Consider the following 72,089-nt stretch of genomic DNA (forward strand, 5'->3'; position numbering starts at 1 on the left):
AACACCGTCTTGTTGGTAATCAAATAGTTTTTTGATTATGGAATCACAACAACGCATTTCCATATTATAATATGATCCCGCGTAGTTTAATTATTATATAATGTGATACAATAAAAAATATACTATTTAACTATTTTCATAAAAATTCAGATTTGATTTCGAACCGAAATTGTATACGCTGACGATGTGGATTTTGTATCACACGACACAGCAGCCCTGAGGCGGTTACTTGATGTTTCCCCTGCAGAGCTTGGAAAATGGTTCCTCACTGTGAACACAACCAAAACGGAAATCACGGAAGTCGCACGCACGAATTCAAGACTAGATGATAAATGGAGACGTTCCAGAAAACTGGGCACACTCCTCGGAGATAGTAAGGACATTACCCGGAGGAAAGTACTATCGACGGCCGCGTTAAACAGGCTGAAAACGGATTGGTTGGCTAACAGGCCGGCAACGACTGCGCTTCGTTTGCGCCTCTACAATGCATTTGTGAAACCGGTCTTGCTATACAACTCCTCCTGTTGGGGGATCTCTGCTTCCGAAATTAAAAACCTTAACTCCTCCCATCGAAGACAACTGCGTATATTATGTGGGGTACAATGGCCGACCCGGATCAACAACGGGGCACTTTACCGTAAATGCTCAGCGCAACCTGTGATTCTGGATGTGATGGAAGCCCGATGGAGACTGTTCGAACATGTCCTAAGGATGGACCTGATGTCACCCGCAAACTTGGCAATGGAAGAATATTTTGCCGCTAGTGAAAAGAAATTTCGGGGACGCCCGCGCATCACTCTACCGGAGGTGCTGGATGCTGACCTCAAATCAATCAACCGCAAGCTTAAAAATGGGGATGATCTGGACGCAATGAGAAGTCTAGCATGCAACAGGGGAGGTTGGACAAGGATTATCAAGAAAATCGTTTCAAGTGCCGCACGTGTGGAAATATAACTATTATGTTTCTACAGAAGTTGCGGATAATAATAATAAGTCTCACTTCTTAGCTCTACATTCTTGTCTTAGTAATTCCATCTTTTAAAGTGTCCTTTTTAGATTATCAAATTGTTTATCTCAATCTGTTAACAGATGTCTTTGTCAATCCATTCAATTCTGTATTCAACTCGTATTTTTAGGAGGGTTTTTCTTATCAAAATAATCTGAATATATGCCTTTATTGAATTACCTACTTTGAGCGCATGTAAAAATTGCCTACAATACCATTTTACGTTAGCACCATAGGTACAATGTTCAATTTAGCAATATGAAATCTAATTCACTGACAAGCAGGCCGTATTTATGCATTTTCCCGATTCAACTTGTTTCAATAGTTATCCAAACTTCAATTAAGGTTTTCGTCTATTTATTTTATCTAACATAAAAATAATCAGTTTATTGTTCTGGCAATGGACATCGGTGAAATATATTGTATAGAAACTGTATTCACAGAAGTATTATGAAGAATATACCATTTATCATACTAAATGGGATTAACAAGAAACTAAGTAAAATCAATAGAAAAATAAATGAACTCAATGACAAACGACGTATGATGACCAGGAAACTAAGTGGCCTCAATAGAAAACTAAGTGGGATTAATACCAAACTAAATGGAATTAACACCAAACTCTTTTCACGTGAGCTTGATATTTCTCTTCTAATAATTTACGTGACATTTTTATTCTATAATATTTCTAACTAAAGTAATCATTAGTCTTATGCCCACTTTGTTATTGATTCCACGTAGTTTTTTATTGATTCCACCCATTTAGTATGGGAATTTATATATTTTACTGGTCAAGTCAACTGGTTTCGGAAATTAAAGAAAACAAGCATTCTATTCCGAAAAAAACTTGCAAAGCTTTTCAATGATCGGATTTGTGCTTTGTCGGAGAATATTGAAAAAAGTGTCTCATTTTTATTAAAGAAACTCGATTTTCATTACAACTTAACGAAACCACAAATATTTCGGGAATGGCACCTTTGTTGGCATATATACGATTTGTTTATTCTGGGAAAATTACAGAACAATTCTTGTTTTGGAAGCCTCTTTTAACTACTACTCGAGCAATTGATATGTTCACGATATTAAACGATTATTTCAATATCAATAATATTTCATTTGTTAATTGTATTGGTATATGTACAGATGGACCCCCGTCTAAGGATATAATGATGATTCGATACAGGGACTAATTAATGAACATTTAATAATTTTTGGAAAACAAAATGGATGCTTATTTTCAAGACTTAGAAATTGAAAAATTCGATTGGGTTATTAGTTTTTTAATATATTTAAGATACGAAATCTTTTTCTTGTCCTGAATCAAAAAACTTGTCTATTAAAGAAAATGAAGAACTTATTGCGCTATTTAATGATCGATCCTTAAGATTAAAGATGACGGAGTTAGACATTGTAGAATTCTGGATATATATTCGAAACATATATCCCAGTTTATCAAAACAAGCACTGACCATAATTTTACAGTTTTCAACGACCAATTTATGCGAAGCAGGTTTTTCTAAGCTGCATAATATGAAATATAACAAACGCGAAAGTTTGAGAAACATTGATGCTGAAATGCGGGTGGCTTTGTCAACCATTCGCGAGAATTATTTTTTGAAAAGCTCTGGACTAGAGTCATAATCATATACAACGACTTTTTAAGGAGTCATTTTCGAACACATTAAATTAAAAAAAATGTGGGTTAATTTCTCGAATTTCCTTTTTAATTATCTTTTGCACCTATTCAAGCTCCTGTAAAAGTCTTTTATCGAAAATTATCTCCAACTACACAAAAACAGTCTAAAAATTCAAACCTACATCATTCCATATGAAAAACAATATTGGAGTTGTGGCAAAATATTGAATATTGTTTGACCGTAATCTGCTTTCATCGGAATGCAATCTCGAAATAATAAGATATTTAAACGGAGCCTAGAGATATAATGAATATCATTACCATTTCGGAAATAGTTTTTAACGTATAGGACAATGTGAAATATTCAAACTGAGATACAATTGTTGATATGAAACATTTATAATAATATCAATGTAAATACTGGGGACAAAATTAAAAAAGAAGTATTTTCCAATAATATTCCGATACGCTAGTACAATATATCTTTAATAAATTTATAAGAGAGCATTACAGGAAGTTTATTTTAAAGTAGAATCATATCCCAAATGATCAACGCTTTATAACACGTGTGTCTGCACTGTTCAAACTCATGACTAATGTTATGATTACAACGTATGAATTTGATTCGGTTAGTCCCGAATTTTTAATCAAAAAATAATTGGATTGTAAAATTTAATGGATCGTTGGCTGTCAAAGAAAAGAAAAATTCAAACACTATGAGAAATATGTCTATATTGCGCGTAGAATTTTCTTCTTGAAATTTATTGTTTACTCAAACTAACAAATCATATTTTCAAAAATGATCCAGGCCGAAATTATAGAAATAACTCATTTGTTCACGGTTGGTGAATATTATAGGGTTTTCCACACTTTCACAAAAAATGGCGAAATTGCTTGAAAAAGTAGCGAATTTGTTTGAAACAATAAACCGATAATCTTCTTATGCACAAAATTGCTTGAAAAAGTGGCATAATTGCTTGAAACGAAAAGCCGATAATCTACTTTACACGGAATTGTGTGAAAAAGTGGCGAAATTGCTTGCAAAAGTAGCGAAAAAGTGTGGAAAACCCTATATTATAAGCATTTGTTACAACTATAAACGATATTTTTTCAAACTTTCTTAAAAAGCCCTAACTCTATGCTATATAAAAATATAAATAAGGATTATGTGAATAATTCTAATTACTGGCTGATTAACTGAAATTATTTTTTCAGTCTGAAACTTTTTCCACTCTTGATCAAGACAGGGATATATTTTTTCATGAGCAGAATTAAATTTGTTTTTATTTAAAAAGTAAAAAAAAGTTACCAAACTAGTAAAAAATGTCCCAGAGTATATGTCTCAGTTATATGAGGAAACATTCATTCGACATTGTGTCATTAATTTGACATTAAATACAAAACAAACTCATCTAGTACAATCTATATCGGCAAACGGTTCAGTCTAAATGAGGATGAGTCAATGGCACTCACGTAGTTTTATAATTTCAAAAAATGATGATACTTTCTAAAAAGTATCTTCCCGAGAACTAAACCAGCTCTTCATTGTTTTGATTTGGTGACATCTGTCAGTAAAAATTTATTCCCAATATGACTTGGTTCAACATTATTTGCGACATCCTTTAAATTGAGCGTATAGAGAATGAATCCTAAAACTCGACCGACTAGTCATTTTGTGAACTGAAAATAGTATAATAGGGCATTAGTCGCCTGAATATGTCCTGTTTACAATTTTAGTCATCCCGTACCGGAAGTTCTTTGTTAATATTTTGGTAGGATCAAGCGTATAAAAAATTCGACTCTTCACACTGTATCAAGTAAACTTCAATTTGAGCACTTTGATGTGATGAGTCCTCCTGTTCCTCAATTTAAACTCTTATGGGCGGTATTCTAATAAACGTAATGAGTAATGAAAAATTTCCACCATTTCTTATTTTTCAATTAAAAACAAGAAATTCTTGGTTAATTTTTGAGAGGTTTTTCAGACCTTGATTAATGTCCACTTTTTTATTAAATAAAATATGTGAATTAAAAAAGATAATTAAATATATTCTTAAAAAGATTATTTCAATTTAATTTAATCCAATACTTTAAGAGAAAAATGTACAGATTTGGCTCTGAAAATTTCAACTTAGCAAATGAAAACCTAAATCTTATTTTTTTTTTTTTAATTAAAAAAATTTTTTTTTTTTAAAAGCCAATGTTATAAAAGAAAATATAAGTTAATTAAGGTTGCTTAAGAGCAGAAAGGATAGCGTGGCTATTACCTCTGACAACGGTTGTTGAAAGGCGTTGAAACAGCCATTCGGTCTCCCTTCTATCTTTCGTCTGAACCGAGATCAGGGATCCAAGTTTCCTAATAAAAGAGATTGATTCCGGACCGAAGACTCCAGATGACTCCACAATAATCGGTTGCACTATGAACCTGTCCTTGAGCTCTGAATATTTTAATTTTTTAATTTTTTCGTAGTTCTGTGAAGCATATCCTGGAGAGGAGGCTGAGGCGATCAGGTTTGTCTCTGAGTAGGTGTCGGTGCAAGCGCAGTCCCAAACAAGGCACTTCCCGTTGGTGTACGGGAAAATTGTTATCCCATCAGGTCTTTTTCCGTCTGTGCGGATGAGACCAGGAGGCTCCAGCTGTGCCGGGAAACCAGCTGCATGCAAAGCGTTCTTGACAATTAGGTTCATTGCGTGATGTCTTGGAAACCGGCCTGCACTGCGTCTGCATGAGAGAGCGTGCCGTCCGAATCCGTCAACGGAAGCCCCGCAACTACAGCGGTGCTGGCGACAGATCTTCATGCAAAGGCGTAAGGAGATTGCAATTCGCAATGTCTCGTCGTCCAGTTTGTTTCCGACTGAAGGGATAGGACATGCATTGAGCCACGCTCCGGATTGTTTTTGTGAAGCGCTTCTAAGGCATGCAAGACGAGATTGATCAGAGACCTCTTCCAAGTGGTGGTAAATTGACATAGAATACAGGTCGTCCCAACATCTCTGTGAGAATGAGTTAGCAGGTGTCTTGAGGCCTTTGTTCGACCAAATTTCGATTGCCATCTGATACCAGGAGGATGCGTTGCGTTCAGTGGAAAGGGGGAGAACAGCAACCACCAGTGAGTCACACGACAATCGAGAAGAGAGGAAAGCGGGTAATGCAATATCTGCTGGGGACCGGAGACCAATGCCTCCGAATCGTATTGGAAGCGTGGCTTGGGTCCACGAGGCTTCGTCAAAACGAATGTTGCAGAGATTTTCGGCACTGTGTTTCAGCCCTGTTTCCAGTTCTTTGAGAAGTTCAGGGTTTATAAAGCAGGGGGCAGAGCGGAGAACGTGTTGTAGCTTGGGGAGTGATATGAAGTTTTTCAACAAGAAAAACCCTTCGTGAGCGTCCAGGATGGATAGCCTGCTTGACATGAGCTCAAAAGTGGATAATTTTCCGGACAGTATTTTCTCGATTCCTTCCGAGAAAATGGGAGATCCTAAGACTTCAAGCGACCCTTTCCTGGTTATAATACCACCCGGTAAGATTGAGTGATATTTTTCCACTATAGTCGCGAAATCTTCCTCGTTGGCGTTGAGGTTTATGATCTCACATTTTGAAGGGTTCAACTGTAATCCAATTTTGTTCAGACTTACAGCGATTGATTCTATATCCAAGATGACTTGGTGAGCAGGACCACCAATAGTAATGTCATCCAGATACCAAACGTTGAGCGGTGATTTTACGGCGTGTGCTGTTGGGTTAACGCCCATGGAGAAGAGTAATGGACCAAGGGGGTCACCTTGTTGGACCCCAGAGGAGGACAAGATCGTGTGTCCGTCTATCATTAGTTCAGGTGTGCAACCGTAGCACATGCTGGCCATCGGGAGTAATGGAATGTTATGTTTGCTGCATTCTTTAAGGAAGTATGAGCGGTCGATGCAATTAAAAGCATTTTTCATGTCCAATTTAGCAAGAATACAGTCGTTATAAGCAGAGTGTGAAAACTCTGTAAAATCCCTCACGGCGTGGACAGTGGCTTCGCAGCCACCTTTAACACCGACACCCATCTGTATGTTATGGAAAATTTTCGGAAACAGATGTGAAGACCTGGCGCAAGCGATCTTAGCCGCCAGTCTCCTGAAAACATTACCGACGGATATGGGACGGATTCCACCGTCCTTTTTATTCAGCGCGGTCAGGTTACCCGAGAGAAAAAGGGAGCGTGGGAAATCAGACAGAGACCCTTCGAGGAATGCGTTCATTAGACCACAAATATCCGTCAAAAGACGTTCTCCGGCTGCGGAAGCTGAAGAGGAGACCAGATCCATGATATGACTTGGACGGAGGCCATCGATTCCACCGCTGCTACTAGGGCGAAAAGACTTCAGGGCTCTCAACACTTCGTCTTTATCGACATGCACAAAATCATGATCTGGGCTTGGTGTTGGTACTGTTGTAGGAGAAGATGGAGTGGGATGTTTTGCTAGGAGGGACTGTAATGTTTGTTCGTCAACCCTCGCAACTTTATCGTCTGAGGAAATAATTCTCAAGGCGGCCGAGAAGTCGCCCGACATTAACTTGGAACGTACTCTCTTGCGTAGGTTTTCGTTGTGGTTTAGTCTTGGTTTTGACAGTGAGTGGCTTTCCTGAGATATTAATGTGTCGATGGAAAAGGGGAATAAATCTTATTAAAACTTGAATTGATCTTAATCCAATAATAGTTGATCTGATTCTAAGATTCATTAAGCTTAATATAAATACAGAATATTTTTTCAAAATCAATGGAATCGTCATTGTCAATATCATTCCTAAAAGTTTAACACAGATTTAATACCTATAAACATAAAAACCGGAAATGAAATAACACGAAATAAAAGAGATATCAGTAAAAGACCAAATAAACACTAAATCATTCAAATGCCATATTTTACCTTAAAACTCTTAAATTTATCTTCAAATTGTAAAAGGCTTAGTAAAAGTTTTTTTGAAATTTTACAGTAAATGCAACAGCAATTAATAATTTCACATAGTCGTTCTTGACTAACAATATAATTTCAGGATGGATAAATTTTCTAAATATTTTTAATAAAAACTATACTTTAATGGATTTTGATATAACAAATATTGATAACGATAACCAAATAAATTACACGCTTTAAGGGTAGCAGAAGTAAAAAAAATTCCCAAAATTATATTTGATAGGGAATATAAAAAATTTTGATAATAAAATGAAACAATAATAGCAGTGAAAGAAATAAGAAAACATATCGAATAAGTTTTGTTTTTCCAATAAATGATATTTGAAACTGATAAATAATTAGTCTAATTATAACTGTTATGATTTTGTTCTTCGTTAAAAAAAATCTTTGTTAAAAATGAAGGAAATTGAAAAAATTCTGAAGATTGCTCATCTATAGTGTTAGTCAAGAAGTTTTACCGGATTTTAGTAAATTTTTTTGATCGTCTATAATTTCTTTATTGATGTAAAGACTCGCCATCTGATTATCACAAGAATACTTGATAAGAGAACAAACTGTTTATGCTAATTATCAATGAATTAATTATAAATTATATTTAAACTAACGCTTCTTCAAATCTAAATAATTTATATGTCGGTTAAAAATTTTTTCCATTTATTTTGTAACATGCGACCTCAATAGATGACGAGAAAGGTATTAGTAAAATTCATTATTTGATATTGTTCCCTGTGCGTCATTTGGCCTCAATATTTGATCTAAACACTAACACCATATTCAGTCCTCAACTGTCTTGGACAATTTTCTTGAATTTATTTATAATAATTTTTTTTTAACTTCAAACATTTTTAACCGGAAAAAGAGTTCTTCAAAATAGCTAATTAAGTGTCAGCAGTGGCTGCACCTCGGATTGCAAGCCAGTTACCTCGCAAGATTGCGATCGATATCCTCTGGTACAGCCATCCGATTTGGCGGTGGTCCTTCGTGCACTTTTGGATGCACTTCCTAATTTCGGTCAGAAGCGACACTCCGGCCGTCCCTATCACTCCACTTGTCTCCACAGCAATCGGGACAAAGTGGTAATTTGGTGGGAGAGAGGCGTATTTCTTCCGCTTCGTCTCCTCAGCCCGACGGGAAGCGAAGCCGGGGGAGGACGCAGACTGAGCAACGGTCCCGGGGGGCAAAGGTGTCCGCGCAGGTAACATCCCAAACGAGACATTTCCCCTCCGAGAATGGAAAGACCGTCATTCCGTCTGGACGCTTGCCGTCGCCACGGTCGAAGCCGACAACTTTCTCGGACAGGGACGTGAAGGCAGGATGAATAATTATTTAGCTATCTAAAAAAATAATGGCTTACGATACGAACTCTTATAATGTCTGATAGTAATTTTTTTCGCACTATAAAGTCATTGCAAGTAAAAAAATTGTTGAAAATTTGGCTTCTCAATGTGATAAACATTTTAAACACTATTATCTCAAGATATACAGTATATTTGTTCTTTCGGGCCGTTTACTGAAGTTTTGCATTCAATTTATTTCTTTCATAATTTATTAGTTATTAAAAATCAAAAGACTTGGAAAGTTTTATTCTATTATTTTATGGTGAGATATTCAAATAGAATGTCTGTCATAAGGAGTTTATTTTAAGTTAAAACCAGTCTAACTAAAGCAAAGGCCTGGTAGCATGCGATTAAATATTACCACGTCGAGATTAATTAAGAGCTTTTCTGCAATTTGTTTTACATTTTTTAAATACAACTGATCGTCTTTTAATTTCGCAAAAACTTTCAAAAACGATTGATTATCGGTGTCAATAAAAATTTATGTTTTGTTCTGTTTTAAGTAATTGAATAATGAATATCAAATGTTTTATTTGATAATGTTCCGACAATCTAATCTATTTTATAATATTATTTTTAACCATATAGTAAACATATGAATTTTTTCCATTACACAAAGTTTTATCAAGTACTTTATCTGATAAAAGACTGTAGAATTGTTTTTTAGATGGAAATCAATAAAGACTGCATTGTTGAGATTGCAAAATCAGTGATTTCCAATTATAATTTTTATTTCTGTTGCTGTCGTGAGAGGCAACGCATCGTCGATAATGTCGGCGGGGTCTATTTCGGATGGATGGCTTTGTTAACTTCTCGTTGATGTAACTATTATTTTTTATAAAAGTCGAATTTTTATTTTAAAATCGAACAGAATTGAATCGCGAGCATTGCATTTCTAAAAAATCCTGTTCTTCGGCGATACATTTCTGAAACAATATAATTTAACAATTTAACTTTTTGGCTACAATCTGAGTATCTCATTTGAATTTGGTCACATATAGTTTCATCACTTACTCTTAGAAATATGAAAAACAAAAAATACTTGCACTTAAGTTGTTCGATAAGGAATCCGGAGGCACATCGACTAGAACAATTTGTAATTTTTAACCATTTAGAATTATTTTGTTGCTAAACAAAACTAGTAAGAATTCGTGAAATACCCCAATATGAATATGATAGTCATTATTTTTGACACAACCAATAAAACAAGTATGATTAGCATTTTTCTAATCTTCAAAACAAATAAAATAGGTAACGATTTAACCACAATAAATCCATGTTATTTGTAATTAAGAATAATAGTTTTGCATGGTTCATTTAATTCGAGGAATAACGGATAGGATTTCATTTCCGTATGCTGAATCTTGTTCAATATAGCTTAAAACCGAATCTTTCATCGAATCCTATTAATTGGCAAAAATTAACCGAGAAATTGAGTATTTGTAGAATATTGTAATCATTATTTTGTAGAAATTCATTATTAAGTTGTTCTTTAAATTTTTCATTTTGAAATAAACCACAAACTTTTATAAATATATCGTTCGCAATATTACGTGGAAATTGCCTGTCGGCGACTCATCTAATTTAGTTAAAATTAATTATTATAAAAAAACTTCTATAAATTCAACGTTCATATTTTTTAATCAAGCAAATATAATTAAAAATTTATAGATTTTTCGTGAATAAATTAGCCGACAAAAATTAAGCATACAAACTGTGTAAAGTTTACACACACTGTAAACTATACTTTAACTTTAACCCTCAGTTAGGAATAACTAAAATTACATGATTAAAGTGAAAAAATTTCTCAGTTGAGCATTTATTATCAGTTGTTATCAATACAGGTCTCAATTCATCATAGAAAATAAAAAATAGGTACATGCATATGTGCATAACAAGAATAACTAATAAAAAGGTTTTGAATTCTAATCAACTAGCTCTAACAGAGTACCAAGCGATAAATAAAAAATAAACGTGTCAGTCATAAATTAATATTTTTAGTATTTTTAATTAATAAATTAATATAATTAAAAACATTTTCTTTACTAAATAAGTATAAGAGTTTTTGTTAAAAAAATTGGGTGAAAAATGATGAGTGAAAAAGGAATACGCAAATTTATTAATTATTCTGACTTGAAAAATTAATTCATTTGTAGAATAATGCAAAGTCAATAGTTAGATGTTGTGTTTTTATTTATTGTTGAAATAACGGATCAATATTATATAAAATTTTGTTTATAACGAAGATCTTTACAGATAACAAATCCAAATCTGTTGCCGGTCCTCAAAATATATTTTGTGATATATATTGTCTTTAAATATATTGTAATTAATTTTTTGTTCTCCATTGATCTCGAAAACTATGTGGCTGGAAAAATGAAGTCTCGGGTACATATGTGCCCTGTCTTCGCGGAAATGTTATCTTATTATATATATTGTCCTAATCATATACTATTTGACGTTTTCAGTTTTAAAAGTTTTGTCTTTGGTCAAAATTTTATGAAGAACTGGACTAGTTGAAACTTTTCCGAAGACAAAAAAAATTTCATTTTCGTTAACAATTTTTATAATTTCATTCTAGTTAATTCTCTTTTTGATATAACTATTTTCCTTAAGATCGGGTGTTCTCCGAAAATTGTGAGCTTTATAGATAAAAAAAAGTTCCTAGAAGCACTAAGAGCATCAAAAAATGAGAATATTAATTCCATATTTCGTCTAATTTATTGGAAAATCTAAAGGTAGTTTTATTTCAGCAAAAAGTTACCTTCGACTATCTGGAGGTAGTTTTGTTAGAAAGTTCGGTACTTGTAGATTTCATGCTGCACGAATTAAAATTAAAAAAATGAACAATGCCGAATTTGTAAATATTATTATAAATTTTTTTAAATAAAATTTTGAATTTGTAAGTGCGTTGTGGGGATGAATAATAACTTTTCTATGCGAAATTTTTCCAAATTGAAGGACTACGAACTACCACGGTCGGAAATGGAGTCAGTTACGTTCTTACAGGAGGTCGGAATCATACCAAGCTTGTTACAGTGTTAACAAGCACAGAAGAAAGAAAAATCAATGCTCTTGAAATCCACGAAACAAATTATTTTGGGGATAATGCTCTGGATGCACTTTGCAAAATGAATTTTTTTTAATCAAGCGAAACTAAGTTCAATATTTGCAAGTTTGCTGTGTCACTGAAACAGTGTGATGATTCAAACTTACATTGTCGCTAATTTAGTTAAAAAAGTATCAAATCGATTTGTTTAATTATAGAAAGTTCAAGTTCACCTAATCGTATCATTTGAGCAGTGGGAAATCAGCTGACAGTATCAGAGAATATCTATAGCAATCTTGCGAGGTAACTCGTTTGCTATTCGCGGTGCAACCACTGACGATTCCTAATCCTAATTTTTATCAATAATATTTTTTCATATTTATGATTATTAGTAATTCCAAATATTATTTGCTTTCTGAAATTTACATTAAACTTATTAAAGGAATAATTCACGCAAATTAAATTAAGAAAAGTTAAGGAAATTAATTAAATGACATTACAAATTATAAAGGAAAGAAAATTTTATTTAACCAAAACCGAAAACGTTTTTATTTTAAGAGAAATCATAATTTTTATTTTAAATTTATGCTTTTAGTTAGATGTTGTGTTTTTATTCGTTTTTGTCCTTTTTCAAAATCCTACAAAATTGTCCTACAAAATCGTCTGTAATTATTCCTTTTTCAAAATCCTACAAAATTGTAAATTTACAAAAAAACTAGACGTGAACTAAATATCATTGTCTACGTAAGTGAGCGAATTCTCACTAAGATGCCGACACTTTTGGAGTAGGTCAATGTGGCTGAAATATGGAAATAACTCTTCGATCAGAAGGTTTATTTTCATATTTACAGGATCGGATATCAAGAGTATGCTTTACCAGGATTACAGATGGAGGCTTAATGGAAAGGTTCTTCCATCTTCTGTTCTAGATTAATCAATGTGTGAGAACTTGAAGACGTACATTAAATTAAATACCCCAATACGCACTCTTTGATAACTTCGAAGGCTCAGTACTTAGTCTATCAAAATAAAAGAACTATTTTAAGATAAATATTTCCGCGCAATTCAATAAGTTGAAATTTGATATTTCTTGAAGTGAATTTCGACAAGTTACAGCTTTGCGTACTTAGCAATAATTGAAAAATGTGTTATTATAAAAACAACTTTAAATATTTTTAGCGTATTAAAGAAAAAAAATTTATGTCTGATGAAATAGATTCACGTAAAATACGGGTTTTCTGAATTTGATTTTAATTATACAGCAAGCAAGATTAGTAAAAGTAGAATATGCATCTGATAGATTCACCCAGGTTATATTTAATAATTATTTCAGATGATGGAATCTTTGGAATTTGATAAAAATGAACCGAATGAAAATGATTATAAATACCTTAATTAATTGATTCTAAGTTCATGGTATAATAAATTTCGAGTTATATTTTTTCCCAACTAATTTAATATTTTTTTATTTGAGATTTATTCTTATAATATTTTTAAGCAACAAGATCATTTTCTATTGTAGAAAAACAGCATATATATTCCTAATCTTTTGTACATAATAGATTTAAAGTTTTTCTTAATATGCTAGGAATTTTATGAGAGCTAAACAAATCTTTTAAAAAACTGTCAAAAAATCGTCAAAACCTATTTTCATGACTGTGAGGATTGCTGTTGGTATATATAAATTTTATCAACTTCTTCCTGAAATTATTTTATTTACCAAAAATAAAGTGAAGAATAAAATATTAAAAGACAAAGGTGGCAGATTTAGGATTTTATGTTGATATATCTCTACATCTGTCTACCCTGAATGTTGAACTACCAGGCAAAAATAAGCTTAATTATCAAATTTGTGGATATATTGATGAATTCGCAAAAAAATTACGTTTATAGAAAACGCAGATATTTACCAATTAAACTAGCAGAGTCTTAAAAAGGACTTAAATTCATTGAGATTATGTGCAACTCCACCAATTATGAAAAGTGAGGAGGTTTCCAGAATTTATCAACTGGAATTAATTAATTTACAAGGTGATATTGAACTGAAAAGTGTGTTCAGCAGCACTTCAATCATTGAATTTTATTTGAGACTACCAGATTGCCGATTTCCGAATCTAATCAATAATGATAAAATCAATTAAGCAATTCTAAGATCAACATCTGTCTGCGAATCGACATTTAGTAAACTGTTCGAATTAAATGATTTTTTTGCGTACTTAAACTTGTCAAATTAAAGCTAATTTTAATTTTTAAATAATAAATAATTGTTAAAAAAATATTGGTGGCCTTTTAATTTTTTTGTTTGTGGGCCCTAATTAAAAAAGCTTGAGGATCACTGATTTATACAAGTAATTTTTGTCAAAATTCATTAAAAAATTTTTATTGTGCTAATATCAAATAAATTACGAACGAGAGTATTTCTGTAAAATTTCCAGCTCAGCAATTAAAACTTGATTAAAAAAAGATCCCTACATGTTTAAATTGAAAGTAGAATTCAGCAATTCCAAAGACTGGCAGATGTTCCTGAAAAGCATTTAAATTCGTTACTACATAAGAAAGTGTGGTAGCCAACCTAACCAGTCAAAACGCCACAGGGACATTGATGTTTAGCCAAAACGATTATCGAGACAGACTAAAATTCGTACTGATTCACAAAGAAGCACTCAGACTACACTTCACTATAATTTGTAATTTGTTAAACAAATTATTTAATTGATGTTAATCCGACCGTTGTCCGCTGGAGGTTAATCTCCTCCTTTTAGAGGAAAAAGTAACCAACACCACTCCTTGATCCTCTATCTCCAAGTTAGTTACGACTCTTTTCCCCTCATTCTCCATATTATCTTCGTACGAATGACTTGCTTCAATTAAGAGGCTAATAATTTGTAATACTAATATTAAATATCATTTAATTCGTCTGGAAAGAAATAAATTAAAAATAGAAAACATGACAAGTTACAACAAACCAGCTCTGCAATACGGACAGGTCCATTTTATCTATATAATATAAAATAATCAAACTAAAATCCATTTCCTAGCACAAGATCGATGAAAAAAATGAGAACAAGGGAATTGAGCAATTTTTGAATTTAGTTTGTACATTTCGAGGCAAATTGAACAAACATCGTAATCATTTTCACTCTTCAAAGTCCTGCGAGATTTAAGAATTGATTTGTATTTTTTAGGCTTCCCAAGTAAGAAATTAATTCTTCGCTTTTTAATACTTCTACGTCTTAAGTCCTAAAATGTATAAACACAGATGCTACATCTTGATCGACTTCTAAACTGATAAAGTCAGAAAAATCTGGATATCGAGAAGATTGTTCTTCTTGAGTATCAAATTGGTACGATGGAGAATAATCTGAATCGATTTCATAATAAATTTGAGTAATTAAAGGATGATCGTCTCGTGCTATTATGCGATACCCTAAAAGTTCGTCGTCAATTTCATTTTCTCCATTTCGCGACATTTTTACGTTTGATATGATTAAACAATATTGTCGCAATAGGAATAGGAAATTAAGCCAATAAGAGCAAGAAACTAATGATTTTATAGAAAAACGTATTTTATAATTAAATAAAATAAAAAATAATAATTATCTATAGAATATAAATAAAATACATAAAAATATTAATAAATTGATTTTATAGAAATTATTATTCAAAATCAAGACATAGTTTTTCCAGGAGAATTTTAAATATTTAGATTTAGCAAAACTAGCTTTTGAATATTAAATCTCTAACGTATTTTTAAAATGATTATTCGATAATCGGATGGTACTAGTTTTTGGTTATTTTTCAAATATCTAAAAACTATATTCTACAGTTGGAATTTTTCCATGTGATGCTAAAAATAGAAATATATTGGAAATTAATGCAATTTTAAATAGGAATTATTAAATTCCAATTTAGGATTCAAAATTTAATATAAAAGAAGAATTTCCGTTATTTTCCAAATGATATATAATTTGATAAGTAAAATTGATTATTCCGACATTTTTTTATTTAATTTCGACATGATTAGTTTTTATTGTATCTTTTTGTTATTTATAAAATTTTCCAAGTTTATTTTAAATTTCAAGACTTAATCTAAGAATATTTTTCGCAATTCTTATTTAAATTAATTTAAATGCAAATTAAATGTTTAATTAGCATTTATATCAAGAAATTTACTCCCGATAGTTGTCTACTGAATTTTTATTATGAACTTATTTATTTATAAAACAGAATTTGAAATATATTTAAAATAATTAATTTTTAATTTTCAAATTTAAAGTATTTTCACAATTAGCTTTAAATTAAACTTGAGTTCGTAGAAAATCATTTCTTTGATATTTTTGGAAGGTTTGGAATGGATTTTCAATAAAAAACGCAATTTGATATGAAACATTTAAAGCAATTTAATTTTTTGTTATTTTAGGAATAATTTGGAAATTTTTTTTCAAAAATGTATATTTAATCTGTATAATTATTTAGGATTTAATTAGCAGCAGAGGATAAGATGGAATGACAATTCCCACGCAAGATGGCTATTGGTATGCTTCGGAAAAGCCATGTCAAGTTCCCCACAAAGAGCTATTTTTTGAAAATTGACTGAAGCTCTTAGTGGGGAACTTGATTTTTTAAATTTATATAAAAAATTAATAAAGTTCTTACAATCAAATTGTTTTAATAAACTTTGATAAAATTGGTTATGAATGCTTTTTAAAGCAAGGCAGTATGTTATTTCCGGTTCAGGAATTATTCCCAAAAACATTTCTGTAAAAGTAGCTAACTATGTTAATAACTATAACATTAAAAATATTTTTAATTGCGATGAAACGGGATTAGGAATTAGAACAAAAAAACGAGATTGTATATGTCTAACTTGGTTGAACATTGTCGAAGAAGAAATGAATCAACAAAACCGAAAAAGTCAACAAAACTGAAGTAAAATCATATACAAGCGTAAGATTTAATTTTTTATTAATTTGTCAATAAAAGCATGAAAAAATGGCTGAGCAATTTTTTTGACGAGCACTGTATTCTCACTTGTAAACAATAACAGGAATAAATACATATGTAGATAACATTTTTAAATTGTTTCCGATTATTATAATTTTAGAAAAATATTAGGAATGAATTGTAAGAATCCGCAACAGAAGGGAAATTCACTGACTATTTAGATTCTTTTGAGTTTTGCGATTATATTTTTTGTGCCTGTTCAAATGGATACTTGTTCTTAACTGTGAAGGTTATTTTAAAATTAATGATAATTAATTTTTTTGTGTTTTCTTTTTTTCTTTAAATTAAAAGTATGACTTAAAAAACTGTTAAATTTGAATAAAAATTATTTTTCAGTAAAGAAACCCAGAAGGAATGCATAAATTTCGACAGAAAGAAATGATTGCTTAATTAAATTATAATTTTTTTTCATAACCCCCAAGTTGCACATTAAAGTTGGCAATTCAAGCAAAAATAGCACTCACAACTAGCCAATCCAAAGCAGAGACAGAGGAAAGGAGTCGTTTGTCCAAAATCTTCATTACAGTTTCGATGCCGAGTTCCCATTTTTGGCAGTTCCCTACCATCGCTGATCGAACTTTATTTGTTTTTCGGGAATGTTTTCCATAGTAAAAAATTGTCATTGATAATGTAAATAAAGGAAGGTGGAAATCACCTTTAAACAACTGTGCCGTGCTAGAAGGACTTGCCGTCTCACGGGTGGGGAACGTTGACAAGATTAACCTTAGCTCGAAAGTACCCTCATTTGGAATCGAACACACGACGGCTGCATTCTAGCATCAAAAAGCATACTTTTAGCCAACGGGTCATTTATAGTCATTTTATTGATTAGAACGCAATAGTTAATTAACTCCCAATAAATAGAGCATTATTTGTGACTTAGTCAAAGAGAACCTTATATGGTGGTGTTTCGAAGTGGATCCAGTAACCATCAGACCGAAGTATATACAAATTAAACATCAAAAGTTAGTGATAAAAGATTCTGTTCATTTTTCAGAATATTAAGAGATATTCGATATATTTTGTCTCCGATTATAAAATGAGTCATGACAGTTCAAATTAACTTATAATAAATCACTTTAATTAAAATATGGAAAATGAAAAAACTCAAAAAAATTTTTTAAATGTCCTTATTTGTTTAAAAATCTATAACCATCTCCTTTGTTCAATCATACTAATGTTTTCAAATTTTCAATACTTTTTTTTAAAAAGATATTTCAAATTAATTAGCTGCTATAGTTAACAAAATTATATTAAATATTTTTTAATTCAACAACAAACTCAAATAACAAATAAAGAAAACAAAACTATCAAACTTTTGCCCGGCAATATGGGCAGGTTAATTTGCGAGATTCTATTTCTTTCAGCCACTTTTTAACACACGAGAAATGAAAAAAATGACCGCATTTGAGTTTAGCTACGTTTGTCTTTGGTTTGTACGTGTCAAGACATATAGAGCAGGTATCGTCAATTTGTACTTCCAGTTTATCATAAACACATTTTTTAATTCTTTTAAGTGCTGATTTTACTGACTTTGGTCTTATTTTCATTAAATACTTTAAAGAAATTAAACAAAATTAATTACTGGTTCAAAAAAATATATATCCCCAGCTTCCACCAGCCTCATAAATCGATCTATAAATAGCCTGTTCTTCATTCAAATACCGTGGAAAAATGTGGGGACATATTGTGATTCTCTATGAGTTACAAATTGATTTATACAGCTGGAGCAAGAATTGAATATCTCGATTCATTAAAGAATGCGGAGTGAAAAAATATGGCATTATATGACTAAAAATAAATAAAATATAAATAGTACAAATAGAAACACCACAAACGGAATAAACAATTTCAAAATATTTATTGCATTTAAAATACTTTTTAAATAATTTTAATGTTTACATTCATTTTGTGTTTATAAAATCGTATCTATTTTATGAACAGAGTTAGAACTAAAATAAAGGCTTATTAATTGGGTTCTGGTGTTGTGTATGGAATATCAAGAGAACTATGATATCGGTGATATGAAAGTAAATATATTAAAGTAAAAATAATTTTCATCATAATGTGGAACTACTGTTCAATAGCATAGGGAATATTCCCAGGAATTGTAGAGAATTAAATACACAAAATAAAATATCATTAGATTACAGAAGAGTCAAAGCAGTCAAAAAGATACGAGAAGCTTAAAAAAGGTTTTTGCAGATTTTATGAAAAAGAGTTAATGTGAGAATTTTTAATACGTTTAGACAAGTTTTGTGATGATTTTATAAGTTTTATTCAAATTTTAAATTGAATAAATATTGCTTAGCAACGTTTGTTATTACAAAATGACGGAAAGTACAAATGAGAGTTTACTGAGACTTATTCAAGATCATCAGTTAGTTTATGAAAAAGAAATAAACAACTTAAAATACGATGAAAACAACTCAGAGGTTAATTTTCAATCATTTATTTCAAATAGAAAAAACTACAAATATATCAAGAATATAACAGAGATTTAACTGATCAGAACAAATTACTCATTTCTTTATTATTTGAAAAAAATGAAAATTCTGACATTGCAGTTCTATTTGAGCAAAATAAATCAAATGAACACAAAATTTTGTTTTTAGAAAAAGAGTATTCAGCACTTAAAGATATGTATGAACAAAAAATTGACCAAGTATTCATTTTATTTATTTCAAATAAATATATAGCTATAATTATTTGGTGGGATTAGATCGATACTAATTAATATATGTACAATTACTAAAGTATAAACTAATATAAATAAGTTATTTAAAGTTAAATGTTTATTAATGAATAGATAGTATCATTAAAAGAATATATCCGCCAAAAAGAAGAAGATTCAGACCTGGAAAACCATCAAAACAAACAATTTTCCCAACAAGACAACAATCAAATGACAATGAAACGGAAAACAAGAACCATACTATCCAACGTTGGCTTGAAGCTGCTATTTTTGCACAAAATGACCAACAGTCTTTGGAACAAATCCAACCAGACCAAACTGATGAACTACGAGCTCAGCTTTCTAAACAAATTGATGAGACAGCCTTCGTGCAATCGGCATTGGAGAGCAAAGAAAGTCTCATTCAAAGCTTGGAAGAAGATTTTTTTGGACTTAAAAAACACTGCGAGTTCCTTAAAGACCAAATTCGGTGTTTGCAGATTTCTGAGGAAAAATTGTGCAGAGAAAATGCCTCATTAAGAGACCGACTGAGTTCGGAGCAGTTAAAAGTATTTTTACTAAAAAAATATTTAGGATGAATTTGAAAACTCTAAAGAGGTTTTTTAGTTAATTAATAATTATTTTAAATTAATTATTAAATAAAATATTAGATTGCAGAAAGAGACGATGTGATACACAGATTATCCAATGAGTTGAACAGGACTCGACAGGGAATCAAGCAAATGAAAGGCAATATTGAACAAAGGGAAAAACAACTAAGAGAAATGAGAATTTCGCACGATAAATTACAAGAAGAGAACTTAAAATTAGTTCAAGTTAAGTGTAATATCTATGATTTAGATCGATATGAACAATCAGGCTAAAATGGTAAAACAGGACGAATTCAGGTCACTACAAACAGATAATACTGTATTGAGGCAGACTATAAGCAAACTTGTGGCTGATAACAGTAAATCGAGTTATCAGACACAAAAAGCCACTGAAGAATGTGAGTCATTGAATAATCGATGCTTATCACAAAAAGACCAAGTAAATAATTGTGTTTAAACTATTTTATTAAAATTATATTTTTGTAAAATTAAATATAAAATTAAAAAATATTATAATTAAAATTGTTTAGATAAATGAAATGATTGAACAAATTTCTAAAAGAGATTTAGAACTAAAGATACTAAAGGAAAAGCTCTCCAACATCAAACTGGAAGTAAAATTCAAAATATTCTAAATTTTCCAGTTAAAATTCCAAATTGACCAGAAAGACTCCATTGCTGTTGATTTGAAAACTTTCAAGTTACAAACGAACGAAATTAATCTTGAAAACGAACGGAAAACTCACAGAGTGATTTCCCGAATCCCTCATTTTAGATTGATCAATTAGAACAAGAATTGGACCACTATTCCAAAGAGAACGAAGTCAGTACTGAGCAGGTTACTGTTAGATATAGATTGGCAGATTTCATTATTGAATTCTCAATTAGAGGATTTTAGACGTAATGTAGAGCAGAATAAAGCTCAGGAAGTATCGGAAAGAAAAAAGCAGTCGGAATTCATATCAAGGCTGGAATCTGCTTTAGACGGTGCTCACTCCTCATTAAGAAATGAACGACAAAATAACGAAAAAAACAAGATTCTTATTAGTGATTTACAATCAGTTTTATTTGAAGAGAAAACAGAATCGGAAAGAAGATTTGAAGCAGTAATATTAAATTAATTATTTTAGTTGACATATGCGAATGACAAGTTGAGAGATTATGAACTAAAGTTGTCTGAGAGCAAATCAAAGGAGGAATCAAGTTCTTCCAAGATTGAGGAGATGAATGATGAGATGGAACATATAAGGCAGGACAGGAATAATTTACTTGAGAATTTTAACCAACAAATGGATAAAGTCATTTCTTTAGAGGAAATTGTGGCTTGTCAGAGCAGTGAGATCCAAAAAATCCAAACTGAAGTAACCAATTTGTATATTTTTAGAAATTTCGGATTTTAGTTGATTTAAGAGAAACTGAGGATATTAATGAAGATCTTAAATTAGAAATTAATGAGATTGAAAAGAATTTTGAGGCATCACAACAAAGAATCGTATTATTAAGCCAACGTGAGAAGGAAATGGTTGAAAACTACGAAGAAATGGCCGACAAGATGGCACAAGCTCAGAAAGATTTGGAAAATGTTTATACACAAGTAATAAAATAAAATCAGGACATTGTAGCTCAAAGAAAGCGATTCGGAACTTGTTTGCGTAAAAACTGCTTTAAAAGACTACAAGGCGACCCATAATTCTCAAATGAAGAACATGAACAACTCGTAGAAGACCTGAATGTCCAGAAACGAGAAATTCTGTTAGCTAAAAATAGTTTGGAGGTGGCGGGAATTCAAAAAATACAACTTGAGGACCAATGTGCTTTATTAAAAGCAAAAGTTATATTTTAAAGTAGTAAAACCAGGGGGAAGAATCTGGAAGAAAGCTGGAACAACTCAAGTTAAAAGTTGATAAAATCGTCATTAAAAACGCAAAAAAAGCTGAAAAGGGTGAAAATTTAATTAAAAAATTGAAACTTGAAACATGTGAAAAAGCACAAAAAATACGAGAATTGGAGGATGTGTTCGAATCAAAAAGAACACTTATCGCTGAACTAGAACAGGCTTCCAAAACTGTCTCCGAACAAAAGTCACAATTGGAATCTTTAGAGAATGAATTGGAGACATTGCGTCAAACCAAGGAGTTTCTAGGAGGAGACATTGAGATTAAGAATGCTGAAGTATTTCCCGAAATTCGATAATTTTAGATTCAAAATCTTAGAGACGGGCTGTCAATTACAAGGACGGATTTTGAAAATTTAAAAATTTGTAACAAAAATCTGAAAGAACAAGTATTTTGTAAAAATTAAAAAAAGTGCGAACGGTCAAAAGATCAAGTTGAATTACTTTCCCGGCAAAATCGGTCCACTGCTGATCAACTCGAGTCGAGTGTAGCTGATTATGTTAAAGCTCAACACATAATTTCCCGCCATTTGAATGAATTATACACGTGTCGGTAATGAATTGAATAGTCTAATTAATGGCAGTGAAGAAGTCGAACTTGCAAGGGACGAGTCACGTGGATTACGTGTTCTTAATGAAGAATTGAGGTCGTCTGAGTTGAAAATTAAGCAAAAAAATTATAAACTTGAAAAGGAGCTTAAAATATTGAAAAAATTATTTACTTCAACAGAACAAGATAGAACTGTGATTGAGAACCCTCAAAACTCAAGAAAAAATAGGGCAAAAATGTTAAATCCTGAATTGAATAAAACCACGTGTTTGGATCAGATTAGAGTGATGCGAAATAATGATGGCGAGGAATTGAAGACCATCGTTGATATTCCGTTACAAAATGAAGAAGAATCTTTGGTATTTATTTGTTTTTAATTATTGATTTAGATTCAATATTGGAAGGATAGGTCAGTAGATTTGAATAAAAAGCTATCAAAATTGGAGTGATTCTTTATAATTTATTTTAAATAAATGATTTTTTATTGGAATTATATTGAGATAGATCAGGGATCGGAAATCTATGGGGCTTCAGTTTCCATATTTTGTCTCTCAGTTGTCATGATGAAAAATATGGAAGATTTCTTTCTTTTTCTTTAATGAATTCACTTGGTTGTACAATTTTCAGGTGTGTTTGTTGATCCGATTAAAATAATTTTGTAATTAACTTCTTTAAATAGACACCACATCACAAATGATCACGACGCTTAAAATTGCGTCTCCAATAGAACAAACAGAATTTGTTGATTATAGTATCGTTGAGATGGATGAGGACCTATCTATGAAGAAAAAACTCTGGATGATTATTTTTATTAATTTTTTTAATAATTCTAGAATTTCTTAACTCTTTTATAATTTTAAAACTTTAAATAAATTTCAATTAATGGTAAACAATTAGAGGTTCAAACTTCTATTGCTCGCAAAATTCTGCATCTCGCCAGATTTCATTAAAAAAGTGCACATTTCCTCAAAACTAAGTCGTATGATAAAATCGATTATATTACATCATAAAACAGTTGAATTACAAAAAATCATTTAAATTTTAGATTATTTTGATAGAATTCAATAACAAGCTGTGGATTCGAAATCTTGAATTCAGATGCAGGGACCAGTGTGCGCTGATCTGATCCTTTCCTGGGAAACATTATCTTTAATTGCACAACCATGCAACAAGGAACAACAATTCTCCTGTAAACATCGTGGCACCAATAATTTTTTTAGGTTTATTTTTTAGTTGAATGTTATTTTGATCACTTAAATTAATTTTCTTTGAGCTAGAAAGTTCATTTGAGTTTCTAGAAATTATGTAAATTGTAAATTACATTATTTTTTTAGTCAAGGATTTTTTCTTATTTTGGCCATTTTTGATTTTAATTGAATTTTCTATAAAATTTTTCAAATAATAAAACAACCCATTACAACGAAAATGTGAGTTCGTCTTTTTATTACTTAATTTTTTATGGGTAAAAATAAAATCGTAATTACTTTAATAATAAACTAAATTTATTAATATACAATTAAAATGATTTTATAGGAAACCCGCCTGACATCGACACGTTCTACCCCTCGATTCAGGGGATTTTCAACCGTTCGTATGGACCGCCCTAATGGGCTGAATGGAGGAGGTCTTATCACCCTCATCCGTAACAACATTCCCTTCACTAACACTACCAATTCTATACGTTCCACATTTTCCCGACGCCCACTTGGAGTTCGTCACAGTACTAATAACAATCAATTTCTTATTCTTAAAAAATATGAAAATCCAGACAATCCAATAGACAATCCCATTAAAATCAAACTAAATTAATAAATAATGAAAAAATAATTAAAATCTATTGTTTATACGTCGAGATTTATACTTTGACTAAAATTGTAGATTACCCAATAATGTTGCCTACACAATCGTCAACCTGTACATTCCTCCTCCTACAAATTGTTCGAAGGGCTACATTCCAGACCTCTCCTGGATCTTGCCATTGAAGAACACAATTGTGTGCAATTGCCTCTCGGACATTCCTGATCGGTTCCTTACGACCCTCCTTCTGACCACAACCCTGTACTTTTGGAGATCAAAAAATACTTCCAAAGTCCTATTACCAAAAGGACATTTATCAACTACAAACGCGGAGTGGAGTCGAAATTCCAACAAGAAACTGATCAGTATCTCTCAAACTTCTCAGTCCTAAATTTTAAATAAAACATTTCAACAATTGTATAATCTCTGCAGACCGAAAATACATTCCCAAAGGATTCATCCGTGGGGCAAAACCATTTTTCACAAAGGAGATCATTGACCTCATAAAAGAGAGACGGGCAATAAAGAGGAATGGCCTGTGGGACTCCAACTAGGGCTCCAGATTATCAAGTATTAACGGGATAATCACTGACCACATTCTACAAAACAAAAGAGCCAGGTGGAAAGAGTTTGTATAGACTGGATCATCGTACCAATTTAATTGAATTTTGGATTGAAATCTGTGGAAGATCACCTTCGTATGCGGAACCTGCAATTCCTCAGTACGGTTATGAATCAGACCACCTATGTCATTTCCTCTCTCATACAAAAAACAGCCGTATGATAGTACCTACCATTGCAAATCTAACCAGTGAACTGTCTAAAATTTCTGAGCCTTCTTCCGAGAAATCGAGGACAAAGTAGATACACGACCATGTCTCCATTAAGACTATTCGAAAACTTACCTGGAATAAACTACTAGACGACTCCCCTCCTCTGGTGGACGACACGGAGTCTTAGCTGGACAGAGAAACGAGAACATCTCTGGCACAACTTCGTTCTGGACATTTCCTCCTAATTGATGAATCTGGCTATTGGTCTCCTCCTCTGAACCATCTATGCCTATTGCTTTGAAAAGCTTTCTCCGACCGGGGCCTCCGGTGGGCATTATAGACTTATGGAAGCGCCCAGCACTCGCTGCTGAGCGTCTGTGGACAGCCAGCCTTCTACAAGCTAGAGAGGTCGGGGTAACTAACTAACTTACCTTGCAGGATTTCGACAAAAATATTTTTGTAAGCACTAGGTTTCACGAGTTTGTAAATATCAGCGAGAATCTTTGCTTATAGCGTCTATTAAGGTCACTGTTTAGCAGTGTTATTTGATTTAAATCATTTGATTTTAATCAACAAAAAATCAATGATTTGCTGCTGATTAAACCAATTGCTGTCGTTGTAGACAAAATGCAAAATGATTTTACGAAGATTAGTCATTTTGTAGAAAACTTGAACAGACTTATATGGATTATGAATGTACGGCTATTTTAGAAAAAGTGAAAACTCGAGCTGATCAAGTATTAATACTGGCGAATCTAATGAACCCAGCATGTTGTGAGAAGTCTCTTTCAACTGCAGAGATTGACTTCGCTTTGGAGTATTGTCTGAATATCATAAATATGCTCTCCTAAATCTAATTAATTTCCGAGCTGAACCATTTAAGCAATACAATATTCTAATAAAACTTGATGGTCATTAATCATTAGCCACACACCACTCTGGACATTGCCTATCCATAAGTACGATTATTTCCATTAAGATGCTCAAAAATGAATAAAACTATTAACTAACTTATGATACTTTTATTGAAATAGACAAATTGAAAAAACCATCGACTTTGTCAGATTCATTTTTACAAATTGTAAAAAGTGTCAACCTTTACTCATAGTAGTTCTTTAAAATGTTTTTTCAATAATCGTTTTTCGGGCTCCGTAATTAGAAGTAAAATAATCATTGTTAATACACATATTGTCATATTTAGAATGTCATTATAATTCATCATTTTGTTAATATAAAATTTGTCGATTCTAAATCATTCAGCAAATATGATAAGTGAATATTGTGATCTCTATTATGTTGTTCATTAAATAAACATTCTTTCGCTTTTTTAATAAGCAAAAAATTTTCTAAAGAAATTCATACTTGAATAACATTTGACAGTTTTAGCATAATAAGAAACAGCTTTGAGCCAGCTTCCTAATCTCGCAGCTATTGGTTCTGGCGGGTACCCAATTTTTTTGAACAATTGTCTTTGATAATTGTTCTTTATAACAAATGGTTGTAAAATTTTTACTATATTGTGGCAAGTAAACTCTGAAGGAGGTGGATGCCCAATAAATTCGAATAAGTGATAAATGCTCTTTTCCTCAATTTATAGAGTGGAATGTTTTCTGATACAAATGCTTCCGTTACGTCTGACGCAAAATTTCAGAAAAATAATTTTTCAGAACAATAGTCAATTGTCTTGTATTTGTGGATATATAATTTGTTTGTAGAGAGTGCTTATGTGTTTCTCTGTGTTTGCTCACAAAAAATTGTTTTTGCATGTTACTGGCAATTCACATAATTTACAAAAAAGCATTTCACCCGATGCAACTGAAAATTCTTTGGGATTTTTTTACAAATATTTAAATGCTTTTTAATTAGGAAAGCTTATTTTTAGCTATATGTACTTTATAATTTAGTTTAAGACTTGTTACAATAAGAGAGAAATGTTACGAAGATAATTTTAATCAACCTTTATTCTTGTATCACCCCTCCAATTTGTGTATAGCCCCTTTACGGATGACATTTTTTGCAATCGAATGGGCATTACTTATAATTTAAAATAATAATGCAATTAGTTTTTGCAAGTACCTCTTCTACTTTATATAAATAAGATAATTCAGAGACATTTTGAGATATATTTTGACGGTAAGGTGTTTTTATTTTCAAGATTATTTTTTTAATTCAGAAAAAATCTGCTTTTTTAATTGAATTATTATGTTTTCGGTTAAATGTTCAACCAAACTAAACGGTTTCATTGCCTCATTCGAAAAGATTGTAACACATTAAAAACAAATTTGTTTATTAGGATCTTGAGGATCTTTAATAAACCCAACAGAAATATATTCATCATTATATATTCTGACTTTTTAGAAATCATGGATATTGATAACTATAGAAATCACGCTTAGAAATTTAAATAAAATATAATAAAAATCTTTTTCAAAGATTATCGACTTCTAACATTAGATTTTCATTTTTCAGATATTAGCAATTAACCATCCCCCTCACACAATAAACCTCCCCCTAGGATGCCAATCGCCCACCGTTGAGAACCACCGCTCTAGATCCAATTTGCAGAAAGCGATTTTCGTAATCACGCGAAGTCTCATTCGTTATGTAGTAAGTAAGTGCAATATATGCAAGTTTGCTGCTCAAATAAAATAGTATAACGATTTGAGCTAAATTGTTGCTGATTTAGTTTAAAAAGATATCAACTTGATCTATTTTATCTTAGAAAGTTAAAGTTCAACCTAACTTTATGCAAAAAAAAATTTCAGTCAATTCGTTTTAAACTGGATCAACTTCAGCTGACCTCTTTAACTGTCACACAGCTGAGACTGACTCAAACCTCTCCAAATTCAATGGACAAGATTGCTCCTGAACAACGAATATTTATGTATTGGTATCAGTGTACGCATAGGTATGGATATCTGCCAGCCTCACACCTGCAGGTAGGAGAGCACAATTTTTTCGAACGGCTTGCATACCCTAGAAAGAGTGTTGGTGAGTATTCCTCGCCACCCAGGTCGAGGAAAAGAAAAGGATAAAGTACAAAGACAATTCTGAACTTTCGAGTTCGATCCCCTGCTTTCGAAACCTTTGGAATCGTCTACAAGATGACGACTCAGCTGCTATCGTTTGGAGCATCGAAGATCTTGCCGAAAAAAACGACCGGAGAGAGACGAGCTAGCTTTTTCAGCAAGTCTCGGTGTGCTCGCCGAAAATACCATTCCATACGCACTGCGGAGTCAAATAGCTAAGTCTTCGGGCCTCGACAAAGAATTTAAAGTGTAGTTGGTTGATTTACTTTTAATTTCTTTAAAGCTTTATTTTTCGCTACAAAAAGACTCAAGTTACTAATCTATTAAATCAATTTCAACAATTTTTAGATATAGAAACTATATGCGGTACTTTTCGCAGGAGGGTGGGAGCTTTAGCCCCCTAGAATTCCCCCTTTTTACATTCCAAACTTAATTTGTTCTCAAAAAAAAAGTAAATAGTAATTTGAAAAAGTAGTAATCGATTGTCAACCACTGGCAGTCAGCATGGATGCGTGAACCACAAAAAACTGCAATTCCAATTTGTTTGTGAAGTCAGAAACCAACATCCATCACGTATGTTAAACAAAAATAAAAATGCGCAAGAGCACACGAAAAAAATACGCCGTAGGACAGCCCGACTGGAACCGACCTCACCCCATAGCGATCCAAAGTGCAATGGATGACTAAAGGATGGAATGCCTGCCTAAGTGATAACAAGCATCCACGACCAGGTAAGTGAATTTTTGAAATGGCACTCTCTAAATGTATTTAAAAAATCATTTAAATTATGTTCAATATTTCCACCGGATGAATTATTTTTATTCAATTAGAAAATTAATTTTGAGGTACGTTCTTTTTTAAATTTTAGAAAAAAACCATTACAAATTTATTATAATACTTTATTATTTTTATATTACATAAATATCAAATACGAAACAAACAGTTGATGATATAGAATACAGCTGATTGTTAGTGCTATTTTAAAAAAACAAAAAGTTTTTTAGAATGTATATACACTCAACCTCTCAAATTGGCCATTTTTGGTTCCTTCAATATTGTTGGCCAATTTGAGAAATGGCCAATTAGAGAATAAAACTAGTGTTTGTGATGGAGACTCGCTAGAGAGAATACTAAATAACTCACTTGATAAGTTTGGATAAATTATTCTATATGTATATTTAAATATTTCGAATTATTAGAGATCTGTATAGCTGTGATAACCTTCGTTACGTGAATGTAGATGCTTTTGTACGTCTAGTCGCATTAACACATCAGTACAAATCTTATTCTAACATTAAAGTTACATGCAATCAAATACCATTTTTATTCGCCAAAAATCAGTCGTCGCCTCAACCTTAAATATTTTAAATTACTGACTGTGTAGTTTTTTTAAAGACCAGAAAATGTGCATGTTCACAAATGGGTCCTAACACACAATGTATACTTTTTTATTCTCATATAAGAATTACAACAGTGACGAATAAACTAAATATCTTATTAGCCGACAACAGTGTGAAAATAAAAGTATCTCAAATGCAACCTCTGTGACCACCCTATCCCAAATAATATAATCTGCACAAGTGAATGTAACTGAAAAATATTTTGACGGTACTCAATAACTAACCTAATTATTCTGATATTTCTTGTTTCCACTTTTCTTTATTGTTACATTCACTAGTCAGAATTAAATCCAAACTTGCACAATTTTTTATTGATTTAATTAAAAGAAAAACCAAATTTTAACAAAAACCAGTCCCAAAATTAGTTACAGATATGTATTTTGATGTCTGGGTCAAATGAAGAATAGTAAATCTCTTTATAAGGATTATTCACCAGTTTAAAATCACTCATAATAAAAATAGACTTGATTAATGACATTCTGATTGTTTGTAACAACCTTCACAGTAACCTCACACAACTTGAAAATTGCTTCTTCAAAATGGATACGCTAAATTTTGAGGATTGCGATCAAACCGAATAACTTTCTTCTTTTTACGGAATAATTCCAGAATCAGAAAGTTTTCTAGAATGTATTATCAATAATTTAACTTGTCTGCCGAAAATTAATAAAATTCAAATTTATTGAAAAAATTATGAAAAATAAAAATTATGCTACTAAAAAAATTAAAATTTATGGCCAATTTGAGAATTTATTATTTTGCAGAGTTTTTCAATTTTCCAGAAATAAATTGTTCAAAATGGCCAATTTGAGAGGGTTGAGTGTAGTATTACTTTTTTTATTAATGCGTCCACTTTCAGTTGATTTTCCTCTTTATTGAACCACAACCAATCTTTTTAAAGGTCCCATTCATTTATCTCACAGGGTTTGATTCTTCTGTGGTCATTCTCAAGTTCGACTCGATGGCCTCACATGGAAATGCTTTCTCCGTTGATTCATTTGTAAACCGAAACTTTTTCCATTCTTTTAAATTAATGCTCTACACGCATAGTCTACAATGTTTTTCGGATAACCACAAATGAATACAAGCTTGTGTGGGTCCTTCGAGATTGATTGAATAGCAGTGATGTTCATAGAATTTTCACACAACACCGTTTCATATTTGAACCAATGGTACGTAGTTGCCTTGGAATTGTAGATTACTCTCAGTTCACTAGCAAGCATGTCGAATTTGTAAGCTTTTCTGACAAAATTTTCATTAAAATGAATTTCTTAACCTTCACTCAATCAAACTATATCTTAACCCTAACCCCTGCCATATCCTAACCTCAACCACTTACTAATCCAAACCATATACTAGTCCTAGCCACTTCCAAACTTTACTTCTAATTTTAACCGTAATTCTATCTATTAAGCTGTATTAACATATCAGAGATTTAACCTCATTTTGTAGTTTATTTAACCATACAAATCAGTATAAACATATACATATTTTGTAATTATTATTAAAAAAGTAAACACAACATGATAAGAAAATTAAAAAAAAATTTTTAGCCCGAAATTATTTTGCGAGTCTATGTTTAGTCCAGGTGTAATCAGGTCTTGACAGTTGAAATTTATGGCTATTATATATAAATAATGTTTGGGATAATTGAAAAATTTTAGTTGCACGTTTACAAAGTCAAAAAATGTAACAAGCTGCCCATGTCACATGAACACTTTTTTGCGGCTAGATAAATTCGAGTTTATAATTAACATTTTATCAAATAATTGTGTCAAAATAAAGCAAGCATTCTTATTTACTAGTTACGTAGGTAAAATTAGAGTTTCAAAGTACAATGTAACCGTGCCTATGCGTATTCGTCTGCCCATATCTTAATAATAAAATGGTATGGTGTGTGTCTGTCTGTCTGTCTGTCTGTCTGTGTGTGCACACCAACTTCAAATTGGCAATACGATGTCCTCGACTTACATGATGAGGTCCTTAAAACCTTCCCCCCCAAAAAAATTAAAAAAAAATTTTCTGCATTTTGGTTAAAATGAACAACTACAATGTCCTCGACTTACATGATGAAGTCCTTAAAACCTTCCCCCCAAACAAATTAAAAAATAATTTTCTGCATTTGGTTAAAATGAACAACTACAATGTCCTCGACTTACATGATGAAGTCCTTAAAACCTTCCCCCCCAAAAAAATTAAAAAAATTTTCTGCATTTTGGTTAAAATGAACAACTACAATGTCCTCGACTTACATGATGAAGTCCTTAAAACCTTCCCCCCAAAAAAAATTAAAAAAAATTTCTGCATTTTGGTTAAAATGAACAACTACAATGTCCTCGACTTACATGATGTGGTCCCCAAAACCTTCAAGCCAAAAAATTAAAAAAAATTATTTTCTGCGTTTTTGTTAAAATGAACAACAAGAAAGTCCTCGACTCACATGATGTGGTCCCCCAAAACCTTCAAGCCAAAAAATTAAAAAAAATTATTTTCTGCGTTTTTGTTAAAATGAACAACAAGAAAGTCCTCGACTCACATGATGTGGTCCCCCAAAACCTTCAAGCCAAAAATTAAAAAAAATTGCGGAGGCCCTGCTCGCTACGCTCGCAGTTTCCTTAAATAACTATAAATTTATGTAGATATATAAATGCGACCTGCTTTGATATAACCTTATTCTAAGGCCTGTGGATAAACGATGTTTGCAGTCCGTCCATCCTTGGCAAATATAAATAAATTTCTCTTCTACCTACCCTTGAGCACCCCACATACAGCTGGCCATGTGAAAAGCACTCGTTCTCTAAAAATAAGCCTACTACCTTTAAAGACTGTCCCTGGGCCTTGTTTATTGTCATAGCAAAACTTATCTTCAGCGGAAATTGTAGTCTCTTAAATCTATCGCAGGCCCTTTCATGGTCCATAATAACGTCGACCGATTTATATATTCTTTCTCTGCCAGGGATTTTCATTAATAAATCTAAATTTATATTAAGTACCTCATCATTAAGTGGAGCTAATATAGCTCGTTCACGCAGCCAGTCGAAATTCACGTAGTGTTCAGATAGTTCGGAATAGACGGCATTCAATAATTCTTCTGCTGTTTCTACGAAAATACATAATTCTTCCGGTAGCCTAATTTTCTGGTCGTGCATTTCTGAAGTGATTGCCCCATTTCCAATATCTAGAAGGATTTGTGGGAATATGCTATTAACGCCTTGTAAATGTGCATGTACATTTACATCTAAGCTTACCTTTTTCACGTGTGTCCACAAATATGACGATTTGAGGCAGGCATTCAATTCATCCGCAGGCGTCCCTCTTTGAATAATTGGCAGCGTCTGTCTAAAATCACCTGCCAATACAACTAATGCTCCCCCAAACAAATGGTCGCTACAATTCTTGATATCTCTATATGTTCGGTCAACTGCTTGAATGCGCCTTTATGAGCCATCGTACATTCATCCCAAACAATTAACCTAGAATGCATAATTCTATTACCCGTAGTTGAGTCTAACAGCAGTCCTGACCTTGTTCAGCTGTTGTCTAAGTTCCCTCACCATTTAAGCACATCTTCCCTCGTTTCTCTTTTTTTGTTATATGGTTCATATTCTCTTGTTTGTTAACATTCTCAGATCTCTCTTTATAGGACATTCTTATGATTTTGTAAACGCGAATCAGTAATTTATATTAAATTTTCTACGTAAATTTATTTAGTGAAATTTATGTAAAGTGTATTATCCAATCAAAGCCATTATACTTAATTGCCTCTATGTTTAAAGGAATTGAAACTTTAGCATAATCGAACTTGTCTGTTTCGGTAAAGAAAATGATAATCAGCTTCATCTTTGTAGTATTATAAGGAAAAAATTAAAGCCTGTTAAATCAAGGAGATTTAAATATAGGCAAATTGAAATTTACATGACTAATTTAAATTTTATTTGCCTCTATCTTTTAAGAAATCTAAACAGTAGCATAATCGAATTTGTCAGTTTCGGCAGTTAAAAAGAATCAATTATGTAAATCTCTAATAATTTTTGCTTTTTCCTTTTTAGTGGTTTTCAAAATCTGATAATTGCACAGTCTATTCATGGTCGATAACAATTAGAGCTTTTATTTTATTTTTTAACGAAAATTTAACAAAAAAGAATTTATGTCATCGAAAAAAGATAGCTAAGCTAATTAATGGCCTCACGAGGCTTGAAGGTTGTGGAGGACCTCATCATGTGAGTCGAGGACTTTCTTGTCGTTCATTTTAACAAAAACGCAGAAAATATTTTTTTTTAATTTTTGGGCTTGAAAGTTTTGGGGACCACATCATGTGAGTCGAGGACTTTCTTGTTGTTCATTTAACAAAAACGCAGAAAATAATTTTTTTAAATTTTTTGGCTTGAAGGTTTTGAGGGACCACATCATGTGAGTCGAGGACTTTCTTGTTGTTCATTTTAACAAAAACGCAGAAAATAATTTTTTTTAATTTTTGGCTTGAAGGTTTTGAGGGACCACATCATGTGAGTCGAGGACTTTCTTGTTGTTCATTTTAACAAAAACGCAGAAAATAATTTTTTTAATTTTTTGGCTTGAAGGTTTTGGGGACCACATCATGTGAGTCGAGGACTTTCTTGTTGTTCATTTTAACAAAAACGCAGAAAATAATTTTTTTTAATTTTTTGGCTTGAAGGTTTTGAGGGACCACATCATGTGAGTCGAGGACTTTCTTGTTGTTCATTTTAACAAAAACGCAGAAAATAATTTTTTTTAATTTTTGGCTTGAAAGTTTTGGGGGACCACATCATGTGAGTCGAGGACTTTCTTGTTGTTCATTTTAACAAAAACGCAGAAAATAATTTTTTTAATTTTTTACCTTGAAGGTTTTGGGGGACCACATCATGTGAGTCGAGGACTTTCTTGTTGTTCATTTTAACAAAAACGCAGAAAATATTTTTTTTAATTTTTGGCTTGAAGGTTTTGGGGGACCACATCATGTGAGTCGAGGACTTTCTTGTTGTTCATTTAACAAAAACGCAGAAAATAATTTTTTTTAAATTTTTTGGCTTGAAGGTTTTGAGGGACCACATCATGTGAGTCGAGGACTTTCTTGTTGTTCATTTTAACAAAAACGCAGAAAATAATTTTTTTTAATTTTTTGGCTTGAAGGTTTTGGGGGACCACATCATGTGAGTCGAGGACTTTCTTGTTGTTCATTTTAACAAAAACGCAGAAAATAATTTTTTTAATTTTTTGGCTTGAAGGTTTTGGGGGACCACATCATGTGAGTCGAGGACTTTCTTGTTGTTTATTTTAACAAAAACGCAGAAAATAATTTTTTTAATTTTTTGGCTTGAAAGTTTTGAGGGACCACATCATGTGAGTCGAGGACTTTCTTGTTGTTCATTTTAACAAAAACGCAGAAAATAATTTTTTTTAATTTTTTGGCTTGAAGGTTTTGAGGGACCACATCATGTGAGTCGAGGACTTTCTTGTTGTTCATTTTAACAAAAACGCAGAAAATAATTTTTTTAATTTTTTGGCTTGAAGGTTTTGAGGGACCACATCATGTGAGTCGAGGACTTTCTTGTTGTTCATTTTAACAAAAACGCAGAAAATAATTTTTTTTAATTTTTTGGCTTGAAGTTTTGGGGGACCACATCATGTGAGTCGAGGACTTTCTTGTTGTTCATTTTAACAAAAACGCAGAAAATAATTTTTTTAATTTTTTACTTGAAGGTTTTGGGGGACCACATCATGTGAGTCGAGGACTTTCTTGTTGTTCATTTTAACAAAAACGCAGAAAATATTTTTTTTAATTTTTGGGCTTGAAGGTTTTGGGGACCACATCATGTGAGTCGAGGACTTTCTTGTTGTTCATTTAACAAAAACGCAGAAAATAATTTTTTTAATTTTTTGGCTTGAAGGTTTTGGGGACCACATCATGTGAGTCGAGGACTTTCTTGTTGTTCATTTTAACAAAAACGCAGAAAATAATTTTTTTTAATTTTTTGGCTTGAAGGTTTTGAGGGACCACATCATGTGAGTCGAGGACTTTCTTGTTGTTCATTTTAACAAAAACGCAGAAAATAATTTTTTTTAATTTTTTGGCTTGAAGGTTTTGGGGGACCACATCATGTGAGTCGAGGACTTTCTTGTTGTTTATTTTAACAAAAACGCAGAAAATAATTTTTTTAATTTTTTGGCTTGAAAGTTTTGGGGGACCACATCATGTGAGTCGAGGACTTTCTTGTTGTTCATTTTAACAAAAACGCAGAAAATAATTTTTTTAATTTTTTACCTTGAAGGTTTTGGGGGACCACATCATGTGAGTCGAGGACTTTCTTGTTGTTCATTTTAACAAAAACGCAGAAAATAATTTTTTTTAATTTTTTACCTTGAAGGTTTTGGGGGACCACATCATGTGAGTCGAGGACTTTCTTGTTGTTCATTTTAACAAAACGCAGAAAATAATTTTTTTAATTTTTTACCTTGAAGGTTTTGGGGGACCACATCATGTGAGTCGAGGACTTTCTTGTTGTTCATTTTAACAAAAACGCAGAAATAATTTTTTTAATTTTTTACCTTGAAGGTTTTGGGGGACCACATCATGTGAGTCGAGGACTTTCTTGTTGTTCATTTTAACAAAAACGCAGAAATAATTTTTTTAATTTTTTACCTTGAAGGTTTTGGGGGACCACATCATGTGAGTCGAGGACTTTCTTGTTGTTCATTTTAACAAAAACGCAGAAAATAATTTTTTTAATTTTTTACCTTGAAGGTTTTGGGGGACCACATCATGTGAGTCGAGGACTTTCTTGTTGTTCATTTTAACAAAAACGCAGAAAATAATTTTTTTAATTTTTTACTTGAAGGTTTTGGGGGACCACATCATGTGAGTCGAGGACTTTCTTGTTGTTCATTTTAACAAAAACGCAGAAAATAATTTTTTTAATTTTTTACCTTGAAGGTTTTGGGGGACCACATCATGTGAGTCGAGGACTTTCTTGTTGTTCATTTTAACAAAAACGCAGAAAATAATTTTTTAATTTTTTACCTTGAAGGTTTTGGGGGACCACATCATGTGAGTCGAGGACTTTCTTGTTGTTCATTTTAACAAAAACGCAGAAAATAATTTTTTTAATTTTTTACCTTGAAGGTTTTGGGGGACCACATCATGTGAGTCGAGGACTTTCTTGTTGTTCATTTTAACAAAAACGCAGAAAATAATTTTTTTAATTTTTTACCTTGAAGGTTTTGGGGGACCACATCATGTGAGTCGAGGACTTTCTTGTTGTTCATTTTAACAAAAACGCAGAAAATAATTTTTTTAATTTTTTACCTTGAAGGTTTTGGGGGCCACATCATGTGAGTCGAGGACTTTCTTGTTGTTAATTTTAACAAAAACGCAGAAAATAATTTTTTTAATTTTTTAGCTTGAAGGTTTTGGGGGACCACATCATGTGAGTCGAGGACTTTCTTGTTGTTCATTTTAACAAAAACGCAGAAAATAATTTTTTTTAATTTTTTGGCTTGAAGGTTTTGGGGGACCACATCATGTGAGTCGAGGACTTTCTTGTTGTTCATTTTAACAAAAACGCAGAAAATAATTTTTTAATTTTTTAGCTTGAAGGTTTTGGGGGACCACATCATGTGAGTCGAGGACTTTCTTGTTGTTCATTTTAACAAAAACGCAGAAAATAATTTTTTTTAATTTTTTGGCTTGAAGGTTTTGGGGGACCACATCATGTGAGTCGAGGACTTTCTTGTTGTTCATTTTAACAAAAACGCAGAAAATAATTTTTTTTAATTTTTTGGCTTGAAGGTTTTGGGGGACCACATCATGTGAGTCGAGGACTTTCTTGTTGGTCATTTTAACAAAAACGCAGAAAATAATTTTTTTAATTTTTTAGCTTGAAGGTTTTGGGGGACCACATCATGTGAGTCGAGGACTTTCTTGTTGTTCATTTTAACAAAAACGCAGAAAATAATTTTTTTAATTTTTTAGCTTGAGGTTTTGGGGGACCACATCATGTGAGTCGAGGACTTTCTTGTTGTTCATTTTAACAAAAACGCAGAAAATAATTTTTTTAATTTTTTGGCTTGAAGGTTTTGGGGGACCACATCATGTGAGTCGAGGACTTTCTTGTTGTTCATTTTAACAAAAACGCAGAAAATAATTTTTTTAATTTTTTAGCTTGAAGGTTTTGGGGGACCACATCATGTGAGTCGAGGACTTTCTTGTTGTTCATTTTAACAAAAACGCAGAAAATAATTTTTTTTAATTTTTTGGCTTGAAGGTTTTGGGGGACCACATCATGTGAGTCGAGGACTTTCTTGTTGGTCATTTTAACAAAAACGCAGAAAATAATTTTTTTAATTTTTTGGCTTGAAGGTTTTGGGGGACCACATCATGTGAGTCGAGGACTTTCTTGTTGTTCATTTTAACAAAAACGCAGAAAATAATTTTTTTAATTTTTTAGCTTGAAGGTTTTGGGGGACCACATCATGTGAGTCGAGGACTTTCTTGTTGTTCATTTTAACAAAAACGCAGAAAATAATTTTTTTTAATTTTTTGGCTCGAAGGTTTTGGGGGACCACATCATGTGAGTCGAGGACTTTCTTGTTGGTCATTTTAACAAAAACGCAGAAAATAATTTTTTTTAATTTTTTAGCTTGAAGGTTTTGGGGACCACATCATGTGAGTCGAGGACTTTCTTGTTGTTCATTTTAACAAAAACGCAGAAAATAATTTTTTTTAATTTTTTGGCTTGAAGGTTTTGGGGGACCACATCATGTGAGTCGAGGACTTTCTTGTTGTTCATTTTAACAAAAACGCAGAAAATAATTTTTTTAATTTTTTAGCTTGAAGGTTTTGGGGGACCACATCATGTGAGTCGAGGACTTTCTTGTTGTTTATTTTAACAAAAACGCAGAAAATAATTTTTTTAATTTTTTGGCTTGAAGGTTTTGGGAAACCACATCATGTGAGTCGAGGACTTTCTTGTTGGTCATTTTAACAAAAACGCAGAAAATAATTTTTTTAATTTTTTAGCTTGAAGGTTTTGGGGGACCACATCATGTGAGTCGAGGACTTTCTTGTTGTTCATTTTAACAAAAACGCAGAAAATAATTTTTTTTAATTTTTTGGCTTGAAGGTTTTGGGGGACCACATCATGTGAGTCGAGGACTTTCTTGTTGTTCATTTTAACAAAAACGCAGAAAATAATTTTTTTTAATTTTTTGGCTTGAAGGTTTTGGGGGACCACATCATGTGAGTCGAGGACTTTCTTGTTGTTCATTTTAACAAAAACGCAGAAAATAATTTTTTTAATTTTTGGCTTGAAGGTTTTGGGGGACCACATCATGTGAGTCGAGGACTTTCTTGTTGGTCATTTTAACAAAAACGCAGAAAATAATTTTTTAATTTTTTAGCTTGAAGGTTTTGGGGGACCACATCATGTGAGTCGAGGACTTTCTTGTTGTTCATTTTAACAAAAACGCAGAAAATAATTTTTTTAATTTTTTGGCTTGAAGGTTTTGGGGGACCACATCATGTGAGTCGAGGACTTTCTTGTTGTTCATTTTAACAAAAACGCAGAAAATAATTTTTTTTAATTTTTTGGCTTGAAGGTTTTGGGGGACCACATCATGTGAGTCGAGGACTTTCTTGTTGGTCATTTTAACAAAAACGCAGAAAATAATTTTTTTAATTTTTTAGCTTGAAGGTTTTGGGGGACCACATCATGTGAGTCGAGGACTTTCTTGTTGTTCATTTTAACAAAAACGCAGAAAATAATTTTTTTAATTTTTGGCTTGAAGGTTTTGGGGGACCACATCATGTGAGTCGAGGACTTTCTTGTTGTTCATTTTAACAAAAACGCAGAAAATAATTTTTTTTAATTTTTTGGCTTGAAGGTTTTGGGGGACCACATCATGTGAGTCGAGGACTTTCTTGTTGTTCATTTTAACAAAAACGCAGAAAATAATTTTTTTTAATTTTTTGGCTTGAAGGTTTTGGGGGACCACATCATGTGAGTCGAGGACTTTCTTGTTGTTCATTTTAACAAAAACGCAGAAAATAATTTTTTTTAATTTTTTGGCTTGAAGGTTTTGGGGGACCACATCATGTGAGTCGAGGACTTTCTTGTTGTTCATTTTAACAAAAACGCAGAAAATAATTTTTTTTAATTTTTTGGCTTGAAGGTTTTGGGGGACCACATCATGTGAGTCGAGGACTTTCTTGTTGTTCATTTTAACAAAACGCAGAAAATTGACTTGAAGGTTTTGGGGGACCTCATCATCGAGGATATTCTTTCTTATTAAAATTTTTTGACAGGAAGGTTCTTAGAGGATATCAACCTTTTATTGTGCCTCATTATCGAATAACTACAAAAGGGAAGGTTTTGACAATTTGATCTGGTTTGTAACAATTTGAATGTGGGTGTGCACAGACAGACAGACAGACACACAGACAGACAGACAGACACACACCATACCATTTTATTATTAAGACTACCAGATTGCCGATTTCCGAATCTAATCAATAACGATAAAATCAATTAAGCGATGCTAAGATAAACATATGCATGCGAATCGACATTTAGTAAACTGTTTGAATTAAGTGATTTGTTGCGTACTTAAACTTGTAAAATTAAAGCTAATTTTGATGTTTAAATAATAAATAATTACTATAAAAATATTGGTGGCCCCTTTAATTTTTTTATGTTTGTGGCCCCTAATTAAAAAAGCTTGAGAATCACTGATTTATACCAGTAATTTTTGTCAATATTCATTAAAAATTTTTATTGTGCTAATATCAAATAAATTACGAACGAGAGTATTTCTGTAAAATTTCCAGCTCAGCAATTAAAACTTGATTAAAAAAAGATCCCTACATGTTTAAATTGAAAGTAGAATTCAGCAATTCCAAAAGACTGGCAGATGTTCCTGAAAAGCATTTAAATTCGTTACTACATAAGAAAGTGTGGTAGCCAACCTAACCAGTCAAAACGCCACAGGGACATTGATGTTTAGCCAAAACGATTATCGAGACAGACTAAAATTCGTACTGATTCACAAAGAAGCACTCAGACTACACTTCACTATAATTTGTAATTTGTTAAACAAATTATTTAATTGATGTTAATCCGACCGTTATCTGCTGGAGGTTAATCTCCTCCTTTTAGAGGAAAAAGTAACCAACACCACTCCTTGATCCTCTATCTCCAAGTTAGTTACGACTCTTTTCCCCTCATTCTCCATATTATCTTCGTACGAATGACTTGCTTCAATTAAGAGGCTAATAATTTGTAATACTGATATTAAATATCATTTAATTCGTCTGGAAAGAAATAAATTAAAAATAGAAAACATGACAAGTTACAACAAACCAGCTCTGCAATACGGACAGGTCCATTTTATCTATATAATATAAAATAATCAAACTAAAATCCATTTCCTAGCACAAGATCGATGAAAAAAATGAGAACAAGGGAATTGAGCAATTTTTGAATTTATATTGTACATTTCAAGGCAAATTGAACAAACATCGTAATCTTTTTCACTCTTCAAAGTCCTGCGAGATTTAAGAATTGATTTGTATTTTTTAGGCTTCCCAAGTAAGAAATTAATTCTTCGCTTTTTAATACTTCTACGTCTTAAGTCCTAAAATGTATAAACACAGATGCTACATCTTGATCGACTTCTAAACTGATAAAGTCAGAAAAATCTGGATATCGAGAAGATTGTTCTTCTTGAGTATCAAATTGGTACGATGGAGAATAATCTGAATCGATTTCATAATAAATTTGAGTAATTAAAGGATGATCGTCTCGTGCTATTATGCGATACCCTAAAAGTTCGTCGTCAATTTCATTTTCTCCATTTCGCGACATTTTTACGTTTGATATGATTAAACAATATTGTCGCAATAGGAATAGGAAATTAAGCCAATAAGAGCAAGAAACTAATGATTTTATAGAAAAACGTATTTTATAATTAAATAAAATAAAAAAATAATAATTATCTATAGAATATAAATAAAATACATAAAAATATTAATAAATTGATTTTATAGAAATTATTATTCAAAATCAAGACATAGTTTTTCCAGGAGAATTTAAATATTTAGATTTAGCAAAACTAGCTTTTGAATATTAAATCTCTAACGTATTTTTAAAATGATTATTCGATAATCGGATGGTACTAGTTTTTGGTTATTTTTCAAGTATCTAAAAACTATATTCTACAGTTGGAATTTTTCCATGTGATGCTAAAAATAGAAATATATTGGAAATTAATGCAATTTTAAATAGGAATTATTAAATTCCAATTTAGGATTCAAAATTTAATATAAAAGAAGAATTTCCGTTATTTTCCAAATGATATATAATTTGATAAGTAAAATTGATTATTCCGACATTTTTTTATTTAATTTCGACATGATTAGTTTTTATTGTATCTTTTTGTTATTTATAAAATTTTCCAAGTTTATTTTAAATTTCAAGACTTAATCTAATAATATTTTTCGCAATTCTTATTTAAATTAATTTAAATGCAAATTAAATGTAGTTGTCTACTGAATTTTTATTATGAATTTATTTATTTAGAAAACAGAATTTGAAGTATATTTAGAATAATTTATTTTTAAATTTCAAATTTAAAGTACTTTCAAAATCAGCTTTAATTTAAACTTGAGTTCGTAGAAAATCATTTCTTTGGTATTTTTGGAAGGTTTGGAATGGATTTTTAATAAAAAACGCAATTTGATATGAAACATTTAAAGCAATTTAATTGTTTGTTATTTTAGGAATAATTTGGAAATTTTTTTCAAAAATGGATATTTAATCTGTATAATTATTTAGGATTTAATTAGCAGCAGAGGATAAGATGGAATGGCTATTGGTATGCTTCGGAAAAGCCAGCTATTTTTTGAAAATTGACTGAAGCTCTAAGTGGGGAACTTGATTTTTTAAATTTATATAAAAATTAATAAAGTTCTTACAATCAAATTGTTTTAATAAACTTTGATAAAATTGGTTATGAATGCTTTTTAAAGCAAGGCAGTATGTTATTTCCGGTTCAGGAATTATTCCCAAAAACATTTCTGTAAAAGTAGCTAACTATGTTAATAACTATAACATTAAAAATATTTTTAATTGCGATGAAACGGGATTAGGAATTAGAACAAAAAAACGAGATTGTATATGTCTAACTTGGTTGAACATTGTCGAAGAAGAAATGATTCAACAAAACCGACAAAGTCAACAAAACTGAAGTAAAATCATATATTCTCATTTGTAAACAATAACAGGAATAAATACATATGTAGATAACATTTTCAAATTTTTTCCAATTATTATAATTTCAGAAAAATATTAGGAATGAATTGTAAGAATTCGCGACAGGAGGAAAATTCACTGACTATTTAGATTCTTTTGAGTTTTGCGATTATATTTTTTGTGGCTGTTCAAATGGATACTTGTTCTTAACTGTGAAGGTTATTTTAAAATTAAAGATAATTGATTTTTTTGTGTTTTCTTTTTTCTTTAAATTAAAAGTATGACTTAAAAAACTGTTAAATTTGAATAAAAATTATTTTTCAGTAAAGAAACTCAGAAGGAATGCATCAATTTCGACAGAAAGAAACGATTGCTTAATTGAATTATAATTTTTTTGCATAACCCCCAAGTTGCACTTTAAAGTCGACAATTCAAGCAAAAACAGCACTCACAACATGCTAATCCAAAGCAGAGACAGAGGAAAGGAGTCGTTTGTGCCGAAATCTTCATTACAGTTTCGATGCCGAGTTCCCATTTCTGGCAGTTCCCTACCATCGCTGGCCAAACTTTATTTGTTTTTCGGGAAGGTTTTGCATAATAAAAAATTGTCATTGATAATGTAAATAAGAGAAGATGGAAATCACCTTTAAACAACTGTGCCGTGCTAGAAGGACTCGCCGTCTCACGGGTGGGGAAGGTAGAGAAGATTAACCTCAGCTTAAAAGCAGCCTCATTTGGAATCGAACACACGACGGCTGTATTCTACCATCCCAAGCATACTTTTAGCCAACGGGTCATTTATAGTCATTTTATTGACTAGAACATAACAATTTATTATTCATTAATTAAATCCCAATAAATAGAGCAGTGGTTCTCAACCTTTATTTTTGTATCGCCCCCCTTGGAATTTTTTTCGCCTCTCCAATTTTTATATCGCCCCCTTATTTCATTAGTAAAAATTTTTATTTAAAAAATAAGAGTTTTAATGAGATCCTTGTGGTTGATGAAGATTGACAAGTTTTTCAAAATTTGTACTTCTTTTCGTAAGTGTAATTCTAATGTCGCCTCTTTCTTCTATATTTAGTTTGTTTCTTTTTTTTCCGATCATACTATTCAGAGTGCTGAATCCTCTCTCTACGCAGTATGACGTAGGAAAACCTAATATTATTGGCATCATTTTTTCCCATAATTTCGGGAATTTCATTTTTATAGATTTTTCTCCCCAGAATTGTGTCAGGTTTTCATTTTTAAATTTTATTTTCAGTTCTTCGTCGTTTTTTAGTTCTATTAATTCTTCTTGACATTCATCATCAGAATCATAATGAATGGGCAACCAAGGATTAATCATCCAATCAGAAAAGTTTAAATTAATTAAATCTTCAAATCTTTTTTTTCAAATCTTGTTCCAAAGATTCTAGATGAAATTCATAAATTTTCAGATCGTTGTCATCAAAAGTGTGGTCATAAAAATCGAATTTTCCAAACTTTCTATTACTTAAATTAAATTTGTAAAATTGAATTTTTTCAATGAATGTATTTATAATTCGTTTGCAATTAATTAAATTAACATAATCTCCTTTTTTGCAATTAAATGATGCCGATGTAAAATACAATGAATTGAAGTGGACATTGGAGATTTTTGTTTTAGAAAAGCTAAAAAAAACCACGATATTTTCCAACCATAGCCATTGCGCCATCTGTTGCGCACGATAAAATATGTTCAAATGGAATATCATTTAAGAATAAATAAGATTCAAACATTTTGAATATTGAGAATCCTGTAGTATCCGTGACTAAAGATTTTGCAAATAATAACTCTTCTTGCAAAATAAAATCATCATCGAAATATCTTTATAAAAAGTAATACCTTACATATGCCATCAAAATTGACTGATTATCAACGACAACTGATTCGTCAAGTTGGACTGAAAACTTGCGTTCTCTGAGAAATAAAATTAAAGATTGTTCAATTTCATTAGAAATTTCATCAATTCTTCTTCGTATAGTGTCGTTGCTTAATAAAATAGTCTTCATAATATTTGAAGAATCTTTTTGTAAAATAAATAAATTTAAGCAAAAACGGATGATATTTTCTGCAATCGAATCGGCATTACCTATAATCTAAAATAATAATGCAACCAGTTTTTGCGATTATCCCTGCAAATTTATATGAATAAGATAATCCAGAGACATTTTGAAATCTATTTTTATTAAAGATTGACGGTAAGGTGTTTTTTCAAAATTCTTTTTTAATTCTAGAAAAAGTCTAGCGTTTTCTCAACTGAATTATGTGTTTTCGCTTAAAATGTTTAATCAAACAACACGGTTTCATAGCCTCATTCAAAAAGATTCTACCACATTGAAGACAGTGGTTTATTAGGATCCTGAGGATTTTTAATAAATCAAAGAGAAATATATTCATCTTAATACATTCTGACTTTTTTTTGAACACGACCCATAAAGATAACTAGAAATCACGCTTAGAAATTTAAATAAAATATAATACAAATATCATGTTATTAGACTCGATTATATATCTTTATTTTTTCAAAGATTATTGACTTCTAACATAAGATTTTAATTTTTCAAATATTAGCAATCAGCCATCGCCCCCCTGGCAGAAAAAATCGCCCCTAGGGGGCGAATCGCCCACCGTTGAGAACCACTGAAATAGAGCATTATTTGTGACTTAGTCAACGTGACTCTTATATGGTAGTGTTTCGATGTGGATCCATTAACCATCAGACCGAAGTATATACAAATTAAACATCAACAGTTAGTAATAAAAGAGTTTGTTCATTTTCCAGAATATTAAGAGACATTTGATAAATTTTGTCTCCGATTATAAAATGAGCTAGGACAGTTGAAATAAATTTATAATAAATCACTTAAATTAAAATATGAAAAATGACAAAACTCGAAAATTTTTTTTGGAAATATTCTTATTTGTTTAAAAATCTATAACCATCTCCCTTGTTCAATCACACTAATGTTTTCAAATTTTCAATACTTTTATTTAAAAAAATATTTCAAATTAATTAGCTGCTGCATTATATTAAATATTTTTTAATTCAACAACAAACTCAAATAACAAATAAAGAAAACAAAACTATCAAACTTTTGCCCGGCAATATGGGCAGGTTAATTTGCGAGATTCCATTTCTTTCAGCCATTTTTTAACACACGAGAAATGAAAAAAATGACCGCATTTGAGTTTAGCTACGTTTGTCTTTGGTTTGTACGTGTCAAGACATATAGAGCAGGTATCGTCAATTTTTACTTCCAGTTTATCATAAACACATTTTTTAATTCTTTTAAGTGCTGATTTTACTGACTTTGGTCTTATTTTCATTAAATACTTTAAAGAAATTAAACAAAATTAATTACTGGTTCAAAAAAATATATATCCCCAGCTTCCACCAGCCTCATAAATCGATCTATAAATAGCCTGTTCTTCATTCAAATACCGTGGAAAAATGTGGGGACATATTGTGATTCTCTATGAGTTACAAATTGATTTATACAGCTGGAGCAAGAATTGAATATCTCGATTCATTAAAGAATGCGGAGTGAAAAAATATGGCATTATATGACTAAAAATAAATAAAATATAAATAGTACAAATAGAAACACCACAAATGCAATAAACAATTTCAAAATATTTATTGCATTTAAAATACTTTTTAAATAATCTTAATATTTTCATTTATTTTGTGTTTATAAAATTGTATCTATTTTATGAACAGAGTTAGAACTAAAATAAAGGCTTATTAATTGGGTTCTGGTGTTGTGTATGGAATATCAAGAGAACTATGATATCGGTGATATGAAAGTAAATATATTAAAGTAAAAATAATTTTCATCATAATGTGGAACTACTGTTCAATAGCATAGGGAATATTCCCAGGAATTGTAGAGAATTAAATACACAAAATAAAATATCATTAGATTACAGAAGAGTCAAAGCAGTCAAAAAGATACGAGAAGCTTAAAAAAGGTTTTTGCAGATTTTATGAAAAAGAGTTAATGTGAGAATTTTTAATACGTTTAGACAAGTTTTGTGATAATTTTATAAGTTTTATTCAAATTTTAAATTGAATAAATATTGCTTAGCAACGTTTGTTATTACAAAATGACGGAAAGTACAAATGAGAGTTTACTGAGAATTATTCAAGATCATCAGTTAGTTTATGAAAAAGAAATAAACAACTTAAAATACGATGAAAACAACTCAGAGGTTAATTTTCAATCATTTATTTCAAATAGAAAAACTACAATATATCAAGAATATAACAGAGATTTGACTGATCAGAACAAATTACTCATTTCTTTATTATTTGATAAAAATGAAAATTCTGACATTGCAGTTCTATTTGAGCAAAATAAATCAAATGAACACAAAATTTTGTTTTTAGAAAAAGAGTATTCAGCACTTAAAGATATGTATGAACAAAAAATTGACCAAGTATTCATTTTATTTATTTCAAATAAATATATAGCAATAATTATTTGGTGGGATTAGATCGATATTAATTAATATATGTACAATTATTAAATATAAACTAATATAAATAAGTTATTCAAAGTTAAATGTTTATTAATGAATAGATAGTATCATTAAAAGAATATATCCGCCAAAAAGAAGAAGATTCCGAGCTGGAAAACCATCACAACAAACAATTTTCCCCAACAAGACAACAATCAAATGACAATGAAACGGAAAACAAGAACCATACTATCCAACGTTGGCTTGAAAATGCAATTCTTGCCCAAAATGACCAACAGTCTTTTGAACAAATCCAACCAGACCAAACGGATGAACTACGAGCTCAGCTTTCTAAACAAATTGATGAGACAGCCTTCGTGCAATCGGCATTGGAGAGCAAAGAAAGTCTCATTCAAAGCTTGGAAGAAGATTTTTTTGGACTTAAAAAACACTGCGAGTTCCTTAAAGACCAACTTCAGTGTTTACAGATCTCTGAGGAAAAATTGTGCAGAGAAAATGCCTCATTAAGAGACCGACTGAGTTCGGAACAGTTAAAAGTATTTTTTCTAAAAAAAATTTAGGATGAATTTGAAAACTCTAAAGAGGTTTTTTAGTTAATTAATAATTATTTTAAATTAATTATTAAATAAAATATTAGATTGCAGAAAGAGACGATGTGATACACAGATTATCCAATGAGTTGAACAGGACTCGACAGGGAATCAAGCAAATGAAAGGCAATATTGAACAAAGGGAAGAACAAATAAGAGAAATGAGAATTTCACACGATAAATTACAAGAAGAGAACTTAAAATTAGTTCAAGTTAAGTGTAATATCTATGATTTAGATCGATATGAACAATCAGGCTAAAATGGTAAAACAGGACGAATTCAGGTCACTACAAACAGATAATACTGTATTGAGGCAGACTATAAGCAAACTTGTGGCTGATAACAGTAAATCGAGTTATCAGACACAAAAAGCCACTGAAGAATGTGAGTCATTGAATAATCGATGCTTATCACAAAAAGACCAAGTAAAGAATTGTGTTTAAAATATTTTATTAAAATTATATTTTTGTAAATTAAATATAAAATTAAAAAATATTATAGTTAAAATTATTTAGATAAATGAAATGATTGAAAAAATCTCCAAAAGAGATTTAGAACTAAAGATACTAAAGGAAAAGCTCTCCAACATCAAACTGGAAGTAAAATTTAAAATATTCTAAATTTCCCAGTTAAAATTTCAAATTGACCAGAAAGACTCCATTGCTGTTGATCTGAAATCTTTCAAGTTACAAACGAACGAAATTAACCTTGAAAACGAACGGAAAACTCACAGAGTGATTTCCCCGAATGCCTCATTTTAGATTGATCAATTGGAACAAGAATTGGACCACTATTCCAAAGAGAACGAAGTCAGTACTGAGCAGGTTACTGTTAGATATAGATTGGCAGATTTCATTATTGAACTCTCAATTAGAGGATTTTAGACGTAATGTAGAGCAGAATAAAGCTCAGGAAATGTCGGAAAGAAAAAAGCAGTTAGAATTCATATCAAGGCTGGAATCTGCTTTAGACGGTGCTCACTCCTCATTAAGAAATGAACGACAAAATAACGAAAATAACAAGATTCTTATTTGTGATTTACAATCAGTTTTATTTGAAGAGAAAACAGAATCGGAAAGAAGATTTGAAGCAGTAATATTAAATTAATTATTTTAGTTGACATATGCGAATGACAAGTTGAGAGATTATGAACTAAAGTTGTCTGAGAGCAAATCAAAGGAGGAATCAAGTTCTTCCAAGATTGAGGAGATGAATGATGAGATGGAACATATAATGGAAGACAGGAATAATTTACTTGAGAATTTTAACCAACAAATGGATAAAGTCATTTCTTTAGAGGAAATTGTGGCTTGTCAGAGCAGTGAGATCCAAAAAATCCAAACTGAAGTAACCAATTTGTATATTTTTAGAAATTTCGGATTTTAGTTGATTTAAGAGAAACTGAGGATATTAATGAAGATCTTAAATTAGAAATTAATGAGATTGAGAAGAATTTTGAGGCATCACAACAAAGAATCGTATTATTAAGCCAACGTGAGAAAGAAATGGTTGAAAACTACGAAGAAATGGCCGACAAGTTGGCACAAGCTCAGAAAGATTTGGAAAATGTTTATAAACAAGTAATAAATAAAATCAGGACATTGTAGCTCAAAGAAAGCGATTCGGAACTTGTTTGCGCAAAAACAGCTTTAAAAGACTACAAGTCTACCCATAAATTCTCAAATGAAGAACATGAACAACTCGTAGAAGACCTGAATGTCCAGAAACGAGAAATTCTGTTAGTTAAAAATAGTTTGGAAATGGCGGGAATTCAAAAAATACAACTTGAGGACCAATGTGCTTCATTAATAGCAAAAGTTATGTTTTAAAGTAGTAAAACCAGGGGGAAGAATCTGGAAGAAAGCTGGAACAACTCAAGTTAAAAGTTGATAAAATCGTCATTAAAAACGCAAAAAAAGCTGAAAAGGCTGAAAATTTAATTAAAAAATTGAAACACGAAACATGTGAAAAAGCACAAAAAATACGAGAATTGGAGGGCGTGTTCGAATCAAAAAGAATACTTATCGCTGAACTAGAACAGGCCTCCAAAACTGTCTCCGATCAAAAGTCACAATTGGAGTCTTTAGAGAATGAATTGGAGACATTGCGTCAAACCAAGGACTTTCTAGGAGGAGACATTGAGATTAAGAATGCTGAAGTATTTCCCGATATTCGATAATTTTAGATTCAAAATCTTAGAGACGGGCTGTCAACTACAAGGGCGGATTTTGAAAATTTAAAAATTTGTAACAAAAATCTGAAAGAACAAGTATTTTGTAAAAATTAAAAAAGTGCGAACGGTCAAAAGATCAAGTTGAATTACTTTCACGGCAAAATCGATCCACTGCTGATCAACTTGAGTCGAGTGTAGCTGATTATGTTAAAGCTCAACACATAATTTCCCGCCATTTGAATGAATTATACACGTGTCGGTAATGAATTGAATAGTCTAATTAATGGCAGTGAAGAAGTAGAACTTGCAAGGGACGAGTCACGTGGATTACGTGTTCTCAATGAAGAATTGAGGTCGTCTGAGTTGAAAATTAAGCAAAAAAATTATAAACTTGAAAAGGAGCTTAAAATATTGAAAAAATTATTTACTTCAACAGAACAAGATAGAACTGTGATTGAGAACCCTCAAAACTCAAGAAAAAATAGGGCAAAAATGTTAAATCCTGAATTGAATAAAACCACGTGTTTGGATCAGATTAGAGTGATGCGAAATAATGATGGCGAGGAATTGAAGACCATCGTTGATATTCCGTTACAAAATGAAGACGAATCTTTGGTATTTATTTGTTTTTAATTATTGATTTAGATTCAATATTGGAAGGATAGGTCAGTAGATTTGAATAAAAAGCTATCAAAATTGGAGTGATTCTTTATAATTTATTTTAAATAAATGATTTTTTATTGGGATTATATTGAGATAGATCAGGGATCGGAAATCTATGGGGCTTCAGTTTCCATATTTTGTCTCTCAGTTGTCATGATGAAAAATATGGAATGATTTCTTTCTTTTTCTTTAATGAATTCACTTGGTTGTACAATTTTCCGGTGTGTTTGTTGATCCGATTAAAATAATTTTGTAATTAACTTCTTTAAATAGACACCACATCACAAATGATCACGACGCTTAAAATTGCGTCTCCAATAGAACAAACAGAATTTGTTGATTATAGTATCGTTGAGATGGATGAGGACCTATCTATGAAGAAAAAACTCTGGATGATTATTTTTATTAATTTTTTTAATAATTCTAGAATTTCTTAACTCTTTTATAATTTTAAAACTTTAAATAAATTTCAATTAATGGTAAACAATTAGAGGTTCAAAACTTCTATTGCTCGCAAAATTCTGCATCTCGCCAGATTTCATTAAAAAAGTGCACATTTCCTAAAACTAAGTCGTATGATAAAATCGATTATATTACATCATAAAAGTTGAATTACAAAAAATCATTTAAATTTTAGATTATTTTGATAGAATTCAATAACAAGCTGTGGATTCGAAATCTTGAATTCAGATGCAGGGACCAGTGTGCGCTGATCTGATCCTTTCCTGGGAAACATTATCTTTAATTGCACAACCATGCAACAAGGAACAACAATTCTCCTGTAAACATCGTGGCACCAATAATTTTTTTAGGTCTATTTTTTGGTTGGATGCTATTTTGATCATTTAAATTAATTTTCTTTGAGCTAGGTAGTTCACTAGAAATTATGTAAATTGTAAATTACATTATTTTTTTGGTCAAGGATTTTTTCTTATTTTGGCCATTCTTGATTTGAATTGAATTTTCTATAGAATTTTTCAAATAATAAAGCAACCCATTACAACAAAAATGTGATTTTGTCCTTTTATTACTTAATTTTTTATGGGTAAAAATAAAATCGTAATTATTTTAATAATAAACTAAATTTATTAATATACAATTAAAATGATTTTAAAATTCGAATCCTCTCATGATGTGGACATTGCCTTAATACAGGAAACCGGCCTGACATCGACACGTTCTACCCCTAGATTCAAGAGATTCTCAACCGTTCGTATGGACCGCCCTAATGGACTGAATTGAGGAGGTCTTATCACCCTCATCCGTGACAACATTCCCTTCACTAACACTACCAATTCTATACGTTCCACATTTTTCCCAACGCCCACTTGGAGTTCGTCACAGTACTAATAACAATTAATTTCTTATTCTTAAAAAATATGAAAATCCAGACAATCCAATAGACAATCCCATTAAAATCAAACTAAATTAATAAATAATGAAAAAATAATTAAAATATATTTGTTTATACGTCGAGATGTACATTCCTCCTCCTACAAATTGTTCGAAGGGCTACATTCCAGACCTCTCCTGTCTTGCCATTGAAGAACACATTGTGTGCACCTCTCGGACATTCCTGATCGGTTCCTTAAGACCCTCCTTCTGATCACAACCCCGTAATTTTAGAGATAAAAAATACTTCCAAAGTCCTATTACCAAAAGGACATTTATCAACTACAAACGCGGAGTGGAGTCGAAATTCCAACAAGAAACTGATCAGTATCTCTCAAACTTCTCAGTCCTAAATTTTAAATAAAAAACTTCAACAATTGCATAATCTCTGCAGACCGAAAATACATTCCCAAAGGATTCATCCGTGGGGCAAAACCACTTTTTACAAAGGAGATCATTGACCTCATAAAAGAGAGACGGGGAATAAAGAGGAATGGCGTCTGGGACTCCAACTCGGGCTCCTGATTATCAAGTATTAACGGGATAATCACTGACCACATTCTACAAAACAAAAGAGCCAGGTGGAAAGAGTTTGTATACACTGGATCATCGTACCGATTCAATTGAATTTTGGATTGAAATCTATTTTTTCCGGACAGACCTTACACATTTCCATTCACGAATTTGGGATAAATAAACGTCTCCGCTCGAAGTCATTCCGAGAACAAGGGGATGACATTATGTCCCACTACAGCCCTACCTGTCAGATCAACATGGACAGATCAAATCGTGTACGCACATTAAATCCCCCTCCGTCACCAAACGTCTCTCAGATCATGATAGACTGGTTGGACATACGTGCCCTAATCTTAATGCTAAGAATTCGCCGGCGAAACCCCTTGACGGAATATGCATTTATCATCTAAAAAACCTTGGGCCGAATGGTCTTCTAACCATCACGGACATTTTTCAAATTTCATTGAATGTTGGATATGTCCCCATGTTATGGAAACAATCAACTATAATTCCAAAACTCAAGTCGAAAAGGATCCTCGGGACCCAGTTTCTTTCCGTCCATCTCCCTGCTTTATGTCGCTTCGAAAGTCTTGGAGAGATTCATTTTTAAACACACATCAACCTGTCTAGATCCCAACATGGTTTCCGCCCATCTCACTCCACCTCTATTCATCTAACAAAACTAACGGACTTTATTGCGGATGGTTTTAACAACAAACCAGCACTTTTCACTATTCTGGATTCGATTGACATCTCCAAAGCTTCGGAATGTCCTCCGTGCAGTGTCCGGATCCTCCTTCGGTCAAGACTAAGAAACGCTAAGAATAATCTACAAATAATATGTCAGGACCTCCCTTAACTACGCTAGCCCCGCTTGGGGCTCTTCTCTTTCATCCAGTAACAATCAAAAACTTCAAAGGATCTAAAATGGTGCTCTCTAAACAATTACTAGATGCATGCTATTCACTCCTTCCGACCATCTCCAATGGGAAACCACCATTCTCCCTGTGGAAGATCACCTTCGCATGCGGAACCTGCAATTCCTCAGTACAGCCATGAATCAGACTACCTATGTCATTTCCTCTCTCATACAAAAAACAGCCGTATGATAGTACCTACCATTGCAAATCTAACCAGTGAACTGTCTAAAATTTCTGAGCCTTCCTCCGAGAAATCGAGGACAAAGCAGATACACGACCATGTCTCCATTAAGACTATTCGAAAACTTGCCTGGAATAAATTACTAGACGACTCCTTTCCTCTGGTGAACGACTCGGAGTCTTAGCTGGACAGAGAAACGAGAACATCTTTGGCACAACTTCGTTCTGGACATTTCCTCCTAATTGATGAATCTGGCTATTAGTCTCATCATCCGGGCCATCTATGCCTATTGCTTCGAGAAGCTTTCTCCGGACCGGGCCTCCGGTGGGCATTATAGACTTATGGAAGCGCCCAGCACTCGCTGCTGAGTGTCTAAGGACAGCCGGCCTCCTACAAGCTAGAGAGGTCGGAGTAACTAACTAACTTACCTTGCAGGATTTCGAGAAAAATATTTTTGTAAGCACTAGGTCTCACGAGTTTGTAAATATCAGCGAGAATCTTTGCTTATAGCGTCTATTAAGGTCACTGTTTAGCAGTGTTATTTGATTTAAATCATTTGATTTTAATCAACAAAAAATCAATGATTTGCTGCTGATTAAACCAATTGCTGTCGTTGTAGACAAAATGCAAAATGATTTTACGAAGATTAGTCATTTTGTAGAAAACTTGAACAGACTTACATGGATTATGAATGTACGGCTATTTTAGAAAAAATGAAAACCTGAGCTGATCAAGTATTAACAGATTTCTTACTGGCAAATCTAATGGACCCAGCATGTTTTGAGAAGTCTCTTTCAACTGCAGAGATTGACCTCGCTTTGGAGTATTGTCTGAATATTATGAATATGCTCTCCCGAATCTGATTAATTTCAGAGCTGAGCCATTTAAGCAATACAATATTCTAATAAAACTTGATGGTCATTAATCATTAGCCACTCACCACTCTGGACGTTGCCTATTCATAAGTACAATTATTTCCATTAAGATGCTCAATTGCAAAATATGAAGATATTAAATTTATAAAGAATGAATAAAACTATTAACAAACTTATGATACTTTTATTGAAATGGATAAATTGAAAAACCATCGACTTTGTCAGATTCATTTTTACAAATTGTAAAAAGTGTCAACCTTTACTCATAGTAGTTCTTTAAAATGTTTTTTCAATAATCGTTTTTCGGGCTCCGTAATTAGAAGTAAAATAATCATTGTTAATACACATATTGTCATATTTAGAATGTCATTATAATTCATCATTTTGTTAATATAAATTTGTCAATTCTAAATCATCCAGCAAATATGATAAGTGAATATTGTGATCTCCATTATGTTGTTTATTAAATAAACATTCTTTCGCTTTTTTAATAAGCAAAAAATCTCCTTTTAAAGAAATCCATACTTGAATAACATTTGACAGTTTGTAGCATAATAAGAAACAGATTTGAGTCAGCTCCCTAATCTCGCAGCTATTGGTTCTTGCGGGTACCCAATTTCTTTGAACAATTGTCTTCGATAATTGTTCTTTATAGCAAATGCTTGTAAAATTTCCACTATATTGTGGCAAGTAAACTCTGAAGGAGGTGGATGCCCAATAAATTCGAATAAGTGATAAATGCTCTTTTTCTCAATTTATAGAGTGGAATGTTTTCTGATACAAATGCTTCCGTTACGTCTGACGCAAAATTTCAGAAAAATAATTTTTCAGAACAATAGTCAATTGTCTTGTATTTGTGGATATTAAATTGTTGCTGATTTAGTTTAAAAAGATATCAACTTGATCTATTTTATCTTAGAAAGTTAAAGTTCAACCTAACTTTATGCAAAAAAATTTCAGTCAATTCGTTTTAAACTGGATCAACTTCAGCTGACCTCTTTAACTGTCACACAGCTGAGACTGACTCAAAGCTCTCCAAATTCAAGGGACAAGATTGCTCCTGAACGACAAATATTTATGTATTGGTATTAGTTTACGCATAGGTATGGATATCTACCAGCCCCACACCTGCAGGTAGGGGAGCACAATTTTTTCGAACGGTTTGCATACCCTATCTTATAGAAAGAGTGCTGGTGAGTATTCCTCGCCACACACAAGTGAATAAGGTCGTTAAATGAGCTGATGCCCAGGTCGAGTAAAAGAAAAGGATAAAGTAAAAAAGACAATTCTGAAACTTTCGAGTTCGACCCCTTGCTTCCGAAACTTTTGGAATAGTCGACAAGATGATGACTCAGCTGCTATCGTTTGGAGGATCGAAGATTTTGTCGAAAACAAATGACCGGAGAGAGACGAACTAGCTTTTCCAGCAAGTCTCGGTGTGCTCGCCGAAAATACCATTCCATACGCACTGCGGAGTCAAATAGCTTAGTCTTCGGGCCCCGAAAGACTTTAAAGTGCAGTTGGTTGATTTACTTTCAATTTTTTTAAAGCTTTATTTTTCGCTACTAAAAAAAACCTAAGTTACTAATCTACTAAATCAATTTAAACAATTTTTAGATAAAGAAACTTTATCGCTTTAAAATGTAAATACTGAGTTGAAAAAGTAGTAATCAATTGTCAACAACCGGCAGTCAGTATTGCAGTCGTGATAACTGCAATTTCATTAGTATACCAATTAGTATGCATGGATTGGAACAAAAATAAAAATGCACAAGAGCACACGAAAAAAAATATGCCGTAGGACAGCCCGACTGGAACCGACCTCACCCGATAGCGATCCAAAGTGCAATGGATGACTAAAGGATGGAATGCCTGCCTAAGTGATAACAGGCATCCACGACCAGGTAAGTGGATTTTTGAAATGGCACTCTCTAAATGTATTTAAAAAATCATTTAAATTATGTTCAATATTTCCACCGGATGAATTATTTTTATTCAATTAGAAAATTAATTTTGAAATAAGTTCTTTTTTAAATTTTAGAAAAAAACCATTACAAATTTATTTAATACTTTATTATTTTTATGTTACATAAATATCAAATACGAAACAAACAAGTGGACAACTATCTATCCCCGAGTCATAGTGGATTTAGGACAGGAAGATCCACCGCCGATGCTGTCTGGGCCCACAAGTGGTACTGCGCTATCACCCAGAGATACAAAAGTGCAACAACAGTCCTGGGAATAGACCTGTCTAGGGCCTTTGACACGGTACGCCGTGGTCTACTCCTCAAAATACTGGAACAATTCCTGGACCCTGACTCTGTCAATATGATAAGAGTACTACTATCGAACACAAAGCTCAAGGTGCGGGTCGGCACGGCGTTTTCCCGTGAATTCACGTGCAACGTCGGTACCCCTCAGGGAGACGCCCTCTCGCCGTTGCTATTCGTGATCTATCTGGAGACGGCACTACGAGACCTTCGAAAATTCTATGCTGGCAATATCGTCGAAATTGTATATGCAGATGACGTCGACTTCGTGTCAGACGACAAATCGGCCTTACTTCGACTCCTTGAAGTGGCACCTGCTGAGCTGAACAGATGGTTCCTTAAAATGAACGTTGGAAAAACCGACATCGTTGAAATCATGAGGATGGAGAGCAGCTCAAGTGAAGCCTGGCGCAAAACGAACAAACTTGGTTCTCTACTTGGGGACGGCCATGATATTGTCAGAAGAAAGGCTCTCGCTTGGGCCACGATGAACAAGATAAAGAAAGAGTGGATCGGCAAACGACGACTCTGTACGTCACTTCGTCTGAGGATGTATGAAGCCTTTGTCAAACCAATCCTGACATATAATTCGGCGACCTGGGGAATGTCTAGTACTGAACAACGTGGACTCGATTCTTTTCACCGCAGGCAACTTAGATCCCTACTGGGATTGAACTGGCCTATAAGAATCAACCAGGAATCGCTATACAATAGATGCAGAACTGGCCCTCTGAGTGTGGAAATCGTCAATATGCGGTGGAGGTTATTTGGCCATATTCTACGAATGGACATGCTTGCCCCAGCTAACATAGCAATGGAGGGCTACTTCCTGAAAGAGGGATCGAGCTTCCGTGGACGTCCACGTGTTACGCTGCCGGAAACACTTGACGGAGACCTGAAATGTGTGAAGAAAAGGCTAAGGAGTGGTGAGGATCTGGACGAGCTGAGGAAACTCGCTCACGACAGAGGAGGTTGGAGGAGGCTGGTTCAAAGGATTGTTTTTAATGCTGCACGAGTAAAATTATAACTAATATGATTCTACGTATGTTGCAAATAATAATAATAATAAACAAACAGTTGATGATATAGAATACAGCTGACCGTTAATGCTACTTTAAAAAACAAAAAGTTTTTTTAGAATGGATATACACTCAACCCTCTCAAATTGGCCATTTTTGGTTCCTTCAATATTGTTGGCCAATTTGAGAAATGGCCAATTAGCAAATAAAACTAGTGTCTGTGATGGAGACTCGCTAGAGAGAATACTAAATAACTCACTTGATAGGTTTGGATAAATTATTCTATATGTATATTTAAATATTTCGAATTATTAGAGATCTTTATAGCTGTGATAACTTTCGTTACGTGAATGTAGATGCTTTTGCACGTCTAGTCGCATTAACACATCAGTACAAATCTTATTCTAACATTAAAGTTACATGCAATCAAATACCATTTTTATTCGCCAAAAATCAGTCGTCGCCTCAACCTTAAATATTTTAAATTACTGACTGTGTAGTTTTTTTAAAGACCAGAAAATGTGCATGTTCACAAATGGGTCCTAACCCACAATGTATACTTTTTTATTCTCATATAAGAATTACAACAGTGACGAAAAAACTAAATATCTTATTAGCCGACAACAGTGTGAAAATAAAAGTATCTCAAATGCAACCTCTGTGACCACCCTATCCCAAATAATATAATCTGCACAAGTGAATGTAACTGAAAAAATATTTTGACGGTACTCAATAACTAACCTAATTATTCTGATATTTCTTGTTTTCACTTTTCTTTATTATTACATTCACTAGTCAGAATTAAATCCAAACTTGCACAATTTTTTATTGATTTAATTAAAAGAAAAACCAAATTTTAACAAAAACCAGTCCCAAAATTAGTTACAGATATGTATTTTGATGTCTGGGTCAAATGAAGAATAGTAAATCTCTTTATAAGGATTATTCACCAGTTTAAAATCATCCATAATAAAAATAGACTTGATTAATGACATTCTGATTGTTTGTAACAACCTTCACAGTAACCTCACACAACTTGAAAATTGCTTCTTCAAAATGGATACGCTAAATTTTGAGGATTGCGATCAAACCGAATAACTTTCTTCTTTTTACGGAATAATTCCAGAATCAGAAAGTTTTCTAGAATGTATTATCAATAATTTAACTTGTCTGCGAAAATTAATAAAATTAAAATTTATTAAAAAAATTTTGAAAAATAAAAATTATGCTACTAAAAAAATTAAAATTTGTGGCCAATTTGAAAATTTATTATTTTGTAGAGTTTTTCAATTTTCCAGAAATAAATTGTCAAAAATGGCCAATTTGAGAGGGTTGAGTGTAACTTTATTATTAATGCGTCCACTTTCAGTTGATTTTCCTCTTCCTTGAACCACAACCGATCTCTTTAAAGGTCCCATTCATTTATCTCACAGGGTTTGGTTCTTCTGTGGTCATTCTCAAGTTTGACTCGATGGCCTCACATGGAAATGCTTTCTCCGTTGATTCATTTGTAAACCGAGACTTTTTCCATTCTTTTAAATTAATGCTCTACACGCATAGTCTACAAAGTTTTTCATAAATGAATGCAAGCTTGTGTGGGTCCTTCGAGATTGATTGAATAGCAGTGATGTTCATAGAATTTTCACACAACACCGTTTCATATTTGTACCAATAATACGTAGTTGCCTTGGCATTGTAGATTACTCTCAGTTCATTAGCAAGCATGTCGAATTTATAAGCTTTTCTGACAAGATTTTCATTAAAATGATTTTCTTAACCTTCACTCAATCATATCATATCTTCACCCTAATTCCTGCCATATCCTAACCTCAACCACTTACTAATCCAAACCATATACTAGTCCTAACCACTTCCAAACTTTACCCCTAATTTTAACCGTAATTCTATCTATTAAGCTGTATTAAAATATCAGAGATTTAACCTCATTTTGTAGTTTATTTAACCATACAAATCATTGTAAACATATACATATTTTGTAATTATTAAAAAAGTAAACACAGCATGTTAAAAGTTAAAAAAAAGAATTGTTAGCCCGAAATTATTTTACGAGCCTATGTTTAGTTCAGGTGTAATCAGGTCTTGACAGTTGAAATTTATGGCTATTATATATAAATAATGTTTGGGATAATCGAAAAATTTTATTTGCACGTTTACAAGGTCAAAAAATGTAACAAGCTGCCCATGTCACATGAACACTTGTTTGCGGCTAGATAAATTCGAGTTTATAATTAACATTTTATCAAATAATCGTGTCAAAATAAAGCAAGCATTCTTATTTATTAGTTACGCAGGTAAATTAGAGTTTCAAAGTACAATGTAACCGGTTGCCTATCCGTATTCGTCTGCCCATATTATATAATAAATTCTTGAAATAACTCAAAGCAGTAAAACATTGAGGGCAGTTTGGTTAAATTAGCTTTTTTATATCAAGAGAACTGAGTAAGGAATTCTGTAGTATTGCAAAATCGAATTTATACTTAGAATATATTCTTTTTTATTTTTATTCTTCTCAGCATTCTTTGACGAACTATAACATTTAGTAATTTTTGAGAATGTTAATGATGAGATGTCATTTTTTTGACAATGATTTAAAAATATTAATCACTTGACATTTGTTAAAATCGGGAATTAATTGGCGAAAATTTGATTTTTCAGATTATCTAGGGCAGGATTCGGAAAATACTTTCGGAAAAGTGCCATTTTTGAACATTTTTGGAAATTTCGAAAAATTGAAGAGCCTTTTTTTACCATTTGTCCAAATCAAAAATTCAAATTCATAAAATTAATTAGACATTCATTTAAAAAAATAAAATTAATTAGACTCATTAATGGAAAATGTGATTCCTTATTTCTTTGGTGAGTTATCAATTATTAATAAAGAAAAAATTAACAAAAAAAATTAAAAATGAAAGAGCCATTTTTAACCGAAGCTTGAGATACATGCTATTTCGTATGAGCAAAATTTACGACTAAATATGTAAACTTTTAAATAATTTTACAAAAATCATATATAAAAACAAATAAATAGTTATAAAAATAATAAAATTGAAAGAGCCTACTTAAGACTTAAAGAGCCAACAAAAGCTTGCGAGCCCACTTTTGCCGACCCCTGATCTAGGGGATTTAATATTTTGTTTTGGTTGGATTAACGAGACAAGCGAATGTTAATAAAAGTTAATATTAGTCGGCCAATTGGCAAAATAGAGCTGCCCCTCGCTGTATCCAGTGACTGTCCTTTTGGTCAGTGGGAAGGTTGACTGCCACAATAAAGTTAGTAGAATGACCTATCGTTCTAGAATAAATATAAACCAGTAGTTGAGAGGACTCCTGACCTCTGCGTGGTTTTATAGAGAGGGGCTATGTAATCGTGGCTTGGAGGAGTGAAATTCTGTGTGGGTAAGACGTGGATGACAGGCATAATGGAGGACATTTCCCTGTAGTTCATCTCGTCCATTTGACCCTGGTCACTCCATCGGAAGCCTTGGGTGTAAAGTCCGTGAATGAGAGCGCCGTCTTCAATGTCTTGAATCTATGGAGTAGTGACTAAGACTAACTTGAGTATCGACTGACAATGGTTGGCCAAATTTGCGAGTCCTGATCTCTTCTGCGAGGTTTGATTGGTGGATGTATTGGGGAAGAGGTTGGAAACTAAAGGAAAGAGTGTCAATGGGGAGTTGATATTTGCGGGAATAGTTCTGTAACACGGCAGTGAGGAAGCTTGATAGAGTGAGTTGTGTCAACCTTGGGGGAAGAACAAGGCAGGTATCCAAAAAAATTTAGGAGTGCCATTTTTAATCCAAAAATTGAAGAATTCACATCGCATTGTAAGATCGAGAATCCAGGAAGAGAGAGAGTGAAGGGAAGGGTAAGCGACCCTCTCCCATATTGAGGGGACCTGTTTCATGAAGGACTGATAATTGCCTGGTTTTTCAATAGAGAATTGTAGCACATTTCCAAGTCTTCAGTGAGGACTTGGAATCCTTGGATTGCTCTCTGCAAGTGATTGAGGGACTTCTGAAAATGATGAGATCATCAGACCTGAATAGTTTCCAGCAGATAAGCCATTTTTTCTATTTCTTGTGATAAGAAAATAGCGAGGGAATTGCTCTTGGTCTATTGGATGAGTGGATTGGTCAACCAATGTGTATTCTGCTAGTTTTAGGGGCAATTGTTGTTGAATTGAGTTGATTAATTCCTCTACGATCTCGTCACTAGTTTGCCCAGTTCCTTTGACCGCGATGTGTGGTTTAATGTTCCTGATGGTCTCTAGCAAGTCAGAGGATTGTGACAACTATCGACTGAGGGTGAAAACATACTTGGAATGATATATTTGCATTTTCGTGCATCCCGAATATATTAGGTGAATCTTGCAAAGGCAGTCCGTCTAGAAAATGTTTGTTCTCTTTAAAAATAGGGTCATATTGCCCATTAATGTTCGTATCTTCGAGAATTTGTTGGTTGATAAATCGGTCGAGAATAACTCCCAGACAGCGCAGATCCCATTGATCAGTGACTCTCCCCCCATAAGTAATCTAGTGTCCTCCGTGCAGTGTCCGGATCCTCCTTCGGTCAAGACTAAGAAACGCTAAGAATAATCTACAAATAATATGTCAGGACCTCCCTTAACTACGCTAGCCCCGCTTGGGGCTCTTCTCTTTCATCCAGTAACAATCAAAAACTTCAAAGGATTCAAAATGGTGCTCTCTAAACAATTACTAGATGCATGCTATTCACTCCTTCCGACCATCTCCAATGGGAAACCACCATTCTCCCTGTGGAAGATCACCTTCGCATGCGGAACCTGCAATTCCTCAGTACAGCCATGAATCAGACTACCTATGTCATTTCCTCTCTCATACAAAAAACAGCCGTATGATAGTACCTACCATTGCAAATCTAACCAGTGAACTGTCTAAAATTTCTGAGCCTTCCTCCGAGAAATCGAGGACAAAGCAGATACACGACCATGTCTCCATTAAGACTATTCGAAAACTTGCCTGGAATAAATTACTAGACGACTCCTTTCCTCTGGTGAACGACTCGGAGTCTTAGCTGGACAGAGAAACGAGAACATCTTTGGCACAACTTCGTTCTGGACATTTCCTCCTAATTGATGAATCTGGCTATTAGTCTCATCATCCGGGCCATCTATGCCTATTGCTTCGAGAAGCTTTCTCCGGACCGGGCCTCCGGTGGGCATTATAGACTTATGGAAGCGCCCAGCACTCGCTGCTGAGTGTCTAAGGACAGCCGGCCTCCTACAAGCTAGAGAGGTCGGAGTAACTAACTAACTTACCTTGCAGGATTTCGAGAAAAATATTTTTGTAAGCACTAGGTCTCACGAGTTTGTAAATATCAGCGAGAATCTTTGCTTATAGCGTCTATTAAGGTCACTGTTTAGCAGTGTTATTTGATTTAAATCATTTGATTTTAATCAACAAAAAATCAATGATTTGCTGCTGATTAAACCAATTGCTGTCGTTGTAGACAAAATGCAAAATGATTTTACGAAGATTAGTCATTTTGTAGAAAACTTGAACAGACTTACATGGATTATGAATGTACGGCTATTTTAGAAAAAATGAAAACCTGAGCTGACCAAGTATTAACAGATTTCTTACTGGCAAATCTAATGGACCCAGCATGTTTTGAGAAGTCTCTTTCAACTGCAGAGATTGACCTCGCTTTGGAGTATTGTCTGAATATTATGAATATGCTCTCCCGAATCTGATTAATTTCAGAGCTGAGCCATTTAAGCAATACAATATTTTAATAAAAGTTGATGGTCATTAATCATTAGCCACTCACCACTCTGGACGTTGCCTATTCATAAGTACAATTATTTCCATTAAGATGCTCAATTGCAAAATATGAAGATATTAAATTTATAAAGAATGAATAAAACTATTAACAAACTTATGATACTTTTATTGAAATGGATAAATTGAAAAACCATCGACTTTGTCAGATTCATTTTTACAAATTGTAAAAAGTGTCAACCTTTACTCATAGTAGTTCTTTAAAATGTTTTTTCAATAATCGTTTTTCGGGCTCCGTAATTAGAAGTAAAATAATCATTGTTAATACACATATTGTCATATTTAGAATGTCATTATAATTCATCATTTTGTTAATATAAAATTTGTCAATTCTAAATCATCCAGCAAATATGATAAGTGAATATTGTGATCTCCATTATGTTGTTTATTAAATAAACATTCTTTCGCTTTTTTAATAAGCAAAAAATCTCCTTTTAAAGAAATCCATACTTGAATAACATTTGACAGTTTGTAGCATAATAAGAAACAGATTTGAGTCAGCTCCCTAATCTCGCAGCTATTGGTTCTTGCGGGTACCCAATTTCTTTGAACAATTGTCTTCGATAATTGTTCTTTATAGCAAATGCTTGTAAAATTTCCACTATATTGTGGCAAGTAAACTCTGAAGGAGGTGGATGCCCAATAAATTCGAATAAGTGATAAATGCTCTTTTTCTCAATTTATAGAGTGGAATGTTTTCTGATACAAATGCTTCCGTTACGTCTGACGCAAAATTTCAGAAAAATAATTTTTCAGAACAATAGTCAATTGTCTTGTATTTGTGGATATTAAATTGTTGCTGATTTAGTTTAAAAAGATATCAACTTGATCTATTTTATCTTAGAAAGTTAAAGTTCAACCTAACTTTATGCAAAAAAAATTTCAGTCAATTCGTTTTAAACTGGATCAACTTCAGCTGACCTCTTTAACTGTCACACAGCTGAGACTGACTCAAAGCTCTCCAAATTCAAGGGACAAGATTGCTCCTGAACGACAAATATTTATGTATTGGTATTAGTTTACGCATAGGTATGGATATCTACCAGCCCCACACCTGCAGGTAGGGGAGCACAATTTTTTCGAACGGTTTGCATACCCTATCTTATAGAAAGAGTGCTGGTGAGTATTCCTCGCCACACACAAGTGAATAAGGTCGTTAAATGAGCTGATGCCCAGGTCGAGTAAAAGAAAAGGATAAAGTAAAAAAGACAATTCTGAAACTTTCGAGTTCGACCCCTTGCTTCCGAAACTTTTGGAATAGTCGACAAGATGATGACTCAGCTGCTATCGTTTGGAGGATCGAAGATTTTGTCGAAAACAAATGACCGGAGAGAGACGAACTAGCTTTTCCAGCAAGTCTCGGTGTGCTCGCCGAAAATACCATTCCATACGCACTGCGGAGTCAAATAGCTTAGTCTTCGGGCCCGAAAGACTTTAAAGTGCAGTTGGTTGATTTACTTTCAATTTTTTTAAAGCTTTATTTTTCGCTACTAAAAAATCCTAAGTTACTAATCTACTAAATCAATTTAAACAATTTTTAGATAAAGAAACTTTATCGCTTTAAAATGTAAATACTGAGTTGAAAAAGTAGTAATCAATTGTCAACAACCGGCAGTCAGTATTGCAGTCGTGATAACTGCAATTTCATTAGTATACCAATTAGTATGCATGGATTGGAACAAAAATAAAAATGCACAAGAGCACACGAAAAAAATATGCCGTAGGACAGCCCGACTGGAACCGACCTCACCCGATAGCGATCCAAAGTGCAATGGATGACTAAAGGATGGAATGCCTGCCTAAGTGATAACAGGCATCCACGACCAGGTAAGTGGATTTTTGAAATGGCACTCTCTAAATGTATTTAAAAAATCATTTAAATTATGTTCAATATTTCCACCGGATGAATTATTTTTATTCAATTAGAAAATTAATTTTGAAATAAGTTCTTTTTTAAATTTTAGAAAAAAACCATTACAAATTTATTTAATACTTTATTATTTTTATGTTACATAAATATCAAATACGAAACAAACAAGTGGACAACTATCTATCCCCGAGTCATAGTGGATTTAGGACAGGAAGATCCACCGCCGATGCTGTCTGGGCCCACAAGTGGTACTGCGCTATCACCCAGAGATACAAAAGTGCAACAACAGTCCTGGGAATAGACCTGTCTAGGGCCTTTGACACGGTACGCCGTGGTCTACTCCTCAAAATACTGGAACAATTCCTGGACCCTGACTCTGTCAATATGATAAGAGTACTACTATCGAACACAAAGCTCAAGGTGCGGGTCGGCACGGCGTTTTCCCGTGAATTCACGTGCAACGTCGGTACCCCTCAGGGAGACGCCCTCTCGCCGTTGCTATTCGTGATCTATCTGGAGACGGCACTACGAGACCTTCGAAAATTCTATGCTGGCAATATCGTCGAAATTGTATATGCAGATGACGTCGACTTCGTGTCAGACGACAAATCGGCCTTACTTCGACTCCTTGAAGTGGCACCTGCTGAGCTGAACAGATGGTTCCTTAAAATGAACGTTGGAAAAACCGACATCGTTGAAATCATGAGGATGGAGAGCAGCTCAAGTGAAGCCTGGCGCAAAACGAACAAACTTGGTTCTCTACTTGGGGACGGCCATGATATTGTCAGAAGAAAGGCTCTCGCTTGGGCCACGATGAACAAGATAAAGAAAGAGTGGATCGGCAAACGACGACTCTGTACGTCACTTCGTCTGAGGATGTATGAAGCCTTTGTCAAACCAATCCTGACATATAATTCGGCGACCTGGGGAATGTCTAGTACTGAACAACGTGGACTCGATTCTTTTCACCGCAGGCAACTTAGATCCCTACTGGGATTGAACTGGCCTATAAGAATCAACCAGGAATCGCTATACAATAGATGCAGAACTGGCCCTCTGAGTGTGGAAATCGTCAATATGCGGTGGAGGTTATTTGGCCATATTCTACGAATGGACATGCTTGCCCCAGCTAACATAGCAATGGAGGGCTACTTCCTGAAAGAGGGATCGAGCTTCCGTGGACGTCCACGTGTTACGCTGCCGGAAACACTTGACGGAGACCTGAAATGTGTGAAGAAAAGGCTAAGGAGTGGTGAGGATCTGGACGAGCTGAGGAAACTCGCTCACGACAGAGGAGGTTGGAGGAGGCTGGTTCAAAGGATTGTTTTTAATGCTGCACGAGTAAAATTATAACTAATATGATTCTACGTATGTTGCAAATAATAATAATAATAATAAACAAACAGTTGATGATATAGAATACAGCTGACCGTTAATGCTACTTTAAAAAAACAAAAAGTTTTTTTAGAATGGATATACACTCAACCCTCTCAAATTGGCCATTTTTGGTTCCTTCAATATTGTTGGCCAATTTGAGAAATGGCCAATTAGCAAATAAAACTAGTGTCTGTGATGGAGACTCGCTAGAGAGAATACTAAATAACTCACTTGATAGGTTTGGATAAATTATTCTATATGTATATTTAAATATTTCGAATTATTAGAGATCTTTATAGCTGTGATAACCTTCGTTACGTGAATGTAGATGCTTTTGCACGTCTAGTCGCATTAACACATCAGTACAAATCTTATTCTAACATTAAAGTTACATGCAATCAAATACCATTTTTATTCGCCAAAAATCAGTCGTCGCCTCAACCTTAAATATTTTAAATTACTGACTGTGTAGTTTTTTAAAGACCAGAAAATGTGCATGTTCACAAATGGGTCCTAACCCACAATGTATACTTTTTATTCTCATATAAGAATTACAACAGTGACGAAAAAACTAAATATCTTATTAGCCGACAACAGTGTGAAAATAAAAGTATCTCAAATGCAACCTCTGTGACCACCCTATCCCAAATAATATAATCTGCACAAGTGAATGTAACTGAAAAAATATTTTGACGGTACTCAATAACTAACCTAATTATTCTGATATTTCTTGTTTCCACTTTTCTTTATTATTACATTCACTAGTCAGAATTAAATCCAAACTTGCACAATTTTTTATTGATTTAATTAAAAGAAAAACCAAATTTTAACAAAAACCAGTCCCAAAATTAGTTACAGATATGTATTTTGATGTCTGGGTCAAATGAAGAATAGTAAATCTCTTTATAAGGATTATTCACCAGTTTAAAATCATCCATAATAAAAATAGACTTGATTAATGACATTCTGATTGTTTGTAACAACCTTCACAGTAACCTCACACAACTTGAAAATTGCTTCTTCAAAATGGATACGCTAAATTTTGAGGATTGCGATCAAACCGAATAACTTTCTTCTTTTTACGGAATAATTCCAGAATCAGAAAGTTTTCTAGAATGTATTATCAATAATTTAACTTGTCTGCGAAAATTAATAAAATTAAATTTATTAAAAAATTTTGAAAAATAAAAATTATGCTACTAAAAAAATTAAAATTTGTGGCCAATTTGAAAATTTATTATTTTGTAGAGTTTTTCAATTTTCCAGAAATAAATTGTCAAAAATGGCCAATTTGAGAGGGTTGAGTGTAACTTTATTATTAATGCGTCCACTTTCAGTTGATTTTCCTCTTCCTTGAACCACAACCGATCTCTTTAAAGGTCCCATTCATTTATCTCACAGGGTTTGGTTCTTCTGTGGTCATTCTCAAGTTTGACTCGATGGCCTCACATGGAAATGCTTTCTCCGTTGATTCATTTGTAAACCGAGACTTTTTCCATTCTTTTAAATTAATGCTCTACACGCATAGTCTACAAAGTTTTTCATAAATGAATGCAAGCTTGTGTGGGTCCTTCGAGATTGATTGAATAGCAGTGATGTTCATAGAATTTTCACACAACACCGTTTCATATTTGTACCAATAATACGTAGTTGCCTTGGCATTGTAGATTACTCTCAGTTCATTAGCAAGCATGTCGAATTTATAAGCTTTTCTGACAAGATTTTCATTAAAATGATTTTCTTAACCTTCACTCAATCATATCATATCTTCACCCTAATTCCTGCCATATCCTAACCTCAACCACTTACTAATCCAAACCATATACTAGTCCTAACCACTTCCAAACTTTACCCCTAATTTTAACCGTAATTCTATCTATTAAGCTGTATTAAAATATCAGAGATTTAACCTCATTTTGTAGTTTATTTAACCATACAAATCAGTGTAAACATATACATATTTTGTAATTATTAAAAAAGTAAACACAACATGATAAGAAAATTAAAAAAAAGAATTGTTAGCCCGAAATTATTTTACGAGCCTATGTTTAGTTCAGGTGTAATCAGGTCTTGACAGTTGAAATTTATGGCTATTATATATAAATAATGTTTGGGATAATCGAAAAATTTTATTTGCACGTTAACAAGGTCAAAAAATGTAACAAGCTGCCCATGTCACATGAACACTTGTTTGCGGCTAGATAAATTCGAGTTTATAATTAACATTTTATCAAATAATCGTGTCAAATAAAGCAAGCATTCTTATTTATTAGTTACGCAGGTAAATTAGAGTTTCAAAGTACAATGTAACCGGTTGCCTATCCGTATTCGTCTGCCCATATTATTAAATAAATTCTTGAAATAACTCAAAGCAGTAAAACATTGAGGGCAGTTTGGTTAAATTAGCTTTTTTATATCAAGAGAACTGAGTAAGGAATTCTGTAGTATTGCAAATCGAATTTATACTTAGAATATATTCTTTTTTATTTTTATTCTTCTCAGCATTCTTTGACGAACTATAACATTTAGTAATTTTTGAGAATGTTAATGATGAGATGTCATTTTTTTGACAATGATTTAACAATATTAATCACTTGACATTTGTTAAAATCGGGAATTAATTGGCGAAAATTTGATTTTTCAGATTATCTAGGGCAGGGGTCGGAAAATTCTTTTGGAGAAGTGCCAATTTTGAACATTTTTGGAAATTTCGAAAAATTGAAGAGTTTTTTTACCACTTGTCAAAATAAAAAAATTCAAATTCATAAAATTAATTAGACATTCATTTAAAAAAATATAATTAGTTAGACTCATTTATGTGAAATGTGATTCCTTATTTCTTTGATGAGTTATTAATAAAGAAAAAATTAACAAAAAAATTAAAAATGAAAGAGCCATTTTTAACCGAAGCTTGAGATACATGCTATTTCGTATGAGCAAAATTTACGACTAAATATGTAAACTTTTAAATAATTTTACAAAAATCATATATAAAAACAAATAAATAGTTATAAAAATAATAAAATTGAAAGAGCCTACTTAAGACTTAAAGAGCCAACAAAAGCTTGCGAGCCCACTTTTGCCGACCCCTGATCTAGGGGATTTAATATTTTGTTTTGGTTGGATTAACGAGACAAGCGAATGTTAATAAAAGTTAATATTAGTCGGCCAATTGGCAAAATAGAGCTGCCCCTCGCTGTATCCAGTGACTGTCCTTTTGGTCAGTGGGAAGGTTGACTGCCACAATAAAGTTAGTAGAATGACCTATCGTTCTAGAATAAATATAAACCAGTAGTTGAGAGGACTCCTGACCTCTGCGTGGTTTTATAGAGAGGGGCTATGTAATCGTGGCTTGGAGGAGTGAAATTCTGTGTGGGTAAGACGTGGATGACAGGCATAATGGAGGACATTTCCCTGTAGTTCATCTCGTCCATTTGACCCTGGTCACTCCATCGGAAGCCTTGGGTGTAAAGTCCGTGAATGAGAGCGCCGTCTTCAATGTCTTGAATCTATGGAGTAGTGACTAAGACTAACTTGAGTATCGACTGACAATGGTTGGCCAAATTTGCGAGTCCTGATCTCTTCTGCGAGGTTTGATTGGTGGATGTATTGGGGAAGAGGTTGGAAACTAAAGGAAAGAGTGTCAATGGGGAGTTGATATTTGCGGGAATAGTTCTGTAACACGGCAGTGAGGAAGCCTGATAGAGTGAGTTGTGTCAACCTTGGGGGAAGAACAAGGCAGGTATCCAAAAAGATTTAGGAGTGCCATTTTTAATCCAAAAATTGAAGAATTCACATCGCATTGTAAGATCGAGAATCCAGGAGGAGAGAGAGTGAAGGGAAGGGTAAGCGACCCTCTCCCATATTGAGGGGACCTGTTTCATGAAGAACTGATAATTGCCTGATTTTTCAATAAAGAATTGTAGCACATTTCCAAGTCTTCAGTGAGGACTTGGAATCCTTGGATTGCTCTCTGCAAGTGATTGAGGGACTTCTGCAAATGATGAGATGATCAGACCTGAATAGTTTCCAGCAGATAGGTCATTTTTTCTATTTCTTGTGATAAGAAAATGGCGAGGGAATTGCTCTTGGTCTATTGGATGAGTGGATTGGTCAACCAATGTGTATTTTGCTAGTTTTAGGGGCAATTGTTGTTGAATTGAGTTGATTAATTCCTTTACGATCTCGTCACTAGTTTGCCCAGTTCCTTTGACCGCGATGTGTGGTTTAATGTTCCTGATGGTCTCTAGCAAGTCAGAGGATTGTGACAACTATCGACTGAGAGTGAAAACATACTTGGAATGATATATTTGCATTTTCGTGCATCCCGAATATATTAGGTGAATCTTGCAAAGGCAGTCCGTCTAGAAAATGTTTGTTCTCTTAAAAATCAGTGATCTCTCTCCCCCCATAAGTAATCTAGTGATGAATACACGTGACTACCTCTCTGTTTATGTAATTGAGGGAGTGCCAGGGAATAGTCCCGCCACTGCATAAGAACGTAGCGTTAAGAAGAGAACATTCGCGGTCAGAATCGGTGAACTCGTACTATTTGTAAAGTAACAATAATCTTACCATTATATTCCATCCCAGTGGCCCGTATTTCTTCCGCTCTAATACGACCGCGTGAAACAGACTCAGACTATAGACCAGTTTTCTCCACGTAAGCTCTCCAATACCTCCTTCTTTCTCCTCGAAATATTCCTCGCCTAATTCCCGGAATGACCTCTCCACGTTTGCCCGAATTCCCTTTGGAGCCTCATTCGTCACTTTGACACAATTCTGGAGGACTGTCACGGGGAAAAATGAGGCTGGCATGGAGGAAAGGAATAGTCGGAACGAGTCATTTACACCTTCGGGGTTTTCTTGAATATTCAGGACAATCTGCTCCAGGCGGGCCATCCACGA

General features: G+C 32.8%; 1 protein-coding gene and 3 pseudogenes across 1 annotated transcript; all 4 read right to left on the reverse strand.

The window, feature by feature from the left end:
* Positions 1-2,295: 2,295 nt before the first annotated feature.
* Positions 2,296-7,196, reverse strand: LOC115231594. Its single transcript, XM_029801582.1, has 2 exons — positions 5,620-7,196; positions 2,296-2,527 (listed from the first exon to the last, which is right to left on the reverse strand). Exons 1-2 carry the CDS (start codon positions 7,194-7,196, stop codon positions 2,296-2,298), a joined length of 1,809 nt encoding a protein of 602 aa, XP_029657442.1.
* A 21,715-nt stretch (positions 7,197-28,911) lies between these two features.
* LOC115231599 lies at positions 28,912-29,058 on the reverse strand (annotated as a pseudogene).
* A 27,508-nt stretch (positions 29,059-56,566) lies between these two features.
* Positions 56,567-56,714, reverse strand: LOC115231597 (annotated as a pseudogene).
* Positions 56,715-65,622: 8,908 nt separating this feature from the next.
* LOC115231598 lies at positions 65,623-65,769 on the reverse strand (annotated as a pseudogene).
* Positions 65,770-72,089: the final 6,320 nt, after the last annotated feature.

This window comes from Octopus sinensis, unplaced genomic scaffold (assembly GCF_006345805.1).
Source record: "Octopus sinensis unplaced genomic scaffold, ASM634580v1 Contig18742, whole genome shotgun sequence".
Classification (NCBI taxonomy): Eukaryota; Metazoa; Mollusca; class Cephalopoda; order Octopoda; family Octopodidae; genus Octopus; species Octopus sinensis.

Coding starts and splice junctions, on each gene's coding strand:
- LOC115231594 (XM_029801582.1), bottom strand. CDS start 7,196: ATGTCGGGCGACTTCTCGGCCGCCTTGAGAATTATTTCCTCAGACGAT. Junction 2,528..5,619: donor CAGAGATGTTGGGACGACCT/GTATTCTATGTC, acceptor CATATTATGCAG/CTTAGAAAAACCTGCTTCGC.